Genomic DNA, 64,258 nt, shown 5'->3' on the forward strand with positions numbered 1-64,258 from the left:
TGGAGTTTGTGTAACATTGGTTTCCATCATTTGCCTCGAATTTATTTCGAGAGCTTCTACTCCGTCCACCATTGCAATTGGTTCAATAATGGGTGGATTTCGTTGTAGAGGTGGTGTTTTGGGAATTTCTTAGCGAGGGTCGGGACTAGAATCGGGTTCCGTGTCACTTAATGAAGTGGGTTCAACCTCCGGATCCCCGTGAGGATTGGAAGTTTAACCACGTTGTATTCTTTTTTCCTTTGCCAAACGCCTTACTTCTTTTTCAATTTCCAGGTTATAAATCAAGTCACTTGTACGTTGAGATTTGGGCATAGAGAAACAAATTGATTAAAAATAAACTAATCCCCAACAATGACGCCAAAAGTTGGTGGTTGTCGAGGCCAACAAAATTAATAACCCTAAATATTACACACTAAAATAGTGTATAGTGGTAAAGGGATCGTATCCACGGAGATTGGATCAATTTTATAACTCTATGAAAAATCTCTTTGTAAAAATACTTGTAAAATGACAATAAATTAAAAACGGGGGGAGGGGGTGTTTTGAAATACTTGAAATAAATTAGAATTAAACTAAGATTTACTTTTGATGAACATACCATTAGAATCCAATGGTGCAATACTTTATTTAAATCCTTAATTTGACTATAGTAATCCAAGAAGCTTGAGATTACCTAAACTTTTCTTAGTTGTTAAAATGGTTAGACAAGCTTATAACAATTTCCTTAGTTAAAGTCACAATTTCCATTAAGCATGTAATTAGTGAAAGTCAACTAGCATTAAGAACCAAAAAGTCACCAAATCCAAGAGGAGTCAAATGCTTTCACTACCATGTTGGAGGAAATGTTTTTATGATTGTGTGAAGCAAAAAAAACACAAAAATCAGTTGTTGCTTGCTAATTTGAGGATCTTTTACTTAATGAGGAAATTAGCCAACTTATCACCACAAATACATTTAAACTCATGAATAAAAACATACAAGTAGTGATAATATGTTACAACACAAAACATTTCCATAAAGATTTAAGAGAAAGTTCATGGATTCTTCAACATTCAACAAAAGTTCAAAGGATTCAACGAAAGTCAACCATGATCTGTTTAGCCAAGCATGGCTAAACTCAAGAAAACAAAGTTAGAGAAGATTGTACCAAACATTTGGCAAGAATCAAGAGGTAAAAAATGATGTTCTTTGGGGTGTTCTTGGCCTTCAAAAGTGTTCAAAACTCCAGAGAGAATGCTAAAAAATCGAATGTCTAAGAGTGTGCAAAAGTGGCACACCAACCTTCCCCATGAAGCCCACTAAATGAAATTCTGAAACTGCCCCTGCTAAGTCGTGTATGGCCGCGCAGCCCTACGCGGGTGGTATCAGATCATGGGTTCTTGAGAGTTTGGGCCTCCACAACTTAGCCCACTTGGCCTAGTTCGAGTCCAAACAGCTTCTAGCCCATTTTTCTTTAAGTTCACTTCATTTTAAGCCCAATTTGGCTTCTCCAAATGATCCATAGCTTCCATAATCGTCCAATCATTAATCTCCGCACGCTCAAATATTCTCCCGTATCTTGCAATTTTAAAGTTTATTTTCTCCAAGCCTTCAAATAATCATCAAGCCCACTCCATGCATCAACTCTATTATCACCAAGCCCATGATTCTCGACTTCCTCTTATTCCAATCGCTTTCCATACATCCTGAACATTCTCGCTTCACTAATCTCCATGAAATCCTCAATAAAGCTCACGAAACTAGTAAGTACCCGAAATTGTCATAAAATAACAAAAAGGAAAATATACATGGAAATTACCTAAATTATGGATGAAATAAACTAAAATAAACTATAAAAAGAAGTAAACAAAATAAACTATCACTTGGTTTAGGTCAGTATCCTGGTATATAGGATGATGTTATGTTAGTAACCGGTTAGGTCGGTATCCTGGTTATAGGATGGTTGTTGTGTTAGCGATCTGTTAGATCGGTATGATTATCTGTTATATATATGCTAACGTATGATATTTATGTACACATGATTATTTGATTAGTATGGGGGTTGGGTTGAGGCGGGTATTGCTTCATGTTGTAGGCCAACATTCCTAGCGCGGACCGGATAGACTGCAGGCCCAGGAGGGCACCTAGTTAGGCTCAAGGCCCTGCGAGCGGTCCAGATAGGTTGCAGGCCCCGAGAGGGCGGTCCAGGCATTTCGAGGCTCGGAGAGTGGGCCACATAGACTAAAGTCCTGTGCGAGCGGTCCGATCATACTCTAGACTCAGAGAGTGTACCAGGTGTACTGAAGGCCCGATACGGGCAGACCAATCACACTGTAGACTCGTGATGCATGGCTTTTCTGTTAATTATATGTTATATGATATGGTTATCTGTATGACGTTGGTATTTTGGGGATAACTCACTAAGCTTTCGGGGTTACAGTTTTAGTTTATTGTTTTAGGTTTAGCGGATGGCCGCGGAAAGTCGAAGGCATGACCGTACACTTCCTCGATTGATGATCATGATTCTGGGAACTCTGATGTTTAAACTATTTTGAAAACAAATTGTAATAATTGACTGGTTTGAAATGATTTAAAAAGCTTTAAATTGATTCAGATTTTATGGATGTTACAATCCTAATCCAAATAGGTTCATGAGTTGTTTCTTAGGCTTTACTATACTCCGATTCTCTTGTAGACCACACAACTAGGCTCAACTTTGACATACTCTAATCCACTCTTCCTCTATTCATGATGAAGATATAGTTGATCAATTAAGATCAAGAATAATCTAAATTAGTTTCTAAGCTTGAATTTGTGTAACACTTTACATTGCGGTCCTTATCCCAATCTACATAAACTAAGAACATATATTTAGTCATTTGTAAGTACGTAAGAATATTCTTGACATGAATCTATTGAGATTCACTTGGATTGATATGTAATATTCAAGCTTAAAGCATACACCACATCTAGTCGAGTACATAAGATGCTACATATGATGGATCCGATGGTAGAAGCATAAAGGACTCCAATCAACGTGTTTCACTTTAGCAGTTTTGTAGGCCATTGCTCAAGGTTATGTCATGTTGCATTGACAAGGCTTTATACTTGGAGTCTTTCATATTGAATCATTTCAAGTTTTTTTTTCAATGTATTTAGTTTAACCGAGACCAAGTAGCCACTTAAATCTATCCTTATATATCTTGATTCCAAGGATATATGGTGCTTGTCCTAGATTATTCATAGTTCTAATCCAAGACTTTGATGTTTATACTCTTTAGAGTATCATTAAGTATGAGTAATATGTTATCTACACACACGATCAGGAAGACGACGACAGTGACTTGTCTCATTAGCATGCGATATCGACAAGGAAGGTGCACAACATCTTTGAAGTCACCGCAAGATTTCAACAAGGTAAACAACGTTGTCGTAGTTCAATATCAAATGAAACATCATAATTAAACATTACATATACCATAGTAATTTTATTGCATCAAAGTTTCATATTACACATGCAACTTCTGGTTGAAACTATTTGCATACAAGTTCTCATGATTTACACACCATTAACATTACAAATATCACATCATTAATCAAAACCACGAATCTCACCATTCAAACCTTTATTTCTTTGTACAACTTTATATTTTATTATAGTCGTTGCTGATCATACAAAATCACTGTCGTGAACTCACCAAGCTGGCTCATGGTAGCCAATGTTCTCAATGGCAGCAACAGTCTTGAATAAACGACGCTTATGAATCTCCTCTACTAGGGAGCGGTGAAGCAATTGACTGCGAATATCGACCACTGATCGTGTCCTACTTATATTCCTATGTTGGGTCGTTTCTTGTTGTACTTTTTGCCTACTGCATCTTGTGCTCACTCTCTCTTCACCACAAAACCTAGTAAAACTCTCCTTCTCAGCAACTTGTTGGTCTTGTCTTATAGATGATCTCGAACCATATTCTTCTTCAACATCTGAGCAGTAAGTGAAGTTTGAGTAGTTACATGAATATGAGCTTTGAGAATCCGTATCATCACCATTGATGGCTTTACCTACATCCAGTTCGTAAAATTAGATACTGCCGAAACATATCTATCACAAGTCCCCTCAGCTAACCCCATCTTGTAAAGGTTTAACATCAAAACTAGAGTTTACCTCGATTCCAATGATCAAGGGTTGAAGAGATCACGGTATTATCCGCTTGATCATGTACTGCATCAAATCGTCTCAATAGGCTCTGGAGAGAAGATAGAGATGATGATTGTGAGGAGGGAGAATGGAAAGGGTGAGGGGTGGTGTCTTCGTCGTCATCATCATTATCATCATCGTAGCAAAAGCTATGATGATGAAGGTTTTTTAGACACATGGGTTGTTTCTTCCATGACGGAATTAAAGTCACGATCTCTTTATCAATCATCTCAGCAATATCAAATGGGTCCCAATCGTGAATCTCCAATTCCTTCACCATCTCGGTCGCAACATCATGCGCTGTGTCACTGGCAATATCAAATGGAAAATATATATTCCTTGCTATACCTATAATTTCATATAAATATACATTTAATGATCCAATTACGAAAATGTTGGTTTAGTATAACAAGAAACAACTAATCTCTTTTATTACATACCGTTTTTATCAGAAATGAGTACTTTGAGGAAGATAGAATCGTCTTCTGCATTCATGGTGCCCGTGATCGTCATATCAGTAGTACTTTTTGGAACAATATTGGGAAATGAAGAAATCACCTTTTCAGGTTTCTTTTCGATGAAAGTAGGGTTTTGGGTTGGGATTGTTGAGATATTCATCGGTTGATCAGTGTCTTCAACAAGAAGGAAAGGTTCCATCAAGAGATCTCTTGCGGATGGCCTACTTGATGCGTTTTGTAGGCATTTTCCAACAAACTCTTGAGCTTCTGCATCTTCAATCTGATAGAATGCTTTCGGCAACTTTCCCTGACAATTTGGAGTATTAATTTTTCAACATTTATGATTGAAATATGCTTATACACTTCAAAAGCCTATTTCGAAATATGTTGTTTTTCAAAAAGATTGGAGTAAGACTCTCTTTTGGGAAAAGATGGAGTAACAAAGTATTTGATTGTCCAAATCATATATCAATCATACCGAAGTGACTTTCTTATAAATTTGAGCTGGGTTCGAGCATTCACTATAAGGATATTCAGACGTAAGCATTTCCAACATACACATGCCAAATGAGTAAATGTCCACAAGCTCATTGTAATCTTCTTCATACATCTCAGGTGCCATAAATTCAGGCGTACCTGTTTCATGCATAAATAAAAGTTAGTAAATCTACAAGGAAGAAATAAGTAAGAGAAACAAGTATGTCAAGAAACTTTGCCTATAACACTATGAGCATGTGGTGATTCACAAAGTGTCGCAGCTAACCCAAGATCCCCAATCTTTACTTGACCAAGATGGCCATTGATGAAGATGTTATCGCATTTTAGATCTCGATGGATGACTGGAGGATCGTAGTTGTGCAAATAAGCTAAGCCTTCTAGGATTTGGCGTGCCCAATCTTTAATTGCTTGTATGTGTATACGCTTGTATTTCTGTCTATACCTACAAAATTATGGAGTGGAGAATATTGAGGATGTTACACAAGCAATAAAGGAGAAACAATAAAAAATGACACGGAGAATCAATCGTGGTTTAGTCGATAGAAGCCAGAGAATTGTTTTATGAAAAATTAAATATCATCCTATTTTTTTGTTCTATTTTTTCTTCCTACATATTTAAGATGATGACAAGTGTATAAATTCAAAATCTCAATCAAATTTAAATTAAATTTAATGACATTTGTCTCCATCTAAAATAGGTAGGAGGATATTAGGAAGAAAAAATAGGAGGTTATTTAATTTCTCTTGTTTTATTACTCTAACTATTTTCAAAGTGATATATTAGTACCTAGGGTTACAAATAGTCAAATACTTCTAAGCATAAACCCTAAAACCTATAATGAGAAACTCTTTTATGGATAAATGGAAGAATAATGAAAGTGGAAAATGGAAAATGGCAAACAATATGGAAAGAAAATGGTCAGATTTGGTGCCTAATTTTGAATTTTCCTAAAGTAGCCACATTTCCCATTTGTAATGATTATTCCGTTTTAGTTGTAAATCGAAATCCGGAATTTTTGAAATATAATGTGATCGACTAGGTATTTAACTTTGTGTACATTTTTGTCGATTTTAATTTTGTAAAATCTACTAATTGATGTCAATTTTTATCGGTCCTATAAATGGGCGAATGTAAACATTTGAGGTTATCTTGAAATTTAATAGAAAATTTTGTTTGTGAGTTTTAAAAGAAGAGAAAGAAGAAAAGAACATTAATTAGAGCTTGAAAACCCTAAAGAAATTTAGTTATTTTCACAATAATACTAAAAGTTACCATTAAAATAGAAATCAACTTCAAATTAAAAGCAGTCATGTGGAAAAATATTTGATATAAGTCATGTGATAAGGAAGTTTAGTGATTACTCTCTGAGGCTTCCGGCAGTGAACATCTCCGTTATGAAGTTAAAAGTCCTCCTATCAACATCGATCCAAGATGTGTGAAATCGCATTATGGATGTGTGATTGAGGTTTTTGAGGAGATGGACTTCTGAATATAGGCGTTGAAGGTCCTCCGGTGATCGGAAAATATCATTGAGTTTCACTTGATTCCATGCCACTTCGAGTGCTAAAACCTCATCGAATGCCTTGTAAACTGTTTTGGTTGCTCCTTTCCCAAGAACTTCCTTGAACTACAAACAACATTAATGCATCTTTCAAATATTTACTATATAGAAATGTAATCATTTTTTACTTCTATGCAAAATTGAAAATGGAATTAATCAGGATTATAAAGATGCGGATCCAATGTGAAATCATTTTTGGATTTTCAAGACATCCTAACAAAATTATTATAAAACATATAAAATACATTTCCATCCATCAAGTAATAAATATATAACAAAATATAACTTAAAATATATAAAATATGTCTACATTACATCATTTAACAATAAACAATTAATATGTATTTTCTAAAGTTTATACTCGATTCATTTTGTTACCCCACGACAAAATATTAAAAAATAATTAATAATAACGATCTTCTGATCTACCTCTGATTTACCTAAAAACGATCCAAATATTATCAGGATCAATTAATTTATATGAAATTGTAGAATCATACCATATTACGAACTAGGTGTGAGATCCGTGTAATATATGAGTTTATTTTAAAAAAAGAAGGTTCAATATAAAGTTATAAGCATTATATATTTTTTTAAATTAATAGTTTTACATAAATACAAAGGATATCATAAATAAAGTAATTACTTTAATATATATTATATAATATAAGAGATTTGAAAGGTTGTTATGAAATTTAATAGAATAATCTACCTTTTATATATATATATATATATATATATATATATATATATATATATATATATATATATATATATATCACCAAAATGTGAATTTTAAATTTAAGAAAATAAAAAATATAAGAAAATAACAAGTGAAAAAAAATAATATAAAAACTCTTAAAAAATAACATGTATCAAATTCAATGGAAATATAACATTTGATAAAATTGATTTTCATTTATTAGGTTGGACATTACGATTAGGATAACGATTTTTACAATTTTGGTGTTAATGTCCTGCTAGTTATTTATTATTAATGTTAGATGTTAGATACGTTGATAAAAATTAAATAAAAGCAATCTAATTCGTATGATTTTTACCAGCATGTTTTTATAATCTTTTAACCTTTTTGTAGCAGCATTATTTGATAACCGGCTAATAAGTCTAAAAAAAACCATGTTTAAAAAAAACCATGTCGACCCAACACGTATACATTCTAAATTAAATAAACAAAAAACTGTTCCTCTAATAAAACTATTAACTTATTTTGTAATCTAATAGTAAACGTTAACATCTTCCTTTCCTTCATAAAGTCATAGAGACACCGATTACTTAAATCCAAATAGGAAAGGAATAATATAAATAAAAAATGAAACAATATTACTTATATAATTATGCATTATTCCGACTATTAAAATGCTGGTCAACTTTCTAATGACATGAGCAAAAAAATTAAAATTAAAAAATTAGTGATGAAGCCAGCTTTTGATACCGTCCAACGGTTTTTTTTTAGTTTCGAGTTAGTTATCAAAATGATAATCATTTACTAAAAGAAACTAATGACTAAATCTTCAAAATTTTCATTAATATATAATAACATAATATTAGTAACATTAATTATCATGTTCGTATGTTGAGAGTTGAGCATTTACTTCAATATTGTGCTTATACAGTATGAGTAATTTATGTTTTGAAAAAAACAAATCCATCATATTTCCTATTATAATTAATTAATCCAAATATAAAGACAAAAACCCAAAAATAAAGGAAAAAAAAAACTTACACGTCCATATCGACCCGATGGATCCATTTCAGCGTACTCAAGTTGTGATTTTGCTCCACGGATGGAATCATTGCTTCGCGATTTGTACATGGTATCTTTTGAAGGTGATACAATGAACTATTTCTTTTGTACAGTAGCAAGTATTAATAACTAATCGTTCCTTTGAACACTATAAAATTTAATTTTTCCAAAAAAATAAATGAAAAAAAAAAAAAAAAAAAAAAAACAAAAATTTGCTGTAAATAGTAACGTAGATAACGAGGGGTGATCAAGTGCTAGATGATTGGAGGTCTCCCTTCATGGTTTTCATAAGGAAAAACACCAAAAACGAGCCAGAAAAGCATAGAGTAATCGATCCTAAGCATAATCCAAGCCATCACTGCAACTTCAGACCCAGAAATGTGTCCCATAGAAGCCATTTAATCTGATTAATGAACCAAAAAAGATGGAGAAAATATATTTTCTATATATATATATATATATATATATATATATATATATATATAAGAAATAAACTGGCTTTTGATTGATGAAGTATTAAAGATTTAAAAGCTTAAAAGTTGACAAGAAATCTGGCCCCTGAATTTGAAAAATCTGTGGCCACGTTTGGGGAATGCCATTTGTGATTATTGATGAAAAAGAAAATGATTCAGAAGATTGAGATCTTGTAGAGATGAAAAGAGATTTGGAAGCCAAAAAGAAGGGGGGGAGAAAGAGAGGACTCTTTGAGTTGTTAACAAAATGAGTTGGTAGGTTTGTGTTTACAACGACTTGATATATCAACAAATGATGTTATTATAGAAGGCGTTAGAAACCTACCGAAATTGACACAGATAATATATAATATAGAGAAAACTAGCTATTTGTTTATGTAAAGTCGATTGTGAAGTTTATCTGAGAGTGTAAAAGACAATATTATCCTTTGTATTGTATAAAATATTCTAAATGTCTTTGTGATCAAATAATCATTTCATATAAATAGGTTCAGGGGCGGTCCATGCCTTTTTTTTTTAGGACAAGAGGCAAAATATATATATATATATATATATATATATATATATATATATATATATATATATATATATATATATATATATATATATATATATAGAGAGAGAGAGAGAGAGAGAGAGAGAAGGTTCAATCATTTAATTAGCATCTTAACTTAAAGTATACGGTGACAAACTTGTAAATATGATATGATATCCTTCAATCACAGATATGTAACTGTAGATAATTTGATAACAATTCAAATTCATTATACTCGATCGTTCATCATCCAAATTTCTTCTCCAACGTTCAACGATCATCCAGATTTCTTCAATTAAATCATCGATCAACATCATCTAGTATTAATCAATCATCCATCTTCGTCAAAAACACGTTCATCAACATCATTCAACAGTAGATCAAAAAAAATCGTTTTTGGTTCTTTCAATCCAACCTTCAACTATGCTTGAATACGAGAATATCTTCAACATCTACGATTAATTTTACTCCCGGTGTCATTAGATCAATCTCATCGATAATCAACATCAGTTTCACTTCATATCACTCATTCAGCATCGACCATCAAACAAAACTTCAAAATTAAGGTTAGAAAAACATCAAATCATTTTTTTTTTTGAAAAATTTCATATAATTCTCTATCAATATACTATTTTGTAAGTTTAAATAGTCAAAGTATCATGTTTTTAGCATTTTTAAGAAAACTTACTTGTATGCACTCCAACTGTTTGATGAAATGCATAAACTAAATGACCACGTTATATTCACGTATGAATATGTTTTCGCACCTTAATCAATATATGATTATTGAAACACAAAAAAATATACAATTTTATATGTTATTCATATGTAAATAACATATAAAAATGATATATATATATATATATATATATATATATATATATATATATATATATATATATATATATATATTTGTGAATATATCTTGTAATATGCATATGTTAATATCTTGTGTAATATTCATATGTGAATAAACTGTTTAATATTCACATATGAATATATCATCTAATATTTATAAGTGAATATAGCATCTAATACCTACAAGTAAAAATATTATGTAATATTCACAAGTGAATGCATCGTTTAATATTTAAATATGAATATCTATATCATATTCACAAGTGTATATATTATATATTATTCATATTTGAATATACTGTGTAATATTCATGAATGAATATATATCATTCAATATTTAGATGTGACTAGAATGTGTAATATTCACAAGTAAATATACTATATAATATTCACATATGAATCTACTATATAATATTCATATATGAATATATTATGTAATATTCATTTGTGAATATACCATGTAATATTACATGTAAATATATAATATAAACAACATATATCATATAATATTCACATATGATTATACATTCATATGTGAATATACCATGTGATAATTAGAATGTGATAAATCGCTATTATTATGAACTAAAAGTATATTTTTAACATTTTTTATGTGTATTCACATGTTTTTCAGGCATCGTTATAACTCAATAAAAGAATAACATTTCAATCAATGGTTGGTTTATATCTCATTGGTGACGATTGGTTGACGTAATTGAGAAGATATCATTGACGAAGACAATATATTTTTATATTCACGTGTAAATGTTATACAATTTAAGATATTCTTCATTTTGATCGTATTAAATTCAAATGCAAATGATATTCATTAACCAATACAATGTTGTTTGTCTTAGTATAATGTTGATTTTACATGTAAAATAATATTATTACATTATACAAAAAAAAACTATGCACAAACCAATTCTTATAGTGTATTATTTATTTTTATATATAAAAGTTGTATTCACAAAATAAATAAATCAACATGTATAGTTTATTCACATAAATAAAAATAAAAGATTACAATAACGATGTTTTTACTGGTATGATTGAAGTTATTAACATCATCAGTAAATATGTCGTCATGATTTATAAACTTTATTCATATATGAATAATGATGATGTCATCACTAGTATGAATGAAAATTTAGTGAGATCATCAAAACAATTTGCCGCAATGAAGTTTAGTCTCGGAATTGGACAAAATTCACATATTTGATATAAAATGGTGCGATTTACAAAACTCACCGCTTCGCCGTGACGTACGGTGTTTTTCGGCAATTCGGGGCTGTTTAGGGCCTCAAAATGACGTTTTTCTATTTTTATAATTTTCTGAAAAAAAAAAGTTATCATTTATTCACAAATGAATATATCATTAATAAAAATGTATATGCTTATATAATTATTTTATTAACCTAAAAAGATTAGTTGTATGTGAATAAATATATATTCTTATCAAATATGTTTTTTATCTTTAATTTTATATATTTTATAGTCCTCGGTTTTATTGACAGTTTTATTCATTTGTGAATAATACATATATATTCACATTTAATTATTATATATATATATATATATATATATATATATATATATATATATATATATATATATATATATTCATTTGTGAATATTACATATGTTTATATGCGGATACAATTCTTATATGTTATTCACATATGAATTACAAACTTACTTAGGACCTTAAAATGACGTATTACTTGTATTCATTTATGAATATTACATGTATTCATTTGTGAATATTACATGTATTCGCATGTCAATATATTTTTTATATATTATTCACATATCAATTACATACTTGCTCTGTGTTTTTAAAAGATATACATTAATTCTCGTATAAAGACATATTCACTTGTGAATATTACGTGATATATTTAGTTTATGCATTTCATCGAATAGTTGGCGTGCAAATAAATTAACTTATATAACTATGGTAAAAAATTCACAATTGAAGCCAATAATTACAAAACAAATCAAATTCTATCAAAACCGATTAATAATCAATAGGTTTATATCAAAAATTGTGAAAAAAAATGTATGAAAAACGATTTTTAAAAATATCTTCAAATATATGGTTATGTTGATGAACTTTCGATTGCTACCTGTTGTTTGATATTGGCAAAGGTTCCTTTGATGAAGTTTCGATGATTTGTGATCACTAAATGATGTGACATCGATAAGTGTGGATTATTTTAACAATTTTGCTTCATGTCAATGAAACTGGACAAGATTGAATTACGAGTTACACTTAATAGTACAAATTTTTAATGACGAATCACAACATTTTGATGAATAAACGAAGATTTTTGATGAAGAATTGATGTTTTTATGAAGTGTCGATGTCTTTTTTTATGAAGAACATGTGATTTTGATAGCGAACACGTAGTAGAACGTATGACGTTGATGAAGAACTGATGAATAACACAGAGGAACAATCGAGATGAATGAATAATAGATGGTGTTGATGAAGAATCGATAAACGATCCAGAAGAAATGATATCTGTGATTGAAGGTTAATATATCATATTTACAAATTTATCACCGTGTATTTTATGCTAATATGCTAATTAAATGATTGGCCTCCCATTCTCAACCTTTTTTATTTTTCTCAATTGAACTTACATATATATATATATATATATATATATATATATATATATATATATATATATATATATATATATATATATATATATATAAAGCCACAAAAAAAGATTTGATGTAAGTTATAAAAGAAATTTATAGTAAAAAATGAAATTAAACATTTAACCAAATAAACGTAAAGCCACTTTAGCTGATTATTTATCACAATAACACCTAAATGTTTCATTATTCTTTAAAATAGCCATTAATTTCATAATATTCGCTTCGAAACGTATTAGGTGCTGGTCTCCCCATACTTAAGATAGTTTTAGACTTTTCATCACAATGTGAAGTTCCATTTTGCTGCGAAAATGGACAATTTCACATTATAATTTGACAAAACTGTAAAATTGGTCCTTATGGTTTGTTAAAAACTTTGGATGGTGTCCAAAAAGTTTTTAACTTGCATGGAAGGTCCAAAATCAAGGTTTTTCTAAGTTTTTAGTCCTTGGTGCACTTAAAAAGACGATTTCACCCTTTTCATTTCTTTTTTCTATTTTCTTTATTTTCTTTGGTATTTAAATAATTAAAAATAAAAAATAAAAACTAAAATATCACCCAACCCCCTTACCTCTCTCTCTCTCTCTCTACCCACCGTCTTCCCCACCCTTGTTCCTTTCTCATCTAATGGGAAAACCTTTCAGCCATTCTCTCTTTCTTTTCTCCATTACATACTACCCAAATTAGTCATCGAAGGTTTCTTTCCGATGATAATCTCCAATATCAAAATCCCCAAACGGTAACACATTCTTTCCGACCACAGACGTTTCAAAGCTGGAAAGACGAGGTAAGAAGTCGCTTTGAATCAGAAAGTTAGATGATTTTATCACCCCACTGAGAAGACCATGAGTGTGAATCGATGCTATTGGTTTCGTTGCTCCGAGCGCTATTTCATATCCGATTTCCCAATTTAACGGCATAAATTGAACGTCTTCGCTTCTTGCGAAATTGAAATCGGTTAAAGGTAAAAATTAGAAACCCTAGTTTTCAATTATGGGATTGCTTACCATGTAGGAACTCCTCCAAGCTGCCTAAACATAAGTAGTCATGAATAAAAAACACTTTGCCCCCGTACCAAAAACCAAATCATAGCAACAACAACTACCGGTTGCCACGAAGGTTGCCGAAAAAATTAACCCAATGCTCAAATTTGCTGCCATGGGTGATGTTTTTACATATCTTTTTGATTGTGATAATGGAGCCAGAGTAGGATGATAACTTAGTAAAGTGTGCTTAAGGATCCACCACCGTGTCTATTCTTGGGAAGTTGAATGAGATCACAGGGGTTGGATGTTGTGATAGTTTCATGATCTCCGAAAATGATTCTGGTGGGAAGCCTGATTTTGACTTGTAAGGAGATTGGTGTTTGGTTTGTGAATTGGGTGGTGATGGGTTTGGTGAATTTGGTTGAGATGATCGTCTGGAAGAAGATGGGGGAGGGGGGAGAGAGAGAGAGAGAGAGAGAGAGAGAGAGAGAGAGAGCGAGAGAGCGAGCGAGAGAGAGTGTGTGAGTGGGGTGGACCCGTCCTATCATTTTTCTTTTTCATTTTTGCTTTTTTTAATTATAAAACAATTAAAACAAATAAAGAAAATGTAAAAACTAATTAATAAGGGTAAAATTGTCTTTTCAAATTTTAAAGGACCAAAACCAAAGAAAATTCTTGATTTTGGACCTTCTATGCAACTCAAAAACTTTTTGGACCCCATCCACAGTTTTTTGCAAACCACAAGGACCAATTTTACAGTTTTGTCTTATAATTTAATAAAATACTAAGGGCGCGTTTGCTTTGTGGGATTCCTAAGGAAAGTGAAGGAAATGGAAACTAGAATCCCGTAGTTATCGTGTTTGGCTTACCAATTGAATGTAATCGGATTTCTATAATCATATTTTAATTCTGCAGTTGATTGATTTCTAATTCTTTCCCAACGTATCAAGAATCTATATTCAATTCTATATCCTCCTATTATCTATACGCTTGTGAAATCAAAAAAAAAAAAAAAAAAAAAAAAAAACAACCGATTGTCATTATCTTTTCCCTGATTATCGTATCTCAATATATCTACATATCTCGATCGGTTCTACAATACAATTCAATTGCCGATCGTTTTTGCTGTGCGCCTCTGATACCTTTGTTGCCTGAGGTTAGTTGTTCTTCCTATTCTTTGTTTCATCCTTTTCATTGTCAAGCAAATGCCGAATTGATCATCTACCGTTCTTCAAATAACATTTATATATATTTTATTCAATTTGTGATTGTTTGTTAAACGCATGTTGGCCGCTTGTGCCGGCAGTATCGCATCAATGAGAATGCTTTAATTATCATTGTTGACATCCTACTACAATTCAACTATGTGTTCTTTTATGTGATGTAACTGCAATTAAGCCTTCAAGTAAAGTAATTGTTAATTTTGTGGTTGAAATTTACTGTTGGTAACATGTACTAGTTGTAGGTAGAAGTATGCACACCAAGTGTTTGTGTTTTTGCTTGTGTGGTGTTTTTTTTTTTACCTGCATGATTTTTTGTTTTCAATCCTTTTGCCATTATGTTTGTTTTCTTGGAAAAGATGAGACAAAAATCAAACAAATTTCTACTAAAACTCAAATTTGTTGACGATTAAAATCCACAACAATGTCAATTATTATGTCTTTAAATTGTAAAATTTTCCTTTTCTGGGAGATGAGCAGGAAATGGCACGGCTTAGTCTAACTAGAAGCAAACATAGAAAAAAGATAAGTCAAATAGTCGTTACATTTTGGAATGAAGTTATGACTAGTATTGCATGGTTTTTTTTATCACGGTGTGCAAGCTACTACAAATATACAGAGGAGGTAAACCACGTATAAAAAACATATCGTCGGATGTGGATCGACAATCAATAATGCACAAATACGCTTACAAAAGTGACACTACGTGCATATCAAATCTCAGGATGACCCGAAGATGTTTCACAAAGTTGTGTGACATGCTTCATACACTAGGTGGGTTAAGAACAAGTAGACATATGGATATTGATGAACAAGTAGACATATGGATATTGATGAACAAGTGGCCATATTTCTTCACATTATTGCACATAATGTGAAGAATCGGGTCATGATAGGTCGTTTCCAGCGTTCTGGAGAAACAATTAGCAAAATTGTTTCGCGAGTTTGCAACGCAGTGATAAGGTTGCATCCACATTTGCTTAAGAAACCGGAACCTGTTACAGAAAACTCTACAGATCAAAGATGGAAGTGGTTCAAGGTATATATTAGACTAATAAAAAATTTCGAGTACTACATAAATTGCTTGATATGACATATGACCATTTCTTTTCTTATATTATGTAGAACTGCCTAGGAGCTTTAGATGGAACACACATAAAGTGCTTAGTGCCACTTAAAGATAAGCCTAAGTACAGGACAAGAAAAAATGATATTGCCACAAATGTCCTAGGGGTGTGTTCACAAGATATGCAATTTATCTATGTTTTACCGGGATGGGAGGGCTCAGCTGCGGATGGTAGAGTGCTTCGAGATGCCTTACTTAGGCCACATGGATTGAAGGTCCCAAGGCCGTGTACGTATAATAATTGCTATTTTAGATACATATTAGTTATTAATTATGCTAACTATACTACATATATAGGTTATTATTTGGTAGATGCTGGTTATACAAATGGTGAAGGTTTCTTAGCCCCATATAGAGGTCAAAGATATCATTTGAATGATTGGCGTGCAGGACACCAACCAACTACACCTAAAGAATTATTCAACATGAGGCATTCATCTGCAAGAAATGTTATAGAAAGATGCTTTGGTATTTTAAAGGCAAGATGGGGAATTTTAAGGGACAACTCATATTATCCTATTGATCTAAAAAATAAGATCATAATGGCATGTTGTCTTCTTCATAATTATATAAGGCAGGAAATGACAACTGATCCGTTTGAGAACCACTTTGAACTAGACGAGGGAACCGGAGATGTCGGTGGTGGAGATTATGATAATATCACTTATGTTGGTGTATCAACCGAGTGGACCACATTTAGAAACAATTTAGCACAAAATATGTTTGATTCTTGGAATACTACACATTGATCATTTCTATTTTTGTTATGTTTATCATTTACTATGAATTTGTGCTACATTTTTTATTTTCAATAATGAGCTTTAATTTACTTTTACTAGTTATATTTGTTATATATATGGTTGTGTATTTTTTTATAGCATGCATTGTTTCATCTAGTTATTATGTTTATAAAAATAGTAGGTGTGATGGAAAAAATCAGAAACTATCGCAACTGGACAATTACTGAAGATGCCAAGCTCGTGGAAGCATTGGTAAATATGGTGAACATGGGAGGATATAAAGCCGATAATGGTTTTAAATCTGGATATTTACTGCATCTAGAAAACGCAATAAAGGAAAAAATTCCTAACTCTGGCATATTGGGTAAACCCCACATTGAGTCAAGGATCAAAACCATGAAAAAAGATTGGCAAGTTGTTTATGATATGGTAAATGGTACGAACACAAGTGGTTTTGGTTATGATAGCTCCACTCATTCTGTAACAGCTGAATCAACAGTTTGGGATTCTTACATACAGGTACAATATTATAACTTTTATGTATTTTGTTACTTTTCAATTATTTATATTAAATTTTTATATGCTAACATTTTATGATACAAAATAGGTTCATAAAGAGGCAGGAAAATGGAGAAATAAGATATTTCCTCATTACGAGGATTTATGTATCATTTTTGGAAAAGATAGAGCTCAAGGGAATAAAGCTAAGGATTTTTCCCAAATGGAAGAAGATGCAAATAATGAAGAGCAATCAGAACAAGTAGAAGATGTTTTTGAAGAACAAACCACAGAAAATGAAGAATCTCCAAACACATGCTCAAAGAAGAGGAAAAGAGTTGATGCAGTTATTAAGGGAATAACTATTACAGCTAACACCCTTGGAGAAAAACTTGAAAAAGCAGCAAATAGCATGAACCAAGCAATACTAGGAGAAACAGAAGTACAAAAAAAAGCTTCAATGGTGATTCCAGAAATTTCAAAAATGCAGTCTTTAAGTGCCTTTGATAGGTTCAAAGCAAGTAGGAAAATAATGCGTGACCCTGAAACCGTGTTAAGTTTTTGGAATTTGGAAGGAGAAGATCGGGAGAACTTTGTGAGGTTTATGTTGGAAGAATGATATGATTATGAACTAGGTATTTAGACATTATTTTATATAGTGTGTGGTTACTTTTTTTTTTTTTTAATTTGAGATTGAGAATAATGAATGACATTTGTTGCTTTATATTTATATATTTAATGGTTTTATTTCAATTTTTTTTAATTATATAAAAATTCGTCATGTTTATTAAAAAATATGATAAGCTAGAAAAAAACATTAAAGGGTATTTTTGTCATAATACGTAATTTGTTTTCCAATTCCGTTGAGAAATCAGCAAACCAAACAGAAAACAGATTCCATTCCATATCAACCAAACACATTTAAGTTTCTAGTACATTCAGATTCAAATTCCTCCAGATTCTAATTCCTTTGACAGATTCCATTCATTTCAAAAACATTATGTGAAACAAACGCGCCCTAATTGTGAGACCTATGAATCATATGGGTTAATTTTAAAAAAGTTAAATATAAATGTTAGAATATTTAACAACTTTAAATTTACAAAAATAATAATAATAATAATAATAATAATAATAATAATAATAATAATGAAAATGTTTTTTTATCTTTAAATTTAAACAAATAATTTAAATAAATAAACAAAATAAACGAATGATCTTTAATTTTGAGAATTTTGAAATTAAAAGGTAAATTGATTAATTAAATTGATATCAATTTATTATTATATTTATTATATATTAAAATATTATATCGGTTGGGTTGGGTTGAGGTTTCTAACCTACCAATCCGTGACCCGCCAACCCGTCAATTCATATATTATATGGGTTGGGTTGAGTTTATGTTTTCTGACTCGCCAACCTGAACCCAACCCAATTCTCAGGCCTAATTCTAATAGAATATTACATTGTACATTTCTAATATGATTTTTAGAATGTTTAGAATATTCTACTAAATTTGCCAGATATATAGAATATTCTAAATATTCTACTAAAATATGTAAAAAATGTATTTTTTGTATTTTTTATATTTTTTTTGGAAAATATATATTCCGAAAATAATATTGAAAAATAAATTTCGAAAATTTTCAATTATTTTGCATTTTAAAAATTCTTTTTGTTTTATCTATTAAATAAATGGCTAGGATTGCGTCTCACAAAATTAGACCGTCTCACATTAACCTAACATTATATATATATATATATATATATATATATATATATATATATATATATATATATATATATATATATATATATATATATATAAGCACAAAAAAGGTAGCAACAATAACTTTTTGGGAATAAGATTTTTGCCGTGGTTTTTTTGGTCATTTTGATATTTTTGGCAGTTGTAATCAAAATTTTTATATTTTCGTAAAAAAAAACACAATAAAAAAAACTTTAGATTTTAGCCACAAATTTTTAGCTACTTTGACAATTTTAGTCCTTATTGTAAAAATTATACACTTTGGCACGAAATACATTCTTTAACCACTTTGACACTCTTGATCTTTGCAGTTAAAACTTTTACATTTTGACATAAAAAACATTTAAAAAAAAAAAAAAAAAAAAAACATTTCGGGGCGAAGCCCGGACTTTCTTCCTAGTTAATATAAAATCAGTTGTTACAACAAAATTTTATAAAAACATAAATAAATATTAAATACATTAAAAGGTTAATCTAGTATCTAGTACAAAATCAAAAATAGTTAAAAAAAAAAAAAAGATAAATAAATATTACATCTGGACAAACGTATAGAAACCATGCCCTCTAAAAACACAAAAAGTAGTCATAACACATATATAATCTAATAACTAAAATTATCATCAACCTCTCATTGGGGTATAACTGAGCTACATACAAAATTCTAATCAAGCATAACACAAACAATATATAACAAAGACTCCATAGATGATGGTTGACCAGATACAAGTACAAATGACTTATCTTTGACATTTCTTCTGGGAGACCATTGTGATGCAATGATAACTACATAGATGATGGTTGAATCTAGATAAAAGTAAAAAACAAAAAAACAAAAAACAAAAAACAAAACCCCTTTAACATCACCAATAACCATTAAATCAAGTAAAAAAACGTAGAAATTCAAATAACGGAATTCTCTCACCTTAAATGTTCGGTACACATTTATTTACATATTGACCATCTATCAGCGACAATCAATCGTGAAATACCTCTCAAAATACATGAAATCATTTTCAATTCCAGGAAGATGGAGATGAGGATGACAATTTTTAAATAACTAAGCAAATGTGATTCTAAAGTCCAAGCATTTGGATGTATTGTTGGCTCAATACTTGTAAGATCCACATCTTTAAGTAGCCCAAACATGTTTCAAATGTTAAGTTAGAGTGTGTGCATCTAATTTTGGAAGAGAGATTATAAAATAATAAATAGATAACATAACCAAAAAAGCTCAAAATAAGTTATTTAGATTGTTTCAACAACATTGAACACATGAACATTTAGCCTAAGAACATCTTGCCTATTAAATGTTTTTTAAGGAAGTCAATATAGCACCGAAGCTATAGTGTTGGATTAACTCATTATGCTTGAGGACAAAATGGCAGAAATCTTCATTGCTGGGAGAAAAGAAAAGGAAACAAATATAGTAGTTTGAATGTTTCTTCCATTAGAAACTAGATCTATAACCACGAGCCTGGAGAATAAAATTAGGATTTTAGGGTTCCAATTTATCTATTTCGATTAGGAATTTGGGAATCGGTTTTGGGGATAGTCGAAAATTATCTAGAATAGTGAATGCTTCTTTAGTTTTAACTTTGTTGTTACCTGGTTTTACCGGACCGGCGACCGAACCAGCCGTCTTACCGGTTTGATGGTTCAACTGGTCTAACTAGTCAGAGTGTCAGACCGGTCTTAAAAACCGTAAAAACCGGATGATGTCATAAGTATTATTATTAATTTTTATCATATAAAAAACAGAAAAAATTAAAAAATAAATATTTTTTTAATTCCCGGTTTTACTGGTTCACCAGACCGGTTTTTACCAGTTCAATAGGTTTTTACCGGTTCAAAGCACGAGCAATTTTATGGCCTCTAAGAACTGGACTCGGGACCGGTTTCTAGTTGAACTGGCCGATCGAGTCCGGTTTTCAAAACATTGCTCTGTAAGCTCTTTAATTTGTAAGCTCTTTAATTTGTCTGGACCTCACAAATCTATTTACCCCTTGAACCCCAAATATAGCTCTTCGTCATAACTCTTTACGTCATTTAGCAAACAATAATTGTAAGCATCATACAAAACCATAAACACATCATACACGCATCATGGAACAACAATTAGCATGAAAAACATATTTTCGTTATAAAGCATGTAAACCATCTTAAAAACTTTTTTATAAGTGGTTATCATCCCAAGTAATTATATATATCATATAGCATAATGTAAAGCATATATAAATATAAATACAAATAGACTCAAAATCATTTAATTTTATAAAGACACGTGGTTGAAACCCGATGTACTGACCTTGGTTTATTGGGACTACTTGTAACGCCTGTAAATCCGGACTAGTCAATTTAGAGGTAATAGGGGTCGAAAATGACTTTTCGACAAAAGATTATTTAGAATAAATAATCTTAACCAAATTGTAGAATATGTCACAAGGTTATTGTCCATATAAATAGCGTCGAAATCGGAGTTATAACGAAGAAGTTATGACCCGTCGAAGTTTCGCGATGGAACCGGCACGGCACCGGGAAGCGTAAATAGTGATTTTACGATGGATGACTTTTTAGCCTTAGTGATCTAAACGAAAGTCGTATAATATGTTAAACCAAGAAAATCCATAAAAAGAACGTCCAAATCTGACTTTGTATGAAGAAGTTATGATTTTTCTAAGATTCGGCTTAGCAGTGCACGACTCGAAACTCGAATTTTAGTTCGAGCGGTTTTTGGCTTACGTGACTTAAATGAGAGTTGAAGATCTCATTAATAGGAACTTAACAGTAAAAAGACAGACGAAAACAGAGTCCGTATGAAGGAGTTACGAATTCTTCGCGATCATTTAACAGTCTAAACGCCTCGTACTGTTAAATTTAAGATCGGTCGAGAATTAGCCGACGGAGTCAAAATGAAAGTTGTAGATATTATTTTTACCTACACGTGGATATAAAGAACGTCAAAAACAGAGGTCGTATGTGAAAGTTACGGATTTTAGAAGTCAGAAGTGTGCTGTGCGAAAATGGGTGATGTGGCCAAATCTTGGTCATTGCTTTCTCCCCAAGTCTTGCCACTAGATGGTGACATGTGGCACCAAGTTCAGCCATTTTCACCCTATAAATAGAACTTCTCCCACCCTCATTTTCTTTACACATTTCTCAAAATTTCTTCTCTTTACTCTCTCTCTAGAACCTCTCTCTAGCCCCGAAACCCTCCGAAAAGCCTAGGGAACCTCCCTAGCACAAGGCGGAAGCCCCTCAGTGCTCGACGGCTCCGAGAAGAAGAGCTTTTCCGCATGAGAATGCTGCTCCAAGCAAAGCCTGGTTTTCTATAAACCCGTTGTAAGTGAGCTACGCCTACGCTATTTTTAATATAGTTTTTATTTAATTATATTAACGTTATTAAGAACATATAATAAGTAATTGGGCTATTATTATGGGTTATATAAGTATTATTTAATGGTTATATAATAGTAATAATAGCTAGACTATTAATTAATCTCGGTGAATAATAGATTAAACTCTAGTGGTAATAATACTAGGTTTCGTCGAAGGATTTTTTTTTTCAAGAAGTGAAGCGCTGTCTGAGTCCGGAATCACCACCTTTTCAAGTGAGTGCATAGTTACTTTCATCTTACACATAGATAAGAAGTATTTTATATAAACTACGTGTTATGTGTGCATATTATATGTATACTTGCTGTCTATGCTGGATGAACGTTTTTATACATGTTTTACATGATTTAAACTGTATACATATTTTATATACACGAATATGTTGGGTATGATACGGGTAGATGAATGATGAGAGATAAAAGATGATGTGAGTAAACATTGACAGCTATAGACTTAGTGCCTAACTAATAAACATCGGCAGCTATGGACTTAGTGCCTATTGGATAAACACCGGTAGCTATGGATTTAGTACCTGTTAAGGAGTTGGTAGCTATGGACTTAGTACCTATTAGATAAACACTGGTAGCTATGGATTTAGTACCCGATGAATAGACTATAGCAGCTATGGAATTAGTGCTTTGTGAACGAACATTGACAGCTATGGATTTAGTGCCAGTCTTATAACCCTGGAAGCAAGGGACTTTGGAATAAACGAATGCAGGATAAATGACTCTTAGGATAGATCCTTAAGAGTAAAGAATACAATGAGGATGGGTAATTGGGTTGATTGTTTGATTGTTTAAACATAATAAGTATATTATTGTGGGTTGAAAACCCTATGTACTCACCAGGTTTCCCAACCTGACCCACTCAGTTTATTTATATCACAGGTGACGATGTGAAGTTACCTTACACTGAGAGATTAAGGAGATATAGATCACTAGTGATAATGAATGTAAGTTCTGTTTATGCTTATGTTTCTGTATTGACGATGACATCCCAAATGTTTTAAAACGAATTAAAAATACTTTTCTTCGGAAATGCTTTGATAACGTATTTATCATGTTTTACTAGGGAACAAATTCCGCAACATTTTTATTAAAAGAGGCACTCTGATTTTCATAAAGCATAAACAAAATCGGTCTTTTCTGGCCATGAAAATGGGGATGTCACACTACTGTCACTCTAGGTTTTGTAGCTCTTCTAGTTACAAAAATACCAAAATATAATCACGATTAATAATCTTACATATATCATTTTTTTTAAACGACAACTATATTTAAATAGAGGCACCTCGAATTAGCAAGAAACTAAAACGTGGGCAAACAAGGAACAAAAACAATCAGACTAAAGAGGAGATACCCTCCGGTTCAACCAATTACAATCATCAAATTTACCCCTATGCTTAATCCAAGAGAAGGATAAGGAGATGATGTTATCGGCCACCGTCGAAGGGGATGAGAGTAAGTTTTTAAACACCTTGTTGTAGCGAGTCTTCCAGATGCTCCATATTAGACAATAGACGATTGTTACGAACCTCAGTCTCTTTTTGGGACAATTTCCCTATCTAGCTGCAAAATCTAGGAGATCCACAATTGTAGACATCCTTAGAGCACCTATGTTGCATCATTTGAATATCCAAAACCTACAGAGAGTGGCGAAACAACATTCAACCATCAGGTGATTGATGGTTTCCGTGGAAGTGTTGCAAAAGGGACAAAAATGAGAGGGTAAATGAATACCTTTGTGAAGGAGTTTGTCCGCCACAGGTATACCTCCAAGCTTTGCACGCCATATAAAACTTGAGAATTTAAGGGGAACTGTTTTGATCCATTTGATCGTTGGGCCAATGTAGGGCTGGAATTTGGAGTCCAACAAGTGTCTCATTAGATTTACTGAGAATTGCTCGTCATGCGAGATGAAGAAACAAAGTTTGTCTGGAAGATTGCTAAGATGAACATCAGCAATTAGCGAGTCAATGGATGTAAGTTCAGAAACGACATCGTGACTGATGGGTGTGGATGACCAGGACCATGAATTATCTCCATGTGGGCATCTTTCTGCTAGTGAGCAGGATTTATTTGATTCGAGGGAAAAAAAGGTTAGGAAAATTGTCTTGAAGTTTAGTAGACCCAACCAGATGTCTTCCCGGAACATTGTGGAGATTCCGTCCCCAACAGAGATAGAGAATATATCATGGAATTTGATTTTTGCATTGATGCGAGATGCAAGAGTATTGGAGATGTTATTCCAAATACCTGGTAAGTTTTTTTTGGATACGGTATCTTTCGGCTTATTTTTGAGGTTATGAATGCTTTTGATGGTGTCGCACCAAAGGCTAAACACTTCAGTGATAATAGGTTACACTTGAAGTCAAGTACATGTAACACATCCTTAAGAGTTGATCTTGGGTTCAATTTAATTAAGCATGTATATGTTACAGGTTTAATAAAACCATCTAGTAGGAAAATAGGTATGTATCTTGTAACAGGTTTTAGATTTACCATAAGAGTAAGATTAGAACACATGTGAGCAATAGCTCCAATGTCTAATATCCATATGGTTTTATCAAAACATTTACTCCTTAATGCATTTAACAATGAGATTTTCATACCTGCAAAATCACCAAAATTGGACTGATTTGCAATTTGTGGATCTATTTTATGATTTGCATTATTGAATCGATTAAATTGCTGAAGCAAGGCATTCATTGAATCCTTGTTATGTTGTGTAGAAGATGCATGATCTTGGTTATCATACAAACGATTATCACAATTATCTTGATTAGCATTCAACTTGAAGCATGTTTTTTTTTTAATATGTTTATGACCTTACAGATATTACGATAGTGATCTCCTCTATTCTTGTTTTTTAAAATCGGATTTTGGCTTATACGAGAATTGCTTCATTTCACTGTAATTTTGATTAGAGCTTTTCACAAGCATGACAAATGCTTCACTAGGAACTGCAAAGTTAATTTGTACTTCCTTTTGTTTCTTAACACTTAAGGTTATTGAGTAAACTTTATGAATAGAGGGAAGAGGATCAAGAACAAGAATTTGGTTTCTTAGTTTTTCATAGGTATCACTTAGTCCCATGAGAAATTGCATGAGACGAGTAGATGATGTGAAATCAGAAACAACTTTGGTAGATCCACAAGAATAAGTAGGCCATCGAACAACACAATTTAATTGATCCCATAATTGTTTCAGTTTCATGTAATATTTGGACAAAGAATAATCACTTTGATTGGTTGAAATAATTTGTTGTTGGAGTTGGTAAATGAGTTGATTATTGCTTTCTTCGAAGTGTTCTTCAATTTCAAGCCATAGATCAGGAGCAGTCGTAGAAAAAAAAGATCCAATAACTTCTTTTGAAATTGTGTTCAACAACCATGAATGAACCATACAAACATTATTAATCCATTCATACAACATGTTTCTTTGTCTCTTTGAGGCACCATCAACGAAACCTAATTTCTTTGTTGCTCCTAATACGATTTGAATCGAATACTTCCATTGCGGACAATTCTCGTTGCCATTGAGATAAGTAGATGCTAGTGGCAAATCTAGAACCGAAAACCACATGGTTCCTTATGTAAATGAAAAAAAAATGAAAGAGTAAAAAATACTAGTGGTTGCAGGTTGAGTCATATGACTTAAAATATTTAAACATAGCTTCAATAGTTATAATAAAGGTCTTATAATTGAACTTACGAGGTATGATATCTTGAATATATTTTCATAATTATATCGTTATCGATACTTTCTAAAATATATTTTTTTCAATATATGACACTAAACTATCATTCAAAAATTGATCACTATTTTTGTTGTGTGTAGGCCATGTGGGCAGAGGAGGTGGCACCTTGTTGTGGGGCGATGATAGCTGGTGGGCAATGGGAATGACCGACCAGGTGAGAAAACACATCAAACTTTCAACGTTAGGAGATGTCGATCACAATCAAGGTTCATGAATCTTTTCATGAGATTTTTCTGAATTTTTTATTTAATTTTAAATGGGTTAGGTTATTGGGCAATTAATAACTTTTAAGTGGATTGAGTCATTAGGTTATGCTAAGTAGACTAGATTATATAAAATATGAGCTTCATACATCGCTAAACATTATAAGGTAGGTTATTTATAAATTATAACTCATTTCCTTTTTTTTTTTTTTAATATAATCCTTCTATTATTATTAAGAAGAATAGGTGGGTCCTAGGACCCACCTTCAATCAACATAGCTATGCCTCTAGTAGATATCATAAACAAATTCGTATCATTGTTTTTTGGAATTATGTGTTGAATTCGTTAAAAGATTAAAAGCAGAATTGAGATTAATGATAGGCTGGGTACTCATTTTAGAAAATATGAATCAATTTTGCAAAAAAATTAGGATCTTAAGCTCTAATACCATTCAAATTATTGAAAATGGAGGAACATAGCAGAGAAAAATTATAGAGAGAGTAAATTGTAACTAAAATCTTTACTTGTTTATTGAACAATACATAATATATAAGAATACAAGTAGATTGTTATATCTGTACATCTAACAACTATCTTCTAACTGATTGTAACAAATTCAAACTGATTAACTATTTACTATGTTAACGTGTCATAAACTTAATATATTTTTCGAGCTTATTTTTATAAGCTTATTTTTTCCAGCTTACTTTTCATGAGTTCGATTTATTTTCTTAATGTAAGTCATAATAAACAAATAAGTTAGAAAATAAGTCAGAAAAAAATAAACTTATAAAAAATAAACAAAAAAAAAGCTCTTAAAAAAAGCTAAAACAAACACCCTTTTAATTAGACTTAGTCCTTGTGGACCTCCATGTTATTATGGTTTATGATAAATGAGTATTTTGCTCTTATAAGAAAATTTTGGTATAAGGATGTGATACTATCTAGTTATCATGGTTTATGATGAAAATTACCTTTCCACCCACTACAAGGAGAAAGCCCACAAGATTATGTCCGACATAGAGGGTGGCAATTGGGCTTTGCAAACTTTGCATTGTATCATAATGGCCATGCTTGGAGGATCCTGTAAAAAGGATGGAAAGTCAAAGTCCAATAATATTAACATCTAAGCAATGGTATTAAATTATTAATAGTAAAACTCATTTATAATGAGAAAAACTTACCTCTCCACCATGGGTGCACATGCATTAATGTACGACAAAACTGCCAAATTGGTCCTTCTGGTTTGCAAAAAACTTTGGATGAAGTCCAAAAAGTTTTCAGATTGCATGGAAGGTCCAAAATCAAGAATTTTCTTTGGTTTTGGTCCTTGAAATTTTGAAAGGACTATTTTGCCCTTATTATTTATTTTTCAATTTTTCTTTATTTGTTTTCATTGTTTTGTAATTAAAAAAAAAAAAGAAAAGAAAAATCGAAGGACGACCCACCCTTTCTCTCTCTCTCTCTCTCTCTCTCTCTCTCTCTCTCTCCCTCTCCCTCTCCCTCTCCTTATCCCTCGCCCTCTCCCCCTCTCTCTCAAGCCATTCTCACGGCACCACCACCCATTTTTGATTTAGGTACTTTAACAAGTGCTTTAATAAATTTAAATACCCAATTGTGGCTTAAACACGAATTTGTGAAGCGAAATTACTGAAAATCAATGAACATAACTAAGAACTACAAGTTGCAGTAGGGAAATATCATTCAGACAAAAGATCAAACACTTGGTGGGCATCCACCATACTTTATGTTCATGGGTTGCAGCTTTACTGAGTAATCTTTCACATTATTTTCTTCTCATATCATTCAATTTCCCATTATTTCAACTTTAAATCTAAACCATTTCCATGAATGGTTTAAGGGTATAAAAAGATGCAACAAGAACGATCTTTACAGATGAGAAAGGAGATAATAACAATGCCTATTTTTCTTTCTGCAATGTAAGATTTGTTCGGAGATCGCCACCATCGGTTTTTAGATGTGTTATACCTACATGAATTGAACTCAATCTTGGCTTCAAATGGCCCCATTCCGTCTTCTTCCCACCTAGTCTTCTTCACCGTTTCTAGACCAGAAAACCTGTAACAAAGATACAAATCCACCACTTCCACCATAAGCATCCATCAGACCCGTCAAATAATTGAATCGAGATGAAAAGTGATTAGATACAAAAAATGAACAGAGAAAAAGGAAGCATTAGTAGAAAAGGGGTTTAACTAGAATGGGTAGGGAGGATGGTTTTGATCGGACCCTATGGGAGTTTGATTCCTTAACGATCTCCATTCGCCTTCTATATAATGTTCTATCATTATATTGGGTTTTCCGATCCATTCTCTATCTACAAAATCATATTTCACAGTTTTCCGACCCATCATTCTAGCAATATCTTCTGGTGAAAGCCTTGGAACATCATTTAGGTTCATTGCGACAGTTCATGGTGAATCTGAATAGAGAAGGTTGAGAAGGAGACCAGAGACACCAATCGTGATTCGTGTTTCTATACACTAAGTTAGGGTTTATATCATGGTTGATAGGGTTTTAAAGAACATGGACTCAGAGATCTGTGAGAAAGGCTTCCAGGGAGAGAGAGAGAGAGAGAGAGAGAGAGAGAGAGAGAGAGGGTGGGGCCGTCCTCCGAATTTTCTTTTCTTTTTCATTTTTTTTATTACAAAACAATTAAAACAAATAAAGAAAATGTGAAAAATAAATAATAAGGGCAAAATAGTCCTTTCAAAATTTCAAGGACCAAAACCAAAGAAAATTCTTGATTTTGAACCTTCCATGCAAGTTGAAAACTTTTTGGACCCCATCCAAATTTTTTTGCAAACCACAAGGACCAATTTGGCAGTTTTGTCATTAATGTACATATCTGTTATTTTGGAATTATTATCACTATAGAGGTACACCATTGTTGCAAGATTTTGGCTATTGAATTCTTCATCTATATTTTTCCTGATAAAGACAACATGTTCATGATATTACAACGAAATTGAGTTTAATATCAACTAGTAATTGGGCATCCCATAAAATTAAAAGGAGAAAGAAAATACAATGACTTACAAGGGCAGTATGAGAGTTCCTTCTATTGGCATCATAGTGATAACTTGATATGTCCCCTAGCCGGTTTAATGCCAATCCTGAAAATAAATCAAATTAAATAAGTATTGATCAAATTAAACACCATTATTGCTCTATTTGTGAATCAATGTTTAACAAGTTGAATATTTCTACCAATTTTCTACAAGTTTTGAAGTTGAAAATTATTTGTTTTGTTGATGAGTCTTTGTCATGAATATCTTGTCACTTCAATACATCAATACAATTAACACATCCAAAATGAAGTACAAATTCAAACTCTCTAAATCGAGACTGTCATAACCCTTTTGCAAAGAAAAAGAATCAGAAAATACAAATTAATAACCTTGAGTTTGTATAAAATTAAACTGTAAAACACAACATAATAACATAAAAAAGTAATATTTTTATTATTAAATTCGATCCCAAATAACCTTGATGCAAAGTTCAAAAAGTAAAAAATAAAGTGTGGCTGCTGGGATTCGAGCCCAGGTCTCCACGGCCACAACGTGGAATTCTTACCACTAAACTACAGCCACAAGATGTTATTTTGTTAAATAAATATTATTAAATAATCTGTGAAGGATTTTATTGTTATAAATGCGGGTTTATTTAACAAAATCCCGGTAGCTACACTGATCGGAAAAGGGCGGATCATATTCGTCCCAAACACATTTTAGGGTTTTTCTGGATCATCTTGGAAATGGCGAGAAACTGCAGATTCATCACAATGATCAGCACTTTTAACGTCTTATTCGCATTATTATTATCGTCGTTGATTTTGGATTGTGCGGCTTATAGACCGGGAGACATCGTTCCGATGAGCAAAATGGGTCAATATCACTCTGTATATACTCTCCGTTTCTATAATTTCTCATTGATTTTGTACTATATATATATGATAAAACTCCGACAATCACAGATCTTATTTGTTTTTGCTGATGCTGCTACTTGATTCAACAGTCGCGAACGGTATGGCATGATATGATTGGTCGTCACTGCCCGATCTTTGGTGTAAATCGTGAGGTACTTTATTTTAAGTTCAAGTATGTATCGAATTAATTTTCATTACACAATCGCGAATGCCCTTAAAATTCTTAAACTTCTATAAATTTTCATTGCGTTATTGTTTGGAATGATTTTAGGTATTGGTTCCTATATCTAAACCAACTGGTTTCACCGGAGCTGATCCTTACAAAATGTGAGACTCCTTTGAATCAATTGTATGAATATGGTATTCTTTCATTTGTGTTGCAAATTTCTTTGAGTAGGAGATGATTAGCATATATAAGTAGGGTGTTGAAGAGAACTGATATCCAATTAGTAAGGAATGCTATGTGGAGATTACCAGAGGTCTTATGCTTAGAGACAGGATATAACCAGAGGAGTAACACAGATAAGGCTGCATTTGTTACACTGAATAGGACTGGACTGTGACTCTTTCTAGGACTATTTCCCATGATTTTGATGATGATGAGGGCATTCATGTCTTTTGTCCCTGTCCTACCTTTGTTTCACCTTGTTTAATGGACATTTCTGTATCCAAATACATGCATATAGAGAACCTAAACAAGAATTCCAACTTCATTTCTGTTTCTTTTTCCATTCTTGGCACATTGTAGATCCAGTTTATGCCCCCAATTATCTGCTTTCATTGTATTTTACTCTTTATTTAATTATTAAACACACACAATACAATTCGATCATTCCTCTTCATTTTAGTAAAATCATTCAACACTTTAAGGATGAAATTCTCCACTAAGTAATAATATAGTTTTGTTAGTCATATTCATCACAAACCATCGATACAAAAATCAGACAAAATCATCTCGGGTCAACCCGACCCAACCCGTTTTGACCCGTTTCAGAAAGTAGAATTACCCAAACTAACCTTTTGAATGAATGCAGATCATTTCAAGTTGGAAAAGAGAAGTATTATATCCCATGGCTACTTGTTATAAACCGTAAAAGTTCTGAGGTCCCAATGATTGATGTGCATTTGGTAAAAGCTTCTTCTTTAACATGTAATTAAAAACATAATAAATAAACCATTATTATTATTTATCTTTTTCAATATATGATCATGAAATTTTACTTTGCATTTCATTCAGAGGTACTCAGGAAGTGATTTTCTTGGTGTCACAGCTAAAGTTCTAGACATGCCACATAACTGTAAGCTCCCTTCATCTTTTATCTCACATTTTTTATAAAATATTATTATTTAAATTTATGTTAAACACAAAAATTTTTGGAATTTACATAGAATTATGTTGAGCAGATGTGGAGCTTCATTCAGACATTGGGACCCAGTTTTGGGATACACAAATATGGCCAAAACATGTGCTTGTTAGATACACATGGTTAGATTTATATTATGATTATTATTATTATTATTATTATTATTATTATTATTATTATTATTATTATTGTATTTCATTTACTTTTTCGCATTTATTATTTATTTAATAATGAACAAATTCGGGTTATATTTTGTGTTCAATGCGTCAATTGGTTGACATATGAAATATAAAAAAAATCAGACTATTATTTTAATATGATAATATTAATTTTTTAATTATATTTTAGGGAGGAACAATCAGAAATAGATGTTGCTTCTGGGTTCTATGTTCTCTTTGGATCAGGTAAATAAACTTACTTTTAATAACTTTAAAAATGGCAAAATACATAAAAAAGCAAAAAATAAATATATATATTTTTTGCAAAAATCATTGGTTTTATATTGTTTTTGTTGCTGATGAGCAGGGCTACTTATGTCATTTGTCCTTTCTATTTACATTTTGCAATCGTCTCGTGATAAAATTGAAAGGTAAAAAATTTCGTTTTTTTATTTCATGGTTTAATAAAATGATATTATTATTATTTTTTTATTTTCTCATGAGGTGACACAAGTAAAAATGTTTGTCTGGTTTTTGTTGTAGATTTGTTAGAGAGACTGTAGCTGAAAGTAGCATGGCTGGGGGAGTTGCAAAAGTTGAATGAATCAGTCTTTTATCAGATAGTTAATATGTTGATGAATAATATTGTATGAATTTTTTTTACTAGAATTAAATTTAATAGCATAAACAAGTTTTTTACTAAAATCATATATGAAATATGAAATTAATCGTTTTTGACAAATATTGTGTGGGCGAATTTGGGCCAGAAAAAGCCCAATGTATAGTTGATTGGGGCCTTGGGGTTGGGGGTAAGGTTGTGTACAAAATATCTAATAGGAAGACGTAGATAATGATGGTTTTAAATTAATTCTGATATAAAAACTAGTATTTTATAATCAAATCAATAAATTAATATACAATTGATTGGAGTGAGATTTTTTAACAATTTTATTAAAAAGTTATTGATGTTCAAGTTGACTTATTTTGATTCGCTTAGTTGGTGTTATGTGCCAAATGCATTTTGGATTCGTGATATCAATCGTTAAATCTATGGATTTTTGAAATAAGTAAATTCTTTAAGTTTTTTAAAATTTAAAATTAAAAAACCATATAATATTTATATGTTTATGTATGTAAAGTATTAAATGTTATAAATAAAATATTTTACATTTAATATATTTATTTATTTTTATTTTAAAATTTTATTTTAAAAAATATTTATTGTCTGCACTTTAATATTTAATTTCTCTTTTAATCAATTCGTATAATATATGAGTTTTACACCTAGTGTAATAATAAATAAATATCAATTTTATTAATGAATTTATATTTTTATTTTAAAATTCTCAAATTAAAACTTATTAATTTATTTTATTTAAATTTAAAAAATAAAAAAAATTCAGTTTTAATAATTCATTATTTTTCTTATTTTCTTATATCAAAAGTTCTTAAATATTTAGACGTTTATATTTATTTTTTAATTAACATGTAATAGAGATCTTACACCTAATAATAATAATAAAAAAAATATAGAGATACACACATTATTCACTTTTGGTGGTATTTTATGAATGTGATTGTAAGGTGAAACCCGCCACCTTGTATTATATGTTACACTAGAATGATTGGCCTTGCTACGATTATATTCTTGTTAGATAATATTTGTACAGTGAGATGTTCAATCGTTTTGGATGAGATGTATATTGATTACACTATTTTTTTTAAATGATTAATTTTCAGATGCATATCTTACAAAATATAGTGATGTAGAATGGTTTGAAGTGATTCTGGCCGATGCATGTTACATATCTTCCTATTATTGTAATAAGAAAAAAAAAAATTATTATTATTATTATTATTATTATTATTATTATTATTATTATTATTATTATTATTATTATTAAAAATATTAATGAATGACTTAGAGATTATTGTTCTCTAGAGTTTTGCGGTATTCATTTTTTTTTTCAGACAAGACTTCTATTTGAACAAAACTAGCAAACCGCAAGTGAGTTACATCGAAAGAAAAACAAAAAAAAGGACTGATACACAATAAATAATAAATTTGGCTATAGCAACCCAAGAAGTTTGAAGTCATCTAGACTTTTCTTATTTAGTAAAACAGTTAGAGAAGCTCATAACATATTTCCTTAGTTAAAGTCATAATTTCCATTAAGTATGCAATTAGTGAAAATTAACTATCATTAATGACTAAAAAGTCACCAATCCAAGAGGAGTTAAATGCTTTCACTACCATGTTGGAGAAAGTGTTTTTATAATTGTGTGAAGTGAAAACTAACACATGAATCATTTGTTGCTTGCTAATTTAAGGATCTATTACTTAAACAAGAAATTAGCCAACTAATTAAAAAACATGCATTTAAACTCATGAATGAAGACATGTAGATGGTAAGATGTTCAAATGCAAAATTTTTTCATAAAAATCACCATAGTTTATAATAGTCCTTAAATAACTAAGCATCCATGGATTTCACAAAAGTTAACCAAGATTAGTTTAGTCTAGCATGGCTAAACTTAAGAAAACAAAATAAAAGTTAGAAGCACCCAACATGTAGTAAGAATAAAGAGAAAAAAGACGATGTTTTGATGTTATTCAAATGATTAAAGGCCTCCCAAATCTCCAGAGAATTGGCCAAAATTAGGATGTATAGAAGTGTGCAAAAGATGCACACCAACCTTCCCTATATAGAACAAAAGATGAATTCCTAAAATTTCCCTTTTAGAGTTGTGCGCGACCCGCATGGGTGGTGCTGATTTCGACTTCTTTGTGATTTGGGCTTCTAATGACTTAGCCCACTAGCCTAGAACTTGTCGAATCCATTTGTATCCATTTTTCATAAAGATTTCTTCAATTTTCGCTCATTTCACTTTCTCCAAGTCATTTATAGCTCGTGTACTTGCCCGATCATTTTAATTTCAAATGCACAAATGTTCCACCACTTTTCTTTTATGTACATGCCTATCTTCTTCAATGCTTCATGATCACAAGCCCACTCTATGCATCATCTCCACTAGTTATCAAGCTCGTAATCCTTGTTTTCTTCCAAGTTCATTTGCCTCCCAAAGATCCCGCTCCGCTAGTCTCCTTAAAATTTACAATTATGCTCACCAAACTAGAAAGTACCTGAAAAGGTCAAAAAGTAACAAAATGTAAAATATGCATGAAGATTTGCTAGATTATGACTAAAATATGCTAATAACAACATAGGATGTTATTACCTTTTCTTGTTTTCGAAAGAGAGAAAGTTGATAGTTTGTCCTATGATTGTGAGAAAACCATAAGAATTTAATAAAGTGCCTGATAATCGATTTGCTTATGGAATTGTTAAAATAGATGAATATTTGAATGCTGATGAACTTGTTGAGATAGTGAATGATATTTTGACTAAAAGTGAACAACTCAAAATTTTGAAACGAATTGAGAATTCGAAACTAGACTCCCAATCTAAATTTGCTGATATCGATGATAATTCTGATAGTTTTAGGGAAATCAGTGAAATTGAGGAGGAGGAAAGTATAGATTGTTCTCAGTTATCTGTTATTAAAGTCACATCTAAGTCAAATGGCAAAGAAATATGTGATGATTCGATGGTTGAGGATGATACTGATAGACCCTCTACTTCGAATGTTTTTGACTTTGATCATGTAAGTGTACGAGACAGTCAAACGGATAGTAGTTATGATGAGAATGAAGACAAAGTGTCAAACAATTCTGAAACAGAATAGAATGTTTCAAACGAAACAACTGTTAAAAAAATTGTTGTTGATCAAATGGTTGGAGACACTGAAAAGTTCGACAAAGTGTTATCTGAAAAAGGTGCTCATTTTATGGAAACCAAAACTGTGGTATATCCAAATTTAACGTGCATAGATGATGTTGTATTCTCGAATAAGATGTTTGTCACTGTTGGGAATGTCGAAAATATCAAACCAGAGTTTAATAAAATAATTGAAGAAGATAACAAGAAAACATCAGACGAAGACTTCTTTTCAAATCAAAGCACTGTCGAAAATAATCTAACAAAGAATTCGTATGTTTTTCAAAGATAAAAACCACAACGAAAATGGGTTGAAAAACAAGAAAATACAAAATAGATTTTGAAACATGAATCTAATGAACCGAATGAGACTGTAAAACTTAATTCACAAGAATTTAAGGATCTTGTTAAAAAAATTTCGAAGGAAAAAGAAATTTCGAAAAGACAGGCAACAAAGATTTTTTTTTTGGGCATGTAGTGTTAAATGAAAATCAATCAAAAATACCAGCCACGAAAATGTTTGAAAAATGGTTGTCTAAATCCACACAAACAAAGTTTTCAACTCGTTTGGATAAAAAAGAAAATCCCACTCAACCAAATTCGTCTGATTCTCAAAATACTTCAACGAAAATTTCAAAGTCATCATCTTCAAAGCCTTTTCAAACAAATGCTCAACAAAAGAATTTTCATTAAAAAAAGCCAACAAAAGTTTTCAATATCAATTTCATAATTTCCAAAACCATCAAACGAACAAAACAAATTTTCATCGAATCGACATTTTTCTAAAGTTCGTCAATTCGAAAACGTTCGAAAATTTGAGAACACTCGAAATTTTGAGAATGTTCGAAAATTTGAAAACATTCGAAAGTTTGCAGACAATCAAACATTTGTGCATACTAAATCCAAAACATATGCAAAGTTTACTCCACAAAAACCAAATTTCTTGAATCCATCTGCAAAACAAGCCACTAAAGTTTCATACACAAAAGGTTCAGCTGAGGTAAAAACGATCAATCATTGGCTTGAGACGAAAGGGAACAAGTATCAATCGGGAAAGTTTTCTCAACATCAAATCTAGAATGCTTATGAATAGTGTTTGAATGATACTTTATCTGGAAGTTCATCTTCGAAAGAATCAAATATTCCAGTTCAAAAATGGCAATCAATCTCAAAGGACAAACACAGTGAGAAGCATGAGAAGAAAGTCAGTGAAAGTCCAAAACTATCAAAAATTATATTTCGATACCTTAATTGATACTTTCAAAACAAAAGTTCGAAATTGGGCATTAGGTTCTAAACTTCATTCACTTTTTTCAAACTAATAACCAAGGACCCAAACAACCTTGGGTACCTAAAATCTTTTAATGAACGCAGGTACTGTGTGATGAGCAATATGATGAGAAATGGTACATTGATAGTGGTTTCTCATGTCACATGACTGGAAGAAAGGAGAATTTAAGAGATTTTAGAAGTTTGGACAATGCTAGTGTTATGAAGTTTGGGAACAATCACAAATGTAAAGTAAAAGGATACGGGAAAGTAACGAATGGAAAGTTTACTGTAAATCTTGTTGCTTACGTCGAAGGTCTTCAACATAATTTGATAAGTGTTTCACAACTTGTTGCGGACATTGGCAATCAAGTTTTGTTTAACGAAGAAGGAAGTATCATTTCCAATGTTGAAACAAATGAAGTGTTGCTCAAATCAAAATGATATGGTGATATGTTCAATATTGACATAAAACCTATTGTTGGGAAACCTGCAGTTTGTTTACTTTCGAAAACTCCAAGTGATGTTAGCTGGTTGTGGCATCGACGTTTATCACATTTAAACTTATGTAATCTGAATAAGTTGGTAGTTGAAGATCTTGTTCAAGGTTTACCAGTTTTAAAGTTTAACAATGATCCTTTATGTGCAGCTTGCGAACAAGGAAAACAACATCTGAAAGGGCATCCAATTGTCGTAGATTCGAAAATTGTTGAACCGTTGGAACTTCTTCATATTGACCTCTATGGGCCATCAACTGTTGAAACTCTCAACAAGAAATGGTACAATTTAGTTATTATTGATGATTTTTCATGATTTACTTGGGTGTATTTTCTCAGGCTTAAATCTGAAGTTGCTCAAACGATTATTGAATTTATCAAGAAAATTGAGATGAGCCTAAAGAAGAAAGTTAGAAAAATCAAAAGTGATAATGGTTCCGAGTTTAAAAACAATGTGTTTGATTCGTTTTTAACTGAGAAAGGGATTTCACATAATTTCTCATCACCATATACACCACAACAAAATGGTGTGGTTGAAAGGAGGAATAGGTCTATTTGCGAAGCAACAAGAACAATGTTGACATATGTGAATCTTCCTTAATATCTATGGGCAGAAGCTGTTTCGACAACATGTTTTACTCAGAATCGATCATTTATTCATCGTCGTTTCAATATTACTCCGTATGAAATCATAAATAGCTGAAAACCTAATGTCAAATTCTTTCATGTTTTTGGTTTCAAGTGTTTTATCATGAATCTCAAAGATAATCTTTCAAAATTTCAAGCTAAGGCTGATGAAGGAATTTTCTTGGGATATTCAAATAACTCGGTTGCATACAGAGTTTTAGATAAACGAACACGAAAAGTTGAAGAGACGTTTAATCTACTTTTGATAATTACTATGTGAAACAAGTTGAAAAATGTTTCGAACAAAAAACAATTCTTAATGAATCAAATGATGAGTCTAAAAGTTATAATTCATCTGATTTTGATTATGATTTAATTTTTGGTGTTCCATACAGGGATGCTGATGCTGAAGTAAATGTTGCTGATAATGAAATTCCTGAATCTTTGAAACATACTAATGATTCGACAATTACAACAGATACAACTGATAATGGATAAAGTATGCTAGATGTACAAGTGGAGGGGGAGCACTTGACTATACCTTCAAATGTTGAGGGGGAGCATCCTTTCGAGGGGGAGAATAGCAGTGGAAATAAAAGTTTCGATGGGGATCATCAAGATGACAATTATGTTGAGGGGGAGCATAATGATACTGAAACCATAAATGTTGATCAAAATGATGAATTTCATGAACTAAATGATAATAAATATGTTGCAGGATCTGAAAATGAAGAAATTTACAAAGATGCACCATTAGACTTTGATCCAACATATCCACCTTTGCAAAAATGGACAAGAGATCATCCAAAAGAACAAGTCATTGGAAACCCACAAGATGGAGTTTTGACTAGAGCTCAAATTCATGCAAAGAATGAGGTACTAAATACTCATCAAGAATTTTGCATGTTTAATGTTTTCATTTCGAAAATAGAACCAAAGATAGTTAAGGTTGCAATGGAACAATCAGATTGGGTTGTAGCAATGCAATCTAAACTGGCTGAGTTCGAAAGAAACAAGGTTTAGAGGTTAATTCCTAAACCTAAAAATGTTTCGATTGTCAGATTAAAATGGATTTTAAAAAATAAAACCGACAAGGATGGAAATATTATTCGAAATAAAGCACGATTAGTTGTTAAAGGATATTCGCAACAAGAAGGTATCGATTATGAAGAAACCTTTTCCCCTGTCGCAAGACTCGAGGCTGTTCGAATATTTTTGGCTTATGCAGCTCAAAAATATTTCAATGTTTATCAAATGGATGTGAAATGTGCATTTATGAATGGAGAACTTGAAGAGACAGTTTATATGGAACAACCTCCAGGTTTTATTAATGAAGAATATTCTGATCATTTTTACATATTAGATAAAGCAGTATATGGGTTAAAACAAGCACCAAGAGCATGGTATGCAACTCTTACCAATTTATTTAAACAATCGAAATTTAAACAAGGATCTGTTGACCCCAAATTATTTCGAAAGAAAGTTAGGAATCATTTAATGCTTGTTCAAATTTATGTTGATGATATTATTTTTGGCTCTACTGACTCTGCTTTGTCTAGTGAATTCGAAAGTTTGATGAAAAGCCAATTCGAAATGAGCATGATGGGAAAAATCAATAATTTTCTTGATTTAAACATTCATGAAAGCAGAGAATGAATTTTTATCAATCAAGAAAAATATACCAAGAATTTGCTCGAAAAAATTTAGAATGACAAATAGCATGAAGTTAAGAGTATCAGAGGTGGTTGGAACAAGGCTAACACCTTTGTTAGATATACCTGCAGTGGTTCTTACTTTATACAAGAGTATGGTAGGTTCATTGGTTTATCTTACAGCAAGTTGACCTGATATCATGTTTTCTGTATGTAATTGTGCTAGGTATCAAGCAAATCCAAGAGAACCACGCTTGACTGTAGTGAAAAACATTTTTTGTTATCTCAAGGGAACAATTTCGTTAGGATTGTGGTATCCTTTGAAATCAGTATTTTGTCATTCAAGCATTTTTAGATTCAGATCTAAGAGGATGTACTCTTAACAGAAAAGTACAAATGGAGGATGTCAGTTGCTCGATGGGAAGCTTGTAAGTTGGTAATCGAAAAGAAAACATGTGTTGAATTTCAACTGCTGAAGTTGAGTATGTTGCAGCTGCCGCTTACACTTCGCAAATCATATGGATCTAGAGTCAATTGCATGACTATGCAATTAATATGAAAAAGATTCCATTGTATTGTGATTCACAAAGTGCTATACACATTTTTCATACTCCAGTAGAACATTCGGAAACCAAACATATAGCACTTCCTTATCATTTCATTAAAGATTATGTGGAAGATGACAATATTGAAGTTCATTTTCTAAAAACAACTGATCAGCTTGCTGATATTTTTACAAAAGCATTGGATGAAAAATCATTTGTTAGAATTTTGACAGGATTAAGAATGATTCAAAAGAATAGAGAAACATGACAATTTGAAGTATAGTACAAATGATCAATCTTCGCAAGTTTGGTATTTTTTTCTTTTCGAAAAATTAAAAATCCAAAAAGATTTTATTTTTGTTTTGTCTTTATGTTTTTGAAAAATAAAAAATCCAAAAAGACTTTCTTTTGTTTTTTGTTTTAATTTTTGAAAAATTTAAAAGCACAAAAATATTTTCTTTCTTTCAAAAACATAAAAGACCAAAAATATTTTTGTTATTTTGTATGTTGTATTTTCTTTCTTAGTTCAGATTCCAAGGAATTCTTTACAAGGGTCATGCTTGCTTTTCTAGGGTAAGGAAACATTTCAAAACTTTGTACTAGTTAGAATGTCCCTAGAAGCATGTTGCAGCATGTCGAACCAAGCCTCCTTTGACTCAATGTGTGATTTTGAAAGCCTTAAATGAAATTTTTCATTATGAAAATTTCGTCCCAATCAGGCTTGCATTCACATTAGTCTACTGAGCTACCTAACGCTTCTCAAATGAGTTAAGAGTTTTCTATATGGTCAAAACATAACAGTGGTACAATTGAATTCGTTAAACAATCTTTTTTATCTCAAACATGAAACATTTCTTTCTTTAGAACTTCCATCATAGGCGGATTCAATCTTCTTTGCGGATCTTGGATTGGCTTGCATTCGTCCTCCATCAAAATCTTATGCATACAAGTGGAGGTGCTCAATCCCTTGATACCCGCAATCGTCCAAACCATGGATTCTTTGTGTTCCTTCAACACTTTGAGGCGCTTCTCTTCTTCAAATCCGGTTAAGTTAGTAGAAATGATAAGCGGAAGAGTCTCGTTCTTTCCCAAATAAGCATACTTCAAGTGTTGAGGTAGGAGTTTCAGCTATAATTCAGGTGGTTGAACAAGCGAAGATAGTAACTTTGTGTAAGTTGGAGGCAAATCAACATGCTTGACATCAAACCTTGTGGATTTCTTCATTTCCAAATTGTTGACCAAAATTTCAACTTTCGGATCAAGAGAATAGGGCTTCAATTTCTCGGCTAGTTTCCCTACAATCAAACCCATTGCTTAGAATCATCTCCAACATGTCACCATTAGTGAACTCAAACAATTATTGGGTTAGTGGTTCAACAAAGTCAACAAAATATAAAGATGAAACATCACTATGATATCTTGTAGCATCATAAATATTAAAGTTTATTGTTTCACCATCAAATTCCATTGTCAAACTACCCACATACACATCAATTTTTGTCCTATATGTTTTCAAAATAGTCTTCCAAGCAAGATTAGAGCCGATTTGGAGGAAACTTGTTCCTCTAAATCAATCACATAGAAATCCTTCAGGAAGACCAATTAATTGACTTGCACCAAAACATCCTCTAAGACACCTCTGGGAAAAACACTTGATTTATCCGCAAGTGAAGTTATGACACTTGTTTTATGTAAAGGACAAAAATTTAACGATTCATATACCAAATAGGGAATGACATTAATAGAAATGCCAAGATCAAGCATGGAACTACTAAAGGTAACTTCCCCTATTTTGCAAGGAACCGTAAACATTTCAGGGTCTTTGCATTTAGGTGGGAGTTTTCTTTGTAAAACCGTAGATGCATTTTTGTTAATTGAAATATTTTCATTCCCTTTCAATTTTATTTTGTTTGTGCAAAGTTATTTAGAAAAGTTTCATATCTAGAGATTTGTTTGATTGCATCAAGTAATGGAAGTTTTGCGTCCACCTTTGGTAAGGTGTATGAGATCTCTTTCTCCTCCACATTCTTCTTTGAAGTTGCAATTCGGGAAGGGAATGATGGTTGAGTGGCTATTAGGGTGACTAGATGGGTAATCTTCTTTAGAACTCCAGTTTGTGCATCATTTTTGACAATAAGATCCTTAATGGGAGTAATCTCTATTTCTTCTTCATCTTCCTTTGACTTCTTGTTTGAGCTACTCTCTCCGGTTTATCACCTCAAGGTCACCACATTGACATTTGGGTTCTTTTCGGTTTGAGAAGGTAGTTTTCCATGATACTCCAAATTATTTAAGGATGTAACTATATCTCCTAATTGTGCTTAAAGGTTGGACATACTAGTCCTTCTATCTTTATGGAGTTTTTGGGTGCTAGTGGCAAGTGACTTGACAATGTCTTCAAAAGATATTCTGGAACTACTAGGTTGGGATTAATGAGGTTGTTGGTAATGATGTGGAGGATATGGTTTGGGTTGATAGTGAGGTTGTGGATGTTGATAATGGGGTTAATATGGTGGGTAAAAAGGTCTAACTAATGCATTTTGAGAGAATGGTCTTGGGTTGTAGCTCATATTGGGATTTGGCTTCCAACTTGAATTGTAGGCATTTTGGTAACTGAATGGCTTGTTGTGAAAATTTTTAAATTCTCCCGTGGCATTAACATGTTCTGCATCTTCTTGAAGAATGTGACACATATACATGGTATGTCCCATTTTTACACATATTCCACAAACCATCACTTGTGGAATTTGTCCCATGGCTAAATATTGGACAATAGATGTCAAATCCTTAAGTTGTGGCTCGAGGTTTGATGTCACTACTTCATTAACTTTTTAATGTGCGTCCGTCTTCATGTATTGGAGGGGGCCAAAGTGTTGAGAATTGGCGGCTATAGTGTTAAAGATTTGTCTTGTTTGTTGTGGAGTTTTGCTAAATACATCTCCACCACTTGAAACATCAACTAATCTTCTCTCCATTGGTAATAAACCTTCATAAAAGTGTTGAATGAGAAGTTGTTTTGGAATTTGGTGATGTGGGAAACTTTAAAAAATGGTATTGAACCTCTCCCAATAATCATGGAAAGTCTCATTTTGACCTTGGCGGATTCCAAAAATCGCATTTCTAAGAATTGAGACTCTTGAGGCAGGATAAAATTTATCAAGGAAAGCTATTATCATATCGGTCTATCAGCTGATTAACCCTAATGGAAGATAAAACAAACAATCTTTTTCTCTATCGGCCAATGAAAAAATGAATGCCCTTAATTTGACATGGTCATGCGTTCATGCTAGTGCAAATGATGTGAAACATTTTCAAGTGTTTGTGTAGCTCTTCATTCTCTAATCCACAAAAAAGTTGGAAGGTGATGAACAAGGCTCGAGTTCAATTCCAAACATCCTTCCAAAACGGGGTAATTGATACCGGTTGGAGTTTGTGTAATGTCAGTTTCAATCATTTGTCTCAAGGTTCATTCGGGAGCTTCTTCTCCTTCTGCCATTGGATTTTTTAGGATGGGTGGATTTTGCTATAGGGTGGTGTTGTTTGGACTAGAATCGGGTTCTACTTTGGTTTCAGTGTCACTAGACGAAGCAGTTTCAACCACCAAGTCCCCGTTTGGGTTTGAATTTTGACCACATTCTATTTTCCTTTCCTTTGCAAACTCCTTGCTTCTTTTTGAAATTTTGGATTATAAATCAAAGTACACGTATGTTGAGATATGGACATAGAGAAACAAACTGATTAAAAATAAACAAATCCCCGAAAAAGGCATCAAAATTGTGTGGTTGTCGAGGCCAACAAAATAAATAACCCTACCTCTTATACACTAAAATAGGGTATAATGGTAAAGGGGTCGAATCCACGAAGAATGGTTCAATTTGTTATTTGATGTAAACCTCTTTGTAAAAATACTTGTAAAATGACAATAAAAGTAAAAATGGGGTTTTTTTTGGTCTTTTGAACTATTTAAAAGAAAACTAGAATTAAACTAAGATTTAAAAAAAAAAAATTCAACAAAAGTAAGATCTTGATATAAAACCAATAAGAGAAGAATGGTTGATCTTGGCGTTCATCACTTGGACAATTAGTTGATTATCATTAGACATTATGGTGCAAGACTTGTGATTTCCATTTAATATGGATATAGCAAACCAAGAAGCTTAAAGTGACCTAGGCTTTCTTATTTAGTAAAATAGTTACAATAACTTATAACATATTTCCTTAGTTAAAGTCACAATTTCCATTTGTCACACCCCTGAACCAGAACGACGGAAACTTCCGGAGGCGGGTGACGTCATTGTGCAGTATCATAACAATTGTATATAATTGAAACATAGCAATCCATGCATCATACATCAATAATACAAGCTTAAATTGTTTACATCATGTTTATGTTTTCAAGTTTACAAAAAAAAAACATCGGTAAACAAATTTCCAAAACACATCAAATTAATCTTGAGTCTGCGATCCATAACCTGCTTATTGATTTCCTGAGAATACAAGTCGTTTGAAATGCGTCAACATAAAATATGTTGGTGAGTTCATAAGCATTTTCGTATAAAAACTTCGGTAGTAGTTTAGAAATCAAGAAAATTCAATATTTTCTTATCAAAATAGTTGTGAGTCTTGGTTCAATTCAAATATAGTTGCATGTGTACCTTAATTCATTTTTTTTGAAATCGTAAGAAATTGTTTCTCCCAGAAAATCCTATATTTTCTGAAGTATATAAAAATAGTAGCTTTCATAAAATCATAACACTTGTATGGGAATGGTTTCGTTGAGGTATTCAAAACATAGTTGATTTTAAGCTGAAAGTGAATTCTGTAAAAACACATTTCTGATATATTCTAGTGAGTCGTTATAACCATACTAATGTGACAGAGTGCCTGTTATGACGTTCGTCAGGTGTCAGTTTTTTTCAAGATATTTGTCACCCTAGACTGGCCGGTCTAGCTATAGTGAACAATGAAGGTTCAGGGTGTCAACCCCGTATAGATCTATACACAAATTCCTTCTCTCCCTCCAGGAGACTCTAGTTATAACTCTTACAGGTCTTAAAGCATATAATATTGTATTAATATATGTACTGTGAAGATTTGTCTGACTAGAATACCAACCGATCTTTGAGCAAATCGTGGAAATCATTATTTACTAAATAAATAACAATAATTGTAGTCGTAACTAGATATTTCGTTTCGTTCGTTTAGTTTGTTGGAAATCAATCCACTTTGAAATATTCATCATAATGACCCGATATTATCAAAGCTGGAAAACAGCCCGTTTTTCTTTATAAAAAACTATGTGTGATTCAAATTATCGGAAAAAACCTAGTTGTGATTTATATATGTATCTTTGGCTTGTGTGAGTTTATGACAACAACTTTATGACATGCAACATTTTCTGTCATAAAGGCTTCATTTGTGTATTTCCTTGGTGAAATTATTTATCAATTTTCATAAATAACCCCTAGTAGTTTGCAAATAGTCACAAAGTTCCCATTTTTGAAAATCACTAGAAATAGTGTCAACTAATCAAGGTCCCTTTTTATACTTTTATCTTTGGACATGAAAGTATAGTTAAAGGGGTTAAGTTGGTCAAACTCAATAGTTGGGAGGCTCTTTTGTACCTAAAAGTATCCTTTGTGGGGTGATTTAGTTACCTACTGTTCTTCATGATATTGTGAAACACTCACGTCCATAAGAACATCACTAAAATAATATTTTAATAATATTTCAAAAACACATCCACACATACGTATACATGTAATTATTCAAGTATTTAGACAAGATTTGACTTGTACTCTCCCCCCAAAACACTAAAATATTGAAAAGGGTGGGGTATGAAGCTCACCTTAGTTTGTTTGCTGGGTGATTTGAAGAGTGATGAGGAAGTTTCCAACTCCAAAACTTGGAAGATTCCTAAATCTCTATAGTATTCTAAGAATGATTTTTATGTGTAAATATAATGAAATCTTAGAATAATGTAAAGAATAATTATTTAAAAAGAGTAAAATACTCACCCAAGAAATCTGGGAATTTCCTTCAAAGAGATGAAGTTGGAGCTTGAAGGAGTTGAGAGTATTCTTGAGAGTTTTCTGGAAGTGAAGAGTGAGGAGTGGAATAAGGGAGGAAAGGAGTTCACGTATCTAAAAGGAAGGATAAGGGAGTGACTTGACATTTGCATGGAGGGCTGGTGGGTAAAGCTTGTTATCCATGGGCAATGGGTGTTTAACTGAGATTTGCATGGGGAATGAAGGATTTACATCACATCACAAAGTCAAACCCCCTATATTTTCCTTAGAATCTCCTTAAAAATCTTGGGTTCTATTTTATATAAATATGTTTAAATAATTAATATTGTCATAAAATAGTGGTTTAAAGGGTCTAAGATAAGAAAAATATGAGTTTGGAGGTATTCCCGACGTCAATATGCCTTAAAATGATAAAAAAAAAATGAAAAAAATATGGAGTCAAAATGCGAGGTCCGAAGTCAGGATGCAATTTCCGGAGTAGGGAGCAGATTTCTGAAGCAAACAGTAACTTCCGGAAGGCTCCTTCTCGGTTTCTGGAGTCAGGAGGTGGATCAGTAGTCCGGTCCGAGGTGCGAAACCGGCTGGCCCTTCCAAAGAGATGTGAGGCGAGATCTTCCGGAGCCACTTCTTCCGGTCATGCGAAATCGTTCGAAGCCAATGAGGTGTCCGGATGAGAGGCTCATTCCGGAGCGAGATTGTCCGGGGCCAATTCCGAGGGGTCTGAAGCTTGGGGAGGGTTCCGAGATTGTGCTTCCTCTTGGCTCCTTGGAAGGTATTCCGAACAAGAGGTTCAGGACCAAGAGGGTTCCGGACGAGAGGTTCAGGACCAAGAGGACCCCTTTTGGGTTTTCTCCTTCGGTTTTGGGTTGTTTTCGACTGAGGGAGGTACATAGAGAGATTTAGGAGAGATTTCACATGCTTGGAGAGATTTGGGAGAGATTTCACATACTTGGAGAGATTTGGGAGAGATTCCACATGCGTGGAGAGATTTGGGATATATATATATATATATATATATATATATATATATATATATATATATATATATATAGTGGGAGAGATTGAGAGAGACTTTGTTGGGAGCCATTATTAATGTTTGTCTTTGTAGAGTAAGTACTTTAGACTTAGTTACATCTCATTTTGAGTGCTTTACACCCACAAAGAGTACTTAATAGTACTTTCTAGAGCTGCTACTTCCCCAAATCAAATTAGGGTGTTAAATTTTGAACATTTAGGACTTTCAAGTGTTACTTTGTATTAAGATTTATAGTTGTACATTAGTAAACATAAAGAAATTCCTAACACATAACACTAGTTGAGTTGCCAAGTTGACTTGTTGACCTTGACTCGACTTTGACTTGACCAGAAGCTTGCTGGTTGTCACACCATTAAGCATATAATTAGTGAAAATTAACTAGCATTAAGGACTAAAAAGTCACCAAATCCAAGAGTAGTAAAATGCTTTCACTACCATGTTGGAGAAAGTGCTTTTATGAGTGTGTGAAGTGAAAACTAACAAAAGAATCATTTGTTGCTTGCTAATTTGAGGATCTATTACTTAATCAAAAAAATTAGCCAACTAATTACCAAACATACATCTAAAATCATGAATAATGATATGTAGATGGTAAGATGTTCAAATGTAAAACACTTCCATTAAAATTACCATAAGTTCATAATAGTCTTCAAATAACTAAGCATCCACACATTTCACCAAAATCAACCAAGATTAGTTTAGCCTAGCATGACTAAATTTTGAGAAAACAAAATAAAAGTTAGAAGTTGTAACATCCATAAAAATCATGAAAATTTTAAACTTTTAAAACCATCCCAAAATCATAAATTGTTTACAACATAGTTTTTAAAAGATGTTCCATATTAGAGTTTCCAAAAATCATAAATTAAAACACGAGGATGTGTACGGTTACGCCTTCGCCTTTCCACGATCGTCTGAAGTACCTGAAACATAACCGAAAACTATAAGCCTAAAGCTTAGTGAGTTCCCCCAAAGTATGATCACATAACATAAGAAAAATACAAACATCATGCATACAGAGCTTTCAGTCTGACTGGAACCCCCCACCGGCCTACAGTCTATCTGATACAATCACAAAAGCATCATCATGATTGGTATGCCTTACTAGGTCTTCAGCCTATCTGGAACATTCTTTGGGCCTTCGGCCTGACTGGTACGTCTCTCGAGCCTGTAGTCTATCCGAGATGCCCTGGGTCTCTTTGCCTTCAGTCTACACTGCCACGCCTCATCCTAACTACACATAAACCATGTCGGAATATACATAACATATAAGCCTACATATAATTAACCAATAGGCAATAAGACAGATCTTACAGATATCTAAGCACATCATCATTTTATCGCCAAGATATAGATCTAACAAATCACTACAACATAACAATCATTTGATAAACCAAGATAACAATTCAATGGGCCAGCCTTGGGGCCTTTGACCCAAAAGTACAGTGAGGAAGACTCACCTCGCAAATCCGTAAAGGTTGCAGAAAAGAATATCGCTCCACGAGTCATCTCTACAATTCACCTATACATAGTAAGAAACCCAGTCCTTAGGTTTCATAACAAAATACCCAAAATGCCCCTAAGATCAAACTAGGTCAAAAGTCAACGATCAACAAAAAGCCAACCTCGCTCAGTACACCTAACATACTTAGCTCCTATGCCCCCGTACTCAGCCCTTGACCAAAAATGGGTAGTTGACCACATACGCACAATGTACCCCATGTCACGCCCAACGTACACAACTGCCATGAAAAACTTCATTAAGTGCTTAATTCAACAAGTCCAAATGTCCAAATCTAGATCTAAGCCTAAAAAGGTGTTCCAAACCATAAAGTTTCCAACTTTATGGTTATGCATGCCTTAATAAGTCTCAATACCATAACCCTAGCTTGTATTAACCACTTAAGACTTCTATAACTAGCATGTAAGCATGAAATGAGTCAAGATAGCATTTTTACAACTTAATGCACCTTAAATCTTTTGAAAGGACACTATTTTGGTCTTAGAGTAGCTCATACTCATTAAGTCTAATAAAAGTGACTAAAAAGTCATAAAACATCTCATGGTAATGTCTTAAGGAAATAAAAGTCAAGATCAAAGCTTTATACCTTTTAGAGCTTCCCAAGGAGGCAAAGATCCTAGATCCACAAGCCTGCTTCCACACCAAGGCTCCTTAGTATATCTTCTTTCTTCCTTCAACACACCAAGAACACACACTTAAGCTCAAAACATACACTCAAAGGATTAAGGTTTGCAAAAATGTCTTAACAAGAGTGGAGGCTGAATATGTGAGGGAAAATGAGGCTATAAGGATGGTTATATAGGGGCTCAACCCTAAAATTTATGGTTTCCAGACCTAGCGAGTACGTCCCGCGTACCCTAATGTATACCCAGCGTACTAGGGCGTGCCCTAATATGCTAAGCATATGCATGTACACATGGCGTACTCCCATTCTTTTCAAATTACAATTTTACCACTAGCGCTTCCAATGGACACATTCTTCTACTTAGGGACTAGAATGTAACATAAATAAATTATAGGGTTGAAATTAGGAGTACCTCGCCATTAGGATGTTATAGAAGTACCCGACATATAGTAAGAATCAAGAGCAAAATGATGATGTTTTGATGTTCTTAAAATGCTCCAAGACCTCCCAAATGTCCAGAGAATTGAACAAAATTTAAATGTCTAGAAGTGTCCAAATGATTTACACCAACCTTTCGCATGTAGAACAAAAGATGAATTCCTAAAATTGTCAGTTTAGAGTTGTGCGTGACTCGCATGCTGTTGTGCGGGTAAACTGTACGGGTGGTGCTGATTTGGGCTCCTTTGTGATTTGGGCTTCCAATGACTTAGCCTACTAGCCTAGAATGAGTCTAATCAATTTATAATCCATTGTTTTACAATATTTCTTCAATTTTAGCACATTTCACTTCCTCCATTTTTCTTTTAAGCACTAGCCATCTTCTTTAATGCTCCATGATCACAAGCCCACTACATGAATCATCTCTGCTAGTTATCAAGCCCATAATCCTTGTTGTCTTCCAAGTCGATTTGCCTCCCAAAGATCCCACTCTGTTAGTCTCCTTAAAATTTTCAATTATGCTCATGAAACTAGAAAGTACTCAAAAAATTCCTAAAGTAACAAAATGGAAAATGTGTACGAAGATTAGCTAAATTATGAATGAAATATTCTAAAATAAACTATAAAAAGAAGTAAATAAACGAAACAGTCACTCTACTTGCAATGCTAACACGATAAGCCAAATTAGGGTGCGTGCAAATCATATCATACATCAAAAATCCGACAACACTAGAGTATGGTACGTGTGCCATATAAGCCATATTAGTCTCGATAGTAGGACTTAAATGAGATGATAACTTTAAATGAGTTGCAAAAGGTGTGTTTGCAGATTTCATTTCTTGCATATTAAAGTGTCTTAGGATGTTCTCAATGTCATTTTTTTTTGAGAAAGATGCAAGATCATAGAATTCCTGTTATGGACAATTCCATTCCTAAAATCTTTTTGGCAGTTCCTAAGTCCTTCGTTTAAAAGTTAGCTTTCAACCGGTCTTTAAATTTTTGAATCTCCTTAATATCATTCGTTGCGATCAACATGACATCCACATATAAGAGTAAGTAGATCATCGAACCATCATCACTACTTTTATAGTAAACACAACTATCATGGACGGACCTCTTGAATTCGTGACTGGTCATGAATGAATCAAACCTTTTATACCATTGCCAGGAACTACAAAACCCTTAGGTTGTTGAATAAAAATCTCTTCCTCAAGAACATCATTAAATAAATTTACAGTAACATCAAGTTTCTCTAATTCGTAATCATTAGAAGTAAACAATGCCAACAATACACGAGTGGAAGTATGTTTAAAAATTAGGGAATAAATGTCATCGTAATCAATGCCAGGAATTTGGCTTTAGCCTTTAGCCACTAACCGAGCTTTATACCTTGGTTTCTCATCTGGGTTTATAGTTTCCTTTAGCTTGTAAACATACTTGTATTTAACTAGTCTTTTGCCTTTTGAAATTGGAACTAAATCTCGCCTACCATTTCCTTGCAAGGACTTTATTTCACTTTGCATTGTAATCATCCACTCACTTGAGTCTTTAGACATAATAGCCTCATCATAATTCACATGCTCCATTCCATACTCAATATCATCTAGAACAATTAAGGCGTAAGAAACAAGATCAACTTTAACATATCTCTTTGGGGGTACAAGTACTCTTCTCGGCCTATCCTTTGCAATGCATGGAGTAGTAGCTCGTAGTGGTGAAGATGTTGAATCTTCAACAACAACGAGTTCATCATACAAGGAAGACTCTGGATTTTCAACTAAACTTGCAATAGGAGTGGAAGGTGAAGTAGGAAGCTCCACCTCCATTTGAGCTTTCTCTTTACTTGCTTCAGATGATGCATCAGATGCATCTGTACCTTTCGAAGAGTCTGAAACTGGTTGAATCATACAAAACTTATAAAAACTAGCATCTCTTGAAATAATGACTTTCTTCAGATCAAAGCTCCACAAATTGTACCCTTTAACACCTGGATTGTACCCAAGAAAAACACATTTGATTGCTTTCAATTCTAACTACCCATTGTCAACTCATGCATAAGTTGGATATCCAAAGGCGTTGTATCTATATAATCGGTAGATTTCCCAGACCATAACTCAAGCAAAGTTTTCTTCTCAATTGCTCGTGACGATGATCAGTTGATAAGATAGAAACCAGTCGAGGGAGCCTCCACCCAAAAGGACTTTGGTAATTTGGAATTAGAAAGAATACACCGGACCATCTACATAATGTAGAGTGGTGCCTTCCTTTCATCAATATGCATTAAAATCTTATGAGAAAAACTCAAGTCCATTATCTGTTCGAAGATACTTTACAACCAATCCTGATTGCTTTTGACTTGTACTATCTAAGTCCTGAAGGTAGGAAAAATGTCTCCCTTATGTTTCAAGAAGAAAGACCACACCTTCCTAGAGAAATCATTAATGAATATAATCATATAATGTAACACCCGGTTTCGAATCACTTCATTATTTCAGATCTACGACCCGATCATTAGTTATCATCTGATGCATCATTAGTTATCAGATGATGCATAAGATGCATCTGTACCTTTTGAAGAGTTTGAAACTGGTTGAATCATACCAAACTTATAAAAAGTAACATCTCTTGAAATAATGACTTTCTTCAGATCAAAGCTTCACAACTTGTACCCTTTAACACCTGGATTGTACCCAAGAAAAACTCATTTGATTGCTTTCGATTCTAACTACCCATTTTCAACTCATGCATAAGTTGGATATCCAAAGGCATTGAATCTATATAATTGGTTGATTTCCTAGACCATAACTCAAGCAAAGTTTTCTTCTCAATTGCTCGTGACGGTGATTAGTTGATAAGATAGCAACCAGTCGAGGCAGCCTCCACCCAAAAGGACTTTGGTAATTTGGAATTAGAAAACATACACCGGACCTTCTACATAATGTCGAGTGATGCCTTCCTTTCGACAATAGGCATTAAAATCTTATGAGAAAAACTCAAGTCCATTATCTGTGCGAAGATACTTTACCACCAATCCTGAATGCTTTTTGACTTGTACTATCTAAGTCCTGAAGGTAGGAAAAACGTCTCCCTTATGTTTCAAGAAGAAATACCACACCTTCCTAGAGAAATCATTAATGAATATAAGCATATAATGTAACACCCAGTTTCGAATCACTTCATTATTTCAGAGCTACAGCCTGATCATTAGTTATCATAAAGCTTGGGAGGTTGGCGAAGAAAGGATTTAGGCCTTTTAGATGGGGATGTTAAAGTCTAACAGATCCGAATGGTCGATGGTGTTTTAGAGCCCAAGGGAATAATTATAATTTATTATCTCGGTCCTTTATGAATTTTGGGTTTGGTTCGAGAACTTGAAGGATTTGATGGGTTGTAGAGCTTCTCGCCACCTTTCCATGGATATAAAGTTCATCGAAAACGGACTTAGAATGAAGAGTTTAGGGTTTTTGGGAAAAAACCTAGTACGCGGGGCGTACATAGGTAGTATGCAGGGCGTACTCATGTGAGGGAATTTATGTGGTGCGTACTTTGGCATACGCCTAGCGTAGTCAGTAGTATTGGTCGTGAAGGTTCGACCTTGTATGTTGGGCATACGAGGAGTACGTTGGGCGTACGAAGGGTGTTTAAACCCTAATTTTTGATCATGTGTACCCTATTTAAACATCCTTATATCTTACGGTTGGCCCCCTTATTAGCCTCTAAAGCCCTAGAAGCCCTAAAATCGAATCTTAGCCTCCATTACTAGGTGATTGAGCCTTGGGTGAGGATTTGTAGTTGATTTTGTGGGTCTAGAAGATGAAGGAGGAACTTGAAGACTTATTGTCTGAAGGAAAGCTTTTAGATCCAACAATTTCACCTCCTTTTGGTAGCTTGGGAGGTATAAAGTCACAACCTTGCCTTTTCATTTCATAGATCTTCTCCATGCTTCATTTTCGGTCATTTTGACCCTTTTGGTGGATGATTGGGAGTCTAAGTCATTTGTAAAGCTTGAAATTGTAGATATGGTTATATCATGGGTTCCTTGGGCATAAAGATGCAAACGTTATAGTAGTTTTGGTTCCATGCATGTATTAAGTCAAGTATTAAGCTCTTTTGAGCTCTAGAGTCCCATTAAGCCATACATGCACATAAAGTTCATAACTTTATGTGCGAATGTTATGTGATTAACCACCTTAGGAAAGTCAGATCTGAGTTTGGATCCAAGTCTTAGCAGATTAAGTGCTTAATTGGAAAGTTGGCTTTGGGCTGGTGAGTACATTAGGCTTACAAGCATGTATGTTACACGTACAAGCCTCCCAAGCAGTACGCTGAGTGTATAAACTGAGGACGCCACGTATACTCAGCAGACTAGGGCCTTTTCGTGTTTTGGGCTTTGATATGGGCTGGGCTATGTTGGGCCATTTGGAATTCATTGTTTGGTTGTTGTATCTTTATGGGCCTTTTTGGGCAAAGGCCCATTAAATGAATTAGGCCCAATTTGGAAAATTAGGCCATATTTGGGTCATAGATGTTATTTTTGATGGGTTTTGGTCATAATACATCCTATGTGCTCATACAAACCCTAATGCTTGGATCTAGGTTTTTCTATTGTACATGCTTTGAATCCAAGACTATAAAACCTAATTCTAGCATTCAAGTAATCATATTAATATGTAATTAGGTTTAAGATCATACCTTGATTGTTATGTAGCAATAACAATCCCAAATCTCCTTGTAGTGACTTTGGAATGCTTAGAGTCACAAGTGTCACTCCTTTAATGGCTTACAAACACCAAGAGAAAATGGAGAAGGTATAAAGAGAGAGGAGAGAGGTTCGAATTCATCCTTAGGAATCCTTGGGAAGGGATACACGAATTCATGATCCAAGGGGTGTTTATATAGGTGTAGAGATAGGGCTTCAGTCATTATCCTTATCTAGTTACTTATCCACAAAGCAACCCATAAGATAATCCTTGAATCCTTATCATAGTCGAATTCTAAGGCCTTATCACCTCAAATTCGTTCACCATATATTTAAGATAATCCTTACCTTATTTTGTAACTATCACATAATTACAACTCAGCCCCTCTAGTTTAATTAATTATACTTGAGCACAAAATTAATTCCTAATTAATTATTGACCAATATTAATTAAACAAATATGATTTCTCCTTTAATATATTATTCTTATAACATATTAATAAATCATAATATCCTCTCTCTCTTTATTTATTTCTCAAATCAAGTTGCTTTGGTGAAGGCAACCCAAAAGGACCATGCACCATCGGGTCAAGTACATACCAAAATAGTTATGGACTTAGACACTAATCCAACAGTTTCCACTTGGATAACTCTAACAACTATTCTGCATATGACTTCAGATCCTGATCTGCAATCGTAGCTTTCCAAAGCCGCTGTCAACTCTGATCATATCAGATACACGTGTCCTTAGATAAGGGATCATATATTCCTCCATTCTAGATATCATATGAGATATGATTTCTAATTATTCTCTTTGTACTACTTCTCAATTTCTGATTTATGACGACAGACTAATTGAACAAATCAAATTAGCCCTAGCCCGGCCGAGCATTTACGTTTGTCATCTCTAAACCATCGAGGGGCCCAAAGATATCGCTTTTATTCTTTGAATAAAAGGAATGGATAAACTTTGATACAATGCCTGCTTGCACTCACTCACCGAATCACACACACCAATATGTTTTATAACACCAAGTTACTAGTGCGTTTACATATTATCAATGTGCAACCGATTAGCAAGATACAACTCACACATCTCGGTTTCAAGATTATAAGATGTTATCGTCTCACCAATCACTCGTAATACAATTCATGGAGTGATCCAAGTGAGCGTGGGTTTAATCCAATGCTCAAATTCATATTCATAAGCACTCATGAATGTTGCAACAAACATTTGCTTATGTCTAATACTCTTTTAGACAATCCACACACCAATTCACGACAATCTTCATTCATATCTACTTCCAACATATGAATGAATGTGGCCCGTTCGAATAATTCGATTATTCTTAATAAACTCATTATTCTGGAAGTCAAAACAAGCAAATGTGAAACACAAGAATACTACTAATCCCATATGGCCTCAAACCTTTGAGTATAAATAAAACGCCTTTTATTTATCACCATATTGATTACTCATTATTTGTCGTTTCGGGTAATCAACTTCTTACTTGAATTCCAACACTTGTCCCATGCTCCTAGCATGCACACAATGTTTACCTATGGTTCTTACTTTTGTGAAATAGACAAATTGAACACATTTCCAATCATTCTCATTTTACAACTCCAAATCCTTTTTTATAAGTGTAAGAATATCAAATTCTTGCTACTTATAGAATATGCTAGATTCTAACACTTTATCCAACGATCCTTTCGTAATGTCACTGCACCAAAGTCACAAAGACTATTGCTAATGATGTTACAAAATCTTCTATCGGAGATTGTTAGAAGACAATTCCTTAGATATGATGTCTCTCACTCAAAGTACATTCCTTTGAACATCCTTTTGCATAAAAGTTTCTAATCTAGTCATAGATTTTCAATATTTACTTCCCAATATGGACACGCTTCCATATTTTCCATATGACAACTTATTCTTAATAGAATATTTTCTATTTGTAATGATGTCGATATGGTCCATCCAATACCATGCTTCCAACTACTCACAAGCAACCAATCCTCGTCGAACTTTGGATTGTCCTTTGATGGTTGTTTAATTATTCTAGTAAAAAACAATTCTAGTCCCTTTTCCCTCTAAATGCGCTAGACATTTGGAAAATTTTAGAATGGTCAAACATTAAAGCATTTGCAATCAATCCTATACCCGAAGCGTATTGGACACGATCCATAATGTTTTATTTGCTATGTTCTCAAAATTCGAATTGTGAAGAGGAATGCCATAATCATAATCAAAATTTTAAAAACACACTATATACCTTTGACTAAATTTATTAACATTCCACAACCTAAGCCTTTAGATTTGAAATGAAGCATAATATTCTCTCCCTTAATTATAGCAAAACAACTATTCCATCCTTACGACTTTGCAAAGAATGACTCTTGTTTTCTATAATTAATATTGCCAACTTGCAATACTTTCCATAATAATCATACAATCATAACATTTATGCTCCCACTATCATGATGATTATTATAAAACATAACACTTATGCTCCCACTAGCTTCGACATGTATTCAAAACATCTTTACTTCCAGAAAAACAATACCCGTTGAATTTCTTAAGTCCATGTTTCTAATACTTAGTGCTTTGATAATCTTTTATCAAGGCTTCTTGAACTTATACACCTTTTCCTTAGATAGTTCATATGTGTGTCTTAAACAGTTAAGACTAATTGCCAAACCTCACAATTCAAATTATAGAAAGGGATACCGTAACCATAATTGAATTCGAGAATGCAACTTTACAATCACTATCTTCTTAAAATCTTTCTTAGTGAAAGCATTTCTTCACAATCATTTTCATGAAGGAGGAAATCTTACGACACTTAGATTTTAATGGTGTATATGTTCCTATCCATGTGAATTTGTTAAAAACAAAGTTTATGACAAATTCAAACTCATATGGACCAAACTTTCTTAATCTTGATTTCTTGCCTTATGGTAGCACAACTGCCCACCACGTCTTCCAAGTAGTTAAGCAGCTCACCTTTTCCTATCAATGTACCTTTCATTGATTAAGGTGCCTTGCCTTTTATGCATTCAAAATGAGAACTCATAGGACTCACATGCATAATTAAATCAATTGGAGCAGCACAGAAACAAAATTATGTCAACACGATAGGTTGTAAACCTTAACTCGTGTGCTAGTGATGATCGATAAGGTTTATTTGATTTGTTCTTGAAACCTTTCCAGACCATTAAGACTCCCACTCACTTCTTGACATATATGATTCTTTTGTCAATAAACATTTCTTGACAAACAAATATTCAAGAGTTAGTGTAGTTTTTATCAAAACACTTCATAAATTGGTCCTATTCGTTCTTTGTTTTATTCAAGACATCACAACTTTCCACATTTGATGAATGTTATAAACCTTTAATACTTTTCACTCATTGTCACAATCTTAACTTTAAGACTTGTTATTGGAACGAAGTATGATAGACTTCTTGATTTAACCATTTCTTCAATCCTTGATTCCTCTTCTTAAACATACAATTGTACTAAGACTCACTTAGAGGATCAATTGAGATATGGTTCTTAATCATTAAGACCTATCATAAAGCATAAAAGGTACTCTCCCTTCTTCTAGAATGGAGAAACTTTTATCTTTCTGCCTACTTGACTCTTCTTATTCGTTCTGCTATTGATTTAAACATTTTCAATCAATTCAGAATTACACTTAATCTTATAAGCATAATCATATTTACTAAACCTTTAACAAATCATGACGAATGTCTTTGTTACTCTTATGGTGGACTTTGATCAACACGCAACTTTGTGTACTTGATCTCCTAGTCCTTCACTTGACACTTTGTCAATGAATTAGTCTAATTTCCAAAATATGAAATTTCTCATTCATCGTGCAACCAAGTTGCATGATTCCAAGTTTCTGTCCAATTGAAACTTGGGCGATGAGAAACTCTCCCTATTTGGTAAATTCTCGACATTTCCATAAATAACATAACTAAGAATCGTATCCATTCGTTGTAGAAATATGCAAACATCAATTTTCATAACGATTTCATTGCAAGGAAGTAAACTAATAAATAAATAAGTCAAACAAAATTTATTTAATTTATAAAAGCAGCGGAAAAACATTTGTCCTTACAATGCAAAATCTATTGAAAACTATGTAAAAGGAAAATTTCTAACAACTCTATCATAACTATCTAAGCTCAAAATCCAATCTTCAAGTCCATGCGATCGAGATCCATCTCTTGTGATTAGATTCATCATGCTCTCTTATCAAGCTTCCTTTCTTTTCACCGATCCTACAAAAACATTCAAATGCAATCTTATCACATCATGTATTAAGAATCAACGAATAGGAACTTAATTAAGTTAGATAATGGATTTTACCTGAAGCACAACCATACTCTTTGACTCTCCCATCTTTGGAATTTTCAGGCTCTTGGGGCAGACTTCTATCCAATGCCCTTTCTCTTGGCAGCAAGTGCAGGTCGCTTCTCTTAGAACGTCCTCGGACGCATGGTCGGTTGACTCTCCCAACAAATACGCTCCTTTGCTTCGCCAAATCATTTCTGATTCAGCAGCAATGAGCATATAGGTTAGGTCAATGAGGTTGTCGTCATGATCCGCCATATAATACTTTCTTTTGAACTCATTGTATGATTCAGGAAGTGACTACAAAACCCAATTTACAGCCAACTCATTCGGGAATGACACACCCAACATTATCAACCTATCCATGTGTGATTTCATTACTAGAACGTGGGCACACACGGGCTTACCATCTTCATGTTTCATTTCCAATAGGGCTTTAGTGATATTGAACATTTCAATTCTTTGATCTTGTGGGTTAGGGAGAATAATTGGAGGAGGAGGAGGAAGTGAAGCATGATTTCTTGTTCCTCGATCGAATCGTGGAATATCATCTTCATGTGGAATGCTTGTTCCACGGGATTTGGGAAGACCATAGTTGTCAAACTTTGACATCTACAAAACGGGAGAAAACAAATTCAAGTTAGTTGATAGATTGAGTCCTTAGTAAATCACCCAAATGAAATACTAAGGCTAGGACCCAACACAATATTCTACAACTCGGGAGAGGGATGCTGTAACCCTAATTGCAGAATATTTGAAGGTAAGTGAAGGACGATTCACTAATTTCCACCATGAAAAACGAAAAAGAAATTTAAGTTTTAAATCTATGAAAACTCCTAGATCCTTTGAGATTCATTGAACTTTCAATGGCATGTTTAAATCTCGATACGCCCCTCTTGTTTGTGACTGGGATGCCGAGGATCACAAAGCGGGTGTGAATAACCATGCAAACTTACACAGTGCCCTCACATGTTACAGTCACCTATTTGATGTGCCGGTAAACCACACACGCTCCACCGAACTATGACAAACATTGAGTCACCCTTTGCTACCTTTTCTTAGAACCATTTAGTGTGCCGGTAAACCACACACGCTTCACTAACGTCATCGCAAGGGCACAAAGTGTAATTTCATGGAATTGCATCAATTCACTTTTGCCTAAGTAACTAAGATTGGGAATTTTATGAAAACATTTAGTTACTTTTATACTTTATTATACTTAAAATGGAAGGTTTCATCCTATCCTACCCGCTCGGCTAACGACCCTCCACTAGTCAAGAGTGCGGTGGGCAAGAGTGGATACCCATTCAATCGCCATTTTATAGGCAATTTCCTTAAACACCCCTTATAGACCAGCTTCGTGAATGAGGCCTAGTAACGGTAAGACTGACTTTTACTCATATATATATATATATATATATATATATATATATATATATATATATATATATATATATATATAATGTTAGACTTTTAATGTTATATATAGTATAGGGTACATTTTATACTTTTAAAATACTATGTGGTTAACTTTAACAATTACACTTTTAATTCAATTACATGGTTAACCTAAACTTTTATGGATTTATTAAATCTCTTTTAATTATACTCCTTAATTAATTAATAAAACCATAAGGGTGTATTTGAACTTTTCAAAATATTTCTAGGGTTTTAGAATTTAATGTTCCTAATTAACTTTTAATCAACTTTTAAATTCCAAAACTTGAGGGCAAGTTTTGAAACCTTTTTCAAAACATTAGGGTTTTAACTATTTGAATTTCAAAACAACAAAACTTTTGGGTTCAAATTTAAAATATAAAACCTAAAGGGTAAAATATGAAACTTTTCATAACAACAAGGATCAAATAACAAATAATCTAAATTAACATTTAATCACATAATTATCTATATTTGATTTATTTAATGATTTCTTGCAAAACAATTTATCAATTTAATCAAAATAATCAATCAATTATCATATAAGGAAACAAATATTTTATTAATTGATAATTATCTTTAATTAGATCAAGGATACAGTCATATATATCATAAAATCGGATTTATATTGATCTAACATGATAAGGTAACTATCCTAATGCAAAAATAGCAAGAAATCCCGAGATAAGCACTATCTGACGAGTTGACTCGTCGAGTCAAGCCCGGACTCGTCGAGTCACCCTGGACTCGGCGAGTCCAGCCTCTAGAACACCAAAAATCGAATTTTTTAGACATACAATGCATCAATACAATTGAAACCAATCTAGGCTCTGATACCACTGATGGGTTTTGGTCATAAGACATCCTATGTGCTCACAATCCCTAATGCTTGGATCTAGGTTTCTCTATTGTACATGCTTTGAATCCAAGACTATAAACCCTAATTCTAGCATTCAAGTAATCATATTAATATGTAATTAGGTTTAAGATCATACCTTGATTGTTATGTAGCAATAACAATCCCAAATCTCCTTGTAATGACTTTGGAATGCTTAGAGTCACAAGTGTCACTCCTATAATGGCTTACAAACACCAAGAGCAAATGGAGAAGGTATAAAGAGAGAGGAGAGAGGTTAGAAATCATCCTTAGGACTCCTTGGGAAGGGATACATGAATTCATGAGCCAAGGGGTGTTTATATAGGTGTAGAGATAGGGTTTCAGTCATTATCCTTATCTAGTTACTTATCCACAAAGCAACCCATAAGATAATCCTTGAATCCTTATCATAGTCGAATTCTAAGGCCTTATCACCTCAAATTCGTTCACCATATATTTAAGATAATCCTTACCTTATTTTGTAACTATCACATAATTACGAATCAGCCCCTTTAGTTTAATTAATTACACTTGATCACAAAATTAATTCCTAATTAATTATTGACCATTATTAATTAAACAAATACGATTTCTCCTTTAATATATTATTCTTATAACATATTAATAAATCATAATATCCTCTCTCTCTCTTTATTTATTTCTCCAATCAAGTTGCTTTGGTGAAGGCAACCCAAAAGGACCATGCACCATCGGGTCAAGTACATACCAAAATAGTTATGGACTTAGACACTAATCCAACAATTTTTGGATTCTAGGCCTTGAGTCATCTATTTTAGGCCTTGGCTTTAGGCCAAGCTTGTGGAAGGGTAAGAAGGTCCTTTACCCTAATTTTGACTCATAGTGTGAGTCGGGAGCTAGATGTTGATGGCTTGTCTTTGTGGTATCGGATAGCGCATGGATTTTAGCGGATCTGCAGTCAAAGATCATTTGTGGGATCAAGTGTTGATAGAGTGTTGTCTCGATATTGATGGTCCGGGATTTGTCAGCCAACAACTAGGGATCGTCTATACGATTCGATAGTGCGAGGTGAGCTGTCCTCACTATACTTGCAGATCGAAGACACCAATGCCAGCCTATTGGATTGATATCTTGTTATGTATGTTGCTATGTTGTTTCGATATGTTAAATCTGTATCCTGATAGATAGGATATTTCTATGTTGTGGTGATTTTTTAGATAAGATGATGTTATGCTTAGTGATCTGTTAGATCTACCTGTTATCTGTTCTTGCTATATGTTTATTGATTGTATGTGTTGATGTGGTGTCGTTAGGTTGAGACTGTACTGCTTTGTGCTGCCAGTAGACAAACCTAGGGCATCCCGGATAGACTGAAGGCCAATAGGGTGTACCAGTCAGGCCAGAGTCCCGTAGAACGTTCCAGATAGGCTGAAGGCCTGGTGAGGCATACCAGTCATGATAAAGGTTCTATGAGCATACCAGATTGGTTGTAGGCTAGTAGGGCGTCCCAGTCAGATTGAAGGCTCTATAGGCGTACCATATGGACTGTAGGTCGGTGGGGCATCCTAATCATGTTGAATGCCCTATATGCATGTTTTTTGTTGTATATGTTGTATGTTGTGTGTTGGTACTTTGGGGGAATTCACTAAACTTTGTGCTTACAGTTTGTTATGGTTTCAGGTTCTTCTGATGATTTGTGGCAAGGCGAAGACATGGCCGTACACATCCTTGGTTTTACAACAGATTGGATATTGGGAGACTTTGATTTTAAATCATGTTTTAGGAATCAATTTTTTTGTTAATAAATGGGTTGTTTTGCAAAGTTTAATTTTATTGAAAAATTTGGGATGTTACATATAAATAACTCCACCTTTAAAAGAAACTCGAGCAGGTCCCCACAAATTTCACTCATTTTTCCTTGCCATATGCACAATCTTCACAAATGACAAGTACAACCAAAATTGAGTATCCATTCACCATTGGAATCCGGTTTATCTGAATAAACTGTGAGAAGTTCTCCAGTACAACCGACCTATGCAACATCAACTTCACCGAAATGCTAGCTTTTTCCCATTTTCTACTGCTTTCTCTTTCTTCTTCAACTTGAAGCATTCATTAAACGTATGTCCCTTCTTGTGACAATAGTTACAAAACTTTTATTTTCTTTTAGACTTAGATCTAGTTCTGTTGGAAGATTGAGGATTTTTAACTCTATTTGTTGTTCTTCCTCGGGCATTTAAACCTTTGACTTTTGCATAACTTGAACCTCCACTGGTAATATGCTTCATCTTCTCTTTTGAATCCAAAACTATAAAAACTTCATCTAAGACAAGAGTTTCACGACTATATATTATAGTATGACGAAAATAGCTGTAGGATTTGGGCAATGATAACCATAAGAATAAAGCTAAATCTTCATCATCATAATGAACATCCACATTCTTTTAGTTTATTTACTAACTTTTTGAAAGTGGATAAATGTTCAGTTAAAGAACCTCCTTCAATCATTTTAAGATTGAACAACCACTTCTTTAAATGCAACTTGTTTGGTAGGTTCTTCGTCATCAATAATTGCTCCAACTTTAACCATAAAGTAGTCGACGCAGTTTCTTTCAAAACTTCTTGCAAAACATCATTTGACGAATGCAAATGAATATGGGATTAAGCTTTTAAATATTTCATCTCTTTTTCTTCTTCCATCCACGAAGCGAGCATTT

The 64,258-nt window shown here is 33.0% G+C and overlaps 4 protein-coding genes and 1 non-coding gene across 5 annotated transcripts; 2 read left to right on the forward strand and 3 right to left on the reverse strand.

The window, feature by feature from the left end:
* Positions 1-3,440: 3,440 nt before the first annotated feature.
* On the reverse strand, positions 3,441-8,906 carry LOC145047759 (putative serine/threonine-protein kinase WNK5). The gene is made up of 7 exons (XM_078996091.1): positions 8,440-8,906; positions 6,496-6,761; positions 5,352-5,575; positions 5,114-5,271; positions 4,618-4,942; positions 4,145-4,525; positions 3,441-4,041 (listed from the first exon to the last, which is right to left on the reverse strand). Exons 1-7 carry the CDS (start codon positions 8,527-8,529, stop codon positions 3,674-3,676), a joined length of 1,812 nt encoding a protein of 603 aa, XP_078852217.1. The 5' UTR covers positions 8,530-8,906; the 3' UTR covers positions 3,441-3,673.
* Positions 8,907-17,296: 8,390 nt separating this feature from the next.
* On the forward strand, positions 17,297-18,185 carry LOC145046645 (uncharacterized). The gene is made up of 2 exons (XM_078994930.1): positions 17,297-17,587; positions 17,676-18,185. The coding sequence occupies exons 1-2, from the start codon at positions 17,327-17,329 to the stop codon at positions 18,183-18,185; spliced, it is 771 nt and encodes a 256-aa protein (XP_078851056.1). The 5' UTR covers positions 17,297-17,326.
* A 7,400-nt stretch (positions 18,186-25,585) lies between these two features.
* Positions 25,586-26,314, reverse strand: LOC145046647 (uncharacterized). Its single transcript, XM_078994931.1, has one exon. It carries the CDS (start codon positions 26,312-26,314, stop codon positions 25,586-25,588), a length of 729 nt encoding a protein of 242 aa, XP_078851057.1.
* A 3,921-nt stretch (positions 26,315-30,235) lies between these two features.
* On the reverse strand, positions 30,236-30,307 carry TRNAH-GUG (transfer RNA histidin (anticodon GUG)). Its single transcript has one exon. It is a non-coding gene; the product is annotated as a tRNA-His (tRNA).
* Positions 30,308-30,389: 82 nt separating this feature from the next.
* NPU (ATP-dependent helicase/deoxyribonuclease subunit B) lies at positions 30,390-32,906 on the forward strand. Its single transcript, XM_078996092.1, has 9 exons — positions 30,390-30,615; positions 30,732-30,794; positions 30,914-30,969; positions 31,677-31,770; positions 31,880-31,940; positions 32,047-32,128; positions 32,355-32,410; positions 32,532-32,595; positions 32,708-32,906. The coding sequence occupies exons 1-9, from the start codon at positions 30,472-30,474 to the stop codon at positions 32,766-32,768; spliced, it is 681 nt and encodes a 226-aa protein (XP_078852218.1). The 5' UTR covers positions 30,390-30,471; the 3' UTR covers positions 32,769-32,906.
* The last annotated feature ends 31,352 nt before the right edge of the window (positions 32,907-64,258 follow it).

The sequence above is a fragment of the Lactuca saligna genome, chromosome 5 (assembly GCF_052625555.1).
Source record: "Lactuca saligna cultivar CGN05327 chromosome 5, ASM5262555v1, whole genome shotgun sequence".
Classification (NCBI taxonomy): Eukaryota; Viridiplantae; Streptophyta; class Magnoliopsida; order Asterales; family Asteraceae; genus Lactuca; species Lactuca saligna.

Coding starts and splice junctions, on each gene's coding strand:
- LOC145046647 (XM_078994931.1), bottom strand. CDS start 26,314: ATGTGGTTTTCGGTTCTAGATTTGCCACTAGCATCTACTTATCTCAAT.
- LOC145046645 (XM_078994930.1), top strand. CDS start 17,327: ATGGTGAACATGGGAGGATATAAAGCCGATAATGGTTTTAAATCTGGA. Junction 17,588..17,675: donor TTTGGGATTCTTACATACAG/GTACAATATTAT, acceptor GATACAAAATAG/GTTCATAAAGAGGCAGGAAA.
- NPU (XM_078996092.1), top strand. CDS start 30,472: ATGGCGAGAAACTGCAGATTCATCACAATGATCAGCACTTTTAACGTC. Junction 31,771..31,879: donor CAATGATTGATGTGCATTTG/GTAAAAGCTTCT, acceptor CATTTCATTCAG/AGGTACTCAGGAAGTGATTT. Junction 32,129..32,354: donor GTGCTTGTTAGATACACATG/GTTAGATTTATA, acceptor ATTATATTTTAG/GGAGGAACAATCAGAAATAG.
- LOC145047759 (XM_078996091.1), bottom strand. CDS start 8,529: ATGTACAAATCGCGAAGCAATGATTCCATCCGTGGAGCAAAATCACAA. Junction 4,526..4,617: donor ACTCATTTCTGATAAAAACG/GTATGTAATAAA, acceptor ATGAAATTATAG/GTATAGCAAGGAATATATAT. Junction 4,042..4,144: donor CCTTGATCATTGGAATCGAG/GTAAACTCTAGT, acceptor AACTGGATGTAG/GTAAAGCCATCAATGGTGAT.